Source organism: Sitophilus oryzae, unplaced genomic scaffold (genome assembly GCF_002938485.1).
Source record: "Sitophilus oryzae breed Bouriz unplaced genomic scaffold, Soryzae_2.0 scaffold_866_pilon_pilon, whole genome shotgun sequence".
NCBI lineage: Eukaryota > Metazoa > Arthropoda > Insecta > Coleoptera > Curculionidae > Sitophilus > Sitophilus oryzae.
Genome location: NW_022147490.1, coordinates 480,198 through 552,286, shown reverse-complemented (window position 1 = coordinate 552,286; position 72,089 = coordinate 480,198). Strand labels below are relative to the sequence as shown.

At 33.2% G+C, this 72,089-nt stretch overlaps 3 protein-coding genes and 1 long non-coding RNA gene across 8 annotated transcripts in view; 3 read left to right on the top strand and 1 right to left on the bottom strand.

The window, feature by feature from the left end:
- LOC115890456 (lipid storage droplets surface-binding protein 1-like) overlaps positions 1–15,717 on the top strand; it is a 17,632-nt gene extending 1,915 nt beyond the window's left edge. The window contains exons 1-6 of one of the 5 annotated variants that reach the window (XM_030910692.1): positions 5,051–5,114; positions 5,279–5,424; positions 8,333–8,530; positions 9,494–9,628; positions 10,979–11,076; positions 15,249–15,717. In XM_030910692.1, coding sequence (XP_030766552.1) covers positions 5,066–5,114; positions 5,279–5,424; positions 8,333–8,530; positions 9,494–9,628; positions 10,979–11,076; positions 15,249–15,261 — 639 coding nt within the window. In that variant the 5' untranslated portion in view covers positions 5,051–5,065 and the 3' untranslated portion in view covers positions 15,262–15,717. Of the gene's footprint in view, positions 1–5,050; positions 5,115–5,183; positions 5,204–5,278; positions 5,425–8,332; positions 8,531–9,481; positions 9,629–10,978; positions 11,077–15,248 lie in introns of those variants that run through there. The other 4 variants (XM_030910691.1, XM_030910695.1, XM_030910694.1 and 1 more) reach the window with 4 other exon arrangements.
- Positions 15,718–30,496: 14,779 nt separating this feature from the next.
- Positions 30,497–54,609, top strand: LOC115890466 (cytochrome P450 4g15-like). The gene is given in 9 exon segments (XM_030910708.1): positions 30,497–30,619; positions 39,923–40,148; positions 43,074–43,212; positions 48,492–48,733; positions 49,316–49,546; positions 49,986–50,114; positions 50,117–50,482; positions 53,226–53,417; positions 54,209–54,609. Coding segments are annotated over 8 exon segments (1,695 nt in total). The 5' UTR covers positions 30,497–30,619; positions 39,923–39,931; the 3' UTR covers positions 54,388–54,609.
- A 605-nt stretch (positions 54,610–55,214) lies between these two features.
- Positions 55,215–55,417, bottom strand: LOC115890469. The gene is made up of 2 exons (XR_004051651.1): positions 55,359–55,417; positions 55,215–55,297 (listed from the first exon to the last, which is right to left on the bottom strand). It is a non-coding gene; the product is annotated as an uncharacterized LOC115890469 (long non-coding RNA).
- A 15,358-nt stretch (positions 55,418–70,775) lies between these two features.
- On the top strand, positions 70,776–72,025 carry LOC115890475. The gene is made up of 3 exons (XM_030910715.1): positions 70,776–71,141; positions 71,200–71,378; positions 71,443–72,025. The coding sequence occupies exons 1-3, from the start codon at positions 70,776–70,778 to the stop codon at positions 72,023–72,025; spliced, it is 1,128 nt and encodes a 375-aa protein (XP_030766575.1).
- The last annotated feature ends 64 nt before the right edge of the window (positions 72,026–72,089 follow it).

Sequence of the window (72,089 nt, the reverse complement as noted above, 5' to 3'; positions counted from 1 at the left end):
GGTGTAGCCTCCCTCACATACTCTCTTTTTAGATGGGTCCACTGTTGTCTATTGTTGGCTATGCTGACCCAAGTTATACCTGCTAATTTCCTAATATCATGGTCCCATCTCAGGGTTCGGTCTTCGCCTAGGTCTCTTAATTCCTCGTGAGTACCATGCTGTAATTTTTGTGGTCCATCTGTTCTCTGTTCTTCTTGCCAGGTGTCCTCCCCATTGCCATTTGAGGGATTTGACTCTGTGGATAACATCTATTACCTGGATCTTTTGTCGTATCAACTATATTCTTTTAGGGTCTCTCTTGGTTATTCCCGGCATAATTTCGTTCCATTGAGCGTTGTGCGACCTGCAGTTTCCTTATGATGTCCGTTTTAAGTGTCCAGGTTTCGCATGCATAGGTCATGACTGCTAGTACACAGTGGTCAAATGTTTTCTTCTAGATTTGAATATGATTGAGTTTTTTCCATAAGTACTCTATGCTAACTTAATCCTTCTGTTCATTTCTGAAGTGTAGTGATCTGGAAAAAAGCAAAATATTGGTAGTAGAGATCGAAATATAGTGCCCCTAAAAATATTTGCATTTATTTAGGACTCTAAGTTGCCTATCCTGTGTTTCTAATTGCTTTGTCTAATTATTATTTAACGTTATTGTGTGTGTGTGACGTTATAGTATTGAACTAATATTTTTTGACCTCGTACTTTTGAAAATTAACGATATCGAAAATATGTTGTTGGAATTAATTGTTTTAATTCAAAAACAAAAAGACTGTATCGGTATAAACATGTTTGTCAAAATTGTCTTTATTTTGACCCTGCATTTTCAATTTTGCACTATGAAAAATTATATGAATATATAGAATACTTATATACAATGTATTACCGAATGAAAACAATGTGTTCAATTAGGCAAGAAATATATTTCAGATGTTCTTGATAGTAAACAGCGAGAGCTATAAATCATTAAAATATTTTGTATATAAAGAAAAGATCCATAAAAATGTTGAATTATGTATATTTATATTGTAGTTTTATTGTTTAACAAGATTTGTAATAACTCGATATTAGCTTTGTCACTGTCAAGAACTTCAATCATATCTTTAGCCAATGGCAAAGTTTACAGAATAATCAGCAAACTTTGTCATTGGCTAACATTACGTTAGGTTGCTGGGTTTGGGATCCTGTTTGATTTCTCACTCTATGGTAACCTTGGGTCCATTGCAATACCCCTGTTATTATTGTACTAAACCTTCCTCTCATTCTTTCTTTGCGTTAAAGCACTTCCAGCTCTTTGCAAAGTTCCCGATGTCGCTGATATCGGTTTCTGCTGCTTCTTCTAGTCCTTCCAAAAAATCTTACTCTAAAGTTTTAAAGCGTCAATATTCCAGTGCCGGACAGTTGCGCACCAGATGCTCTATGGTTTCTTCTTCCTCCCTCCCCGCATTCTCTGCAGTAGTCGACATTGGAAATGTTCTATCTCACGAGGTTTGCTCCCGTGGGGCAATTCCCAGTGATGGCATCTACAATTATACATACTAGGTTTTGTGCCCTAGTAGTTTTGTCTTTTTGCTGTCTACCACTGGCCACAGTCTTTGAACTGTAGCGCAGTCCTCACGGTGTTGCCACGCCTCTTCCTTCAGTGTTGATCGTCACAAGTGGTACTTCACAATCGTCACAATCTGCCACGGCCTCTCCCCTGGCTTACTCTTTGGCGAGTGTGTCCGCTTTTTGGTTTTCCACTACATTGCTGTGGGCGTATAGTGTATAAATATGACTAGACATAATAAAACGTCCTTTAACGTCATTGGATCATACGATATTTCAATTTATTAAGATATGCAGATGATACGGCAATACTAGCACGAACTTTAGAGGATCTCCAGCAAATAATAAATAAGATAGGGGACATGGGAAATCGTTTCGGTCTTAAAATCAACGCTGCCAAGACCAAACTTATGGTAATAGGACGCCAGCCTACAATCAACACCGCATTGACCGTGGATGGAAATATTATAGAGCGAGTTCCACGATTTACATATCTGGGTGCCATGATCAATGAACGATGGGACTGCGATGAGAAAGTTAAACTTAGAACGAATTATGCAAAGTCGACATTTTTTAAACTTAAAAACTTCCTATTAGCACACAGTCTCCCGCTAACACTTAGACTACGGGTAGTGAAATGCTACATATGGCCCATCTTACTATACGGCGCAGAAACCTGGTCACTCAAGGCGAGAACCCTGAACCGCATCGAGGCTTTCGAAATGTGGACTCTCCGGAGACTCTTACGTGTGCCATGGACCGCACATGCCACCAACGAAGAAGTTTTAAGAACTGCAGGCTATGAACGAGAAATGCTTAACATAGTTAAAGAAAGGAAAGTCTCATACCTCGGCCATATCCTTAGAGAGACAAATATTACATTCCTAAGCTGATTCTACAAGGAAAAATAGAGGGACGGCGAGGCCCAGGAAGAAAACAACATTCCTGGCTAAGAAACATACGGGATTGGTGTAACATCAGCGACGCAGCCACCATATTTCGAAGAGCCGAAAACGGCACTCTACACATTGTATGAAGAGTACAGACAATCGCCAACGTGCGACTAAGCACAAGGCACAGGAAGAAGAAGAAGAAATTGGGTGGACCAAATAATCTCACAAATTTAGACTTAACAATTATAAAACATCTTGAATTCAGTTTTAATTTATTGCATGGAACGAACATTATATAATCGAATGCTTTTGAAAATAATTAAAAATATATTTTTAGAATGGCGTGATGCTTTATCAGTAGGAGTAAAAATATAGCGACAAATATATGATATTTTTGCCGTTTAATTTTGCAAAATAAATGCAATGGAAATTTTGTTTATAAATATTATTATATATATTTTTTTAAATATACTTAAGGATGCAGTATTTTTTACAGTGATTTTCTAAAATAATATATCGAGTTTGTAAAGTTCAAGAACAAAGTTCAACAACCTATTGTATGTATGCACGTAGGCAACTGTAGTGTCCTGTCTGTAGAAAATGCATTTGAAATGATGAAAACAAGTTAATAATATAGCATATCTCTCAGACATGTATCTTTGTTTTGTTATGTTGTTAGTTAGAAGGTATTGCAACAACAAACATAGTTATTGGTGAAAAAAAAATGAAATTGTAGAAATTTGAAGGAAAATAATTTATCAAAAAAATAATAAAAAACTTTAAGAAAATATAATATTTAAATACTGTTTGAATTATTTTTAAAGGTCTGTTTTTTTAAAAGTGATTTTCCATTTTATCGGTTTATACTATACAGGGTGTCCCAATATTCCGTGTATTTTGTAGTGCCTATGTTTTGCTAAGTGCTTTAATATTTGACTTCCAAAAAAATCTTTATGCGCCTGCATAACTTCATGAGACAAGAAGCATTTTTGTAAGTCAGCTTCGAAAAACATTTATTTTCCTCAAAAAGTATGCTCGGTGGAGTTTTTTTTTATAATAAACAAAAAATTTATAAAAACAAGAAGGACCAAGGAAAATTTTACGGAAAAAAATCGGTCATCTATGCAGTTGGAAAATACTTCTACTAACATCTATGTAGGGGTCGAGATAGTTTTCACTCTTCCCGTACTTTTTCTTTTTCTTGATTTCTTCCCAATAACCACACCAAATTATCTGTCCACTGTATATTGGGACACCTTGTATACAGTCACACTGGCGTGATGTTTATACGTCATTAAGACCTAATATTGTGCCAATTGTGTATTTTACATTTTATATGTTACATAGTTTTTCAAATAAATTTAGAGATTTTCGGTGGTAACTTTCTATTTTTATTCTCTTTTTTTAAATGAGAACTAAGACAATTAAAACATTATATTTTTTTCACTTTCAGTAACTCCTAAAAAGGTCACTTTCTAATATACTTACTTAAAATATCCGTCATTAAGAATATTTATCAAGTAGAGAGATTCAGAGTAACAGTTTTTTTTTCTATTCTAAAAAAATAAATATTACTTTGTTATCTATCAAAATAAAATTGGGTTACTAAAATAAGGAAAGCACACAACTGAGAACCAAAAATAACATTAAAATACTTAGCTTATACAGGGTAAGACTTAAAATAAGTGCAAATATTTTAACGGTGGTATATAAGTATATTTCGACCACAGAAACAGATTAGTATGTGCTTTTTTGCAAAAAAAAAGGAAATTCTTAATTTTTTTGAAAAAAAAATTATTATAATTCTTAGTCAAAAAAAATAATATATTGAGAATATGTCAACATACGTCGTAGATTAAATTTAGGGGAATTAAAACCCAGAAAAAACAATGGTTTTCAAAATTCAAGGCAAGAATTTTTTTTTAATTTTCTTAGTGAAATATCTCCGTTATTTTAAATTTATTTGAAAAATGGTAAAAAGAATCTGTTTCTTTTATACAGAAATACCAACCCCGAAAATATTTACACTTATTTGATTCACTCTGTGTAAATAATATAACCGAATTACATTTTTGAAATAAGAAAATAAATAAACATTACATAATAAAAACTGTTAATTATTTTTGTAGTATTTACTATTTACGTAATGAATCATCATTATGCATCCATTAAGGTTAAATAATATGCTTAATGAATATCCTTATTTTAAGTTTAACAAAGGTCATTTCTCACATTAATTCATCTTAATAATCATCAGACATGATAAGCGCACTGAAAACTGTTTTAATCTAACTGTGACGAAAAGGAGACAAAATACAGAACCTTACAAAACATAATTCAATAATTATCAAAGGTTAAAAACCTTTGTCCCCCAGAAAAAAAAAGTCTGTGAGTGTATAACTTGTATAGTTGATAAGAATGAAAATATGTTGTGAGAACAAATAACATCATATCTCTTGATCTTTATAATGATTTATATGAATTTTATCTTTATTAATCTTAAAAAGTATATTTTTCAAATATTTTTTGAGAATTTTTAAAAAAATTAAAGGTTAAATGAATTGGTCAAAGTGCAATCTCATTTATATATCCTATTTATAGATAAAATATGTCTATTGTTAACCATAATTAAGATGTTTTTAATGGATAAAGATGTTTTTTTTATAACATTACTTGAAACAGGTACATTTTAATAGTTTCGCGCCTCGTTTGTGTGTTGAAATAGTCACAAAAATGACTTGAAATTTTAGTTATTTGCCAGTAATAAAAATGTATAACTTTTTTTACCATTCCAGAAAAGAAATCTAGAAATTAATAACAATTTTAATTGTTTGTTATTTTTTTAGAAATGGCATCCAATCAAGAAACCCCCGCACCTGTCGTAGCAGAGGCAGCTTCTCCAACATGCATGGAATCTGTCAACAGGATTGCCAAGCTTCCAGCTGTTGAACAAACCATCCAAACTGTTCATGGAATTTATGAAAAAGTGAAGGTACACAACCTAAGTTACCTAAGTCGTTATATTTAAGAACCCATTTCACTAGTCCGAAAAAGTAGCAAAATAAGCGTTCGGCATTTAACGTTTACACAGGGTATTTTTACATAAATGAAGAAGGAAATTAAAGATAAAGGATTATACTATATCCGTATTGTAGCATATTTTGAGACAACTTCTTTATTTTTAAGATTTTGATGGTCAAACATCAACAAAATATTCCTTATGTTTGGACTAAATTTTCTCGAAAATAAAATCGTAATTTAAAATTCCGTTACAATACGGAAATAGATTAAAGTTTTGTGATTACAGTGATATATAATTTATATAGTTTTGTAACAAATTGCTTGCTGTTTTAAAGCAAATGCTGAAGCTCTGCAAACCCTAATCAAGCCTTAATCCAAGCACGTGTGTTTGGAATTTTGGGTGTGGCTTAACACGACAGGATCTGGCTAAGCCTTAGACATATTTCTGAAATATATATTTCCTTTGGTCACACACCCCTGAGAGCGACCCTAAGAGTACAGAGTAAAAGACCAAACCAAACTTACTGTAAATCACTATAAATAATGAATTGTTTGTAATTTAGCTGTAATTTCGGTATTATGAATCCGGTAAATGATGGAGATAATCAATTGTGATTGATTAAAATTTGATTTTAAGATGAAACTTTTGTTAACAACATTCTGAGAATTCGAATGATTCGAATAATGAATTGAATAATGACAAGACAAGTGACATCTGTCTAAAAAAGACAGCTATTTAGAGTGACAATTTGGTTATATGAAATTTAGAGTGATAATTTTGATTAAGCAAAAGAAATACTGGTTGCCTGACGATTAACATTAATTTAAAAATAAATCCCCAACATGAATAATGAACGAAACATTAAAAAAAACACAGACTACAGGCTACACAGACTGAACACAGACTACCACAGACTACACAAAACAAATTAGGCGCATTCAGTACACACACCGGTTAGTCCACCAGTGTACAAAATTAAAGTGAATGCCAATGGTAACTCACCGGTAGTGGTCACTGATCACTTGAGAGCTTACCGTATTTTGTGTCCGGTTTATGTACATACCGGTCGGCGCAGTTTGTCATAATTGTCATCTGTCACATATTTTGTTGTCTCGATCGTTCAATAAAATGTTATCGGTAGGTCTTTACCGGTTGATACCGGTGTGTTTCCTGAATCCGTCCATTGTTGGTTAGTAGCAGTAGTCAAAGACTAAAATCCATCAAATGCACATTCCCAGACATGCCGCCGGCGCCGCCATCTAGCCAAGATGGCGCTCAAAATCGGTATTTTGTAAATATCTCGAAAACTATGCGTTTTTCACAAAAATTTGAAGAGAGCAAAATTAAAGAGAATAATATAATTTCCTATAAAAAGGGTTATATGAAAATGTTCGCTAAAGTCAACTGTTTAGGCACAAAATCCCTGGAATTTTTACAATTTTGCGTAAAGTATGATATACATAATATAGTCGATTTTCCGAAATCAAATGTCGATTAGTGTTCACTAAAACTAGTTTTAGTTTAGTTTCTTCAATTTTGTCATGAAACAGTGGCGTATCATTAATTCGCCCATTCATTTATGAATAATTAATTGTCGTGCTGGACAGCATCCATTGCGAACTTACCACCAGGTTCAGCATTGGTCTGGTTGTACCAAAGATGCCGAAGAATGGGGTTGGAAGAAAACAATAACAGGCATTACTCCAGTCACAACGTTGAAAGATCCAGCTCCAAAATCCCTATTGGCATCTTTATCCTGTAAATGCAAAACCAACAACTATGGTAAAGCCTGCGGATGCAGAAAAACAGGATTAAAATGTTCAACGATTTGTGCATACTGCAATGAGAAATCCTGTGCCAGCGTTACTGAAGTGTCACTCGACGAATCTGATGAAGAGGAGTTGGACTTGCCTGTAGATATCCCTCTGGCGGCTGAAGATGGTTGGACGTATTGAGAGACCACCCTGATGAGCCCAGCATAGCAGACACGATCGACTTTGACATCACTGAGCCAGATCCGTCGGTCTTGTGCCGATAAGTTAAAGTTTTTAATTTATCTAGTGGAGTAGGCCTCCGGGGAGACCACGTTAAAATAAACGCGCCATGTACTTTACCACTTGGGTGGTGTGGAAACAAGTACAGATTTTCAATAATTAAAATTAATTATTCATAAATTAATGAGCGAATTAATGATACGCCACTGTTTTATGACAAAATTGAAGAAACTAATCTAAAACTAGTTTTAGTGAACCCTAATCGACATTTGATTTCGGAAAATCGACTATACATAATATATCATATTTTACGCAAAATTGTAAAATTTCCAGGGATTTTGTACCTAAACGGTTGACTTTAGCGAAAATTTTCATAAAACCTTTTTTATAAAAAAATTTATTATCTTTAATTTTGCTCTCTTTCTTAAATTTTCGCGAAAAACGCATAGTTTTCGAGATATTTACAAAATACCGATTTTGGGCGCCATCTTGGCAAGATGGCGGCAAGTCTGGAAATGTGCATTTTATGGATTTTAGTTAGGGACCCCAAACCGGACTTTTTTCCAAGCAAAAATCCACAATGACTGAACTATTAGTATTTTGATTTAATGGACACAGCTATCCGGCCGGGTAATAGAATTATCGTTTTTTAATAAAACTTAAAAGAAACGTAAAGCTAGAATAGTATACGGTTTTATATTAATTCTAATTTTATAAAAAGCATTCATAAAAAAAATATATCCTTCAAGTCCTCCAATTTAATAGCTGTTAGTAAGAAGTTTCACTTCAAATATGCGCACATAGACAATTTTTTTATAGTCAAAAAACATCCAATAACTATAGCTGTTTCAAATATGAACTTACTAATGGTTTTGTAAATTTAGGACTTCAACAGTGTCACGAACTGGACCCTGCAAACCGCTGAAGACACCGTCCACAAGGCTGTCGAAGTGGGCAAGCCTTACGCCACACCTGTCATCGAAAAATTGGAAGGCCCTATAAAGAAAGTGGACGGTGTATTATGTTCTGGATTGGACTACGTTGAAAACAAAGTTCCTGCTGTAAAATTGCCACCTAAAGAGGTTTGTATGATTATGCATATAGAAATGCTTGCCGTCATTGCATTGCTGCTTCTCTTCTATTTTCGTTGTGTCAAAAGCAGGAGAAAAACCATGGCAATATGGACTCACAAGCAATTTGAATTATTAGTAAAACGTACTTAGACAGTGCAGAAGAAATGCTTGCTATCATTGCATTGTTGCTTCTTTTGGATTTTATTTGTCTTAAAAGCAGGAGATAAAGGTTCAATATACAGTATATCCCCGGATTGTCTTTATAAGAGAAAAACCTTTTTTATTATTGACATTTTGAGATAAGTGCATTCTTCATAATTTTTGCTTTGCTTGTTATAAAATGGTTATTCTTTTTCAAATTTCCATACCGTTTTGGAGAAAATTAAGAAAAATATGAAAATATTTTAAGTCCCAAAAATGTAAACGCGTTTGTATGGTAATATAATTTAGTTTTTATTCTTTGACAGATTATTATTCATAGAATTTTAATTAATGTCATATTTTGGTTGTTTTAAAATGTTAAAGAAGCACAAAATTTATTTAGTCAATGCTACGGAAAGGGTGGTCAGTCAAGAAAGTCCAGTTGACTGAAGAGTTCTTCTAATGTTGCTGTAAACAGCTTTGGGAATATCGCGTACTCCTTTGCGAGTTGGGAACTCTGGGTTTGTAGTAATAAAGTAATAATCTAAAAATATTTGTATTTGTACTGTATCTGAAATCAAAGTAAAAAATCGGTGACAAAATTACAAATTTTATTTGACACTCAAAAGTAAAAAATCAGTCATGACATTGCGACGAACATTTGTAAAAGAATCATTTTGATAAAGCGCACGCCAACTTTCATTGATTTTCCTATACATATATTGTCATTGTGGTATCTGTCCGTTCTTCATCTTCAAATTTACACATTTTCGCTTTTACTATCACCATCATCATCCTAAACAACTGCTTCCTAAACAGCTCATTCTGCAGATCTACAACACCACCAAAGACTACGTCAGCAGCCATGTCAGTCCTGCAGTGGAAACAGCCAAACACATCGCAGAACCAGCCGTCAATACAGCCAAAGGCCTAATCGAACCTGTTGTAGAGAATGTGAGACACAAGGTATAAATTAGTTGTTTGTTTTCTGTAAAATCAAATTCTTTTTAATTATATTACAAAGTATCTAGTTTCTTTCTAGAATGTTTTTGCTTTGTTAAATATGTATCCTATGCTCGAAAAAAAAAACGACGTCAAAGACGGCTGAGGAATGACAATTGATGATAATTCTGGCAAGGTCCATTTTTAGACATTATCTTTATTTTCTAAAAGCCGACATAAAACCTAACAGTAATTATCGAAAGATTACTTACTACATTTAATTTTCCTTAATGTATTACAGTAATGATATACAAGGTAGTCCACTGTATTCCGGACACTTTGCCAGCATATTAGATAAAAGTAAGAAAAAAAGTTCGTGCAAACTTATATCCTAAAATGCTTCATTTTGGAGATACAGGGTGTAGTTTATTTTTATTTCGATTTTTTCCTAATAATTTCTGAACTAAATTCGGTATTTGGATGAAAATTAGTATCTGGGGCTTTTTAACATGAAAAATTTGATTTCGATGTCAATATCACTCCTTAAAGGCCGTTCCTGTATTACACTACTGAGTGAAAAAATATACATTTCCGTAATTTTTTACGTAAAAAATATCTCTTGGTAAAATTCGATACGAGCAACTGCTTTCAAGATATTTGAAATGGAAATAGTCAATACATATCATTATTGAGAAAAAATAAGTATGATAGTTATTTGACTGATCTGGAAAAAAATACGATAAAACAGTTTTGTTAAATCTTTGGCAAACTAAAATATTTCAAATTTATTATTTCGGACTAATAAAATTATCCAGCCTTTATAATTTTCGTTATTTATGACAGGTGATGTATTGACTATTTCGTTTTCAGATATCTTGAGAACCATGAATCGTAGTGATTTTTACCTCGAAACCTTTTTTATATACAAAGAAAATGACGGAAATGTATATTTTTTCACTCGGTAGTAATATAGTAATACAGGTACGGATGAAAAGTTATTACTCTTCAAAACAGCTAAATAATATGTAGGTGGCGCCCCCAACAAGTAGGAGTCATACTGACATCAAAATCGAATTTCTCATGCCAAAAAACACCGACACACCAATTTTCATCCAAATATCGGGATTAGCTCAGAAATTAGTTGGAAAAAATCGAAATAAAAATAAAACTTGTACACCCTGTATCTCCGAAACGAAGTATTTTAGGACATGAGTTTATAAGAAATGTTTTACATATTTTTATGTGCTGCCATATGCTGCCGAAGTTTCCGGAATACAATTCGGACCACCCTGTATTTTAATATTGTATTTCTAAAACAGTAATGAAGAAGCAAAAGAAAAAACACTAAATCAATGTTACCATTTTTTCTTATAGGTGGACGAATACTTACACAAAAATCCAGAACAACCTGAATCAGAGCAAGACAATAAGCCCAGCGAACCCAAAGAAAAACCGGCGCCTAAACCTTCTAAGTGAGTATACCGGGTGCGTCTCAAAAGTGGCCCACCCCTATAATTTTTTCATTTTTTCATAGAAAAAAACGAGATTTGGTATGTTAATTTATGACATAAATTAGGATTGATTGACGTGTTCAGTTTTTTTCGGTCACTTCCTGTTTCACGGGAAATGACTACAACTTTTGATTTTTAAACGGCACCCTCGGAATTTTTTTCTTTATTCTATAGAAAATGACACTCTGAATAGAATGACATATCATATGTAAATTAAAAAAACATCATATTTTAAATTTCAATCTACGAGTGCCATGGCTGTGCTAAAAACACTAATTTTTAATCAAGGAGCCTTGGAAAAATAGATTTGATGGTCTAACATTTTTAGTGCCTTGTTCTGGCCGGTTAAAAGACGCCCAAATCGTATTTATAATCATATCTGAATTTTTTCAAATAGAACGAAGGTGCAAATAAAGCATTCTTTTACTAATATTTTGGTACCACACACTTGCCATTTCAAGTCAAATTGTCGTTATGAACCGCATGTTACAATTTCAAATGTCGTATTTGGGCCGTTTAGTAACTCTGATCTGTTTCTAAAGGTGCCCATTCACATACAGTTTGTAGGCAGTTCTAGGACTGTAAGATCTGAACTGAAGATCTAAACTTTGTCAGGCCACACACAATGCAGTTACGTCGGACGATGCGATCTTCAGTTTTGGGACTGTCAGTTTTAGAACTGCAGGAAAACTGTGCTCTTACCACACACACAAACAAAAGTTTCTGAGTGAAAGATTGGTTGTTACTAAGATCTATAAACTTCTATAGAAACTCCTTGGGTTCACTCTATAGATCTTGGGTTGTTACAACATGATACATTATATATCATATGAAGTTAGTGCGAAAATTAAGAACTTGTTTAACAGATGTAACTTATAAACTCCCTCAGAATAGATAACACATTTTTTCACGACCTTTTAAAGATGCTTAAGACCTTAATATCAAAGAAAAATATAAAAAAGCTTCACATGAACGCTTCGATTCTCGCACTTTTTTAAGTTCCTTTCGGAAAGTACTTTTTGTAAGCAACTGGTTTATTTTTTTTTCTTTACAGAATCAATAGTAGCATTTGTACCAACAATTTTATAACATTCCAGCAATGTTTCATAAGCTTTAGTTTTTTCTGTCTGTTTGTCTAACCTTTACTTTTAATTTTCCACAGACTGCCTATACAAATCAATAAAATCGGTTAAAAAAATGGTATTATTACTTAAATCGCTCATCTTGATAATACAAAACTTCCAACTTGTCAAAATATGGGAACGTACAATCATCGTACGATTAGAACTGTCTATTTTTCGCTATACACTTCATAATATAAGATACCACCTATTTTCCTCCCAACAAAATATTCCTAATATTCCTGTATCCACTTTTTCCGACACACTGCCCCCTCCATGGAAGGATCCTATTTCGCGGTTAATATGGAACTTTGTAAATTAAAAAAATCTGAAACACAGATCAATCAGATTGTAGCGTTTTTTAAACAACTACCACTGCGAACGGCAGCTTTTCATAGGAGAGCAGTCGTGGATATGGTATTTCACTGGAAAGAAAACTAATTAATAACAATAATCAAAAAAAAGTAGATATTGGGCGCCAGGCATGTACAGAGAAAGAAAACACAGTTGTATATTACTTAAAACTAATGACTATATTTATTCATGATGAACTGTGATGGTAAATAGCATTGTACAATTTTAATAATTATTATAGTGGTTATATGTCAACGAAAGTGGTGTTAAGAATTGTACTAAATATCTATGAAAACAACTATGATAAAATACAAGACATGTAAAGTTTAAGAGAATATATGAAATGTAGCATTACTTTAATTAATTTGATACATTTTATATGATGTTAGTGTAATATAGTGAAACCTAAAATCTAAATCACATTGTAACTATTAAATCGACATAAATGTTCTTAATAATCTAACCACTAAATATAGTCTGTACAATATTATTTAAAATGTACGTTACTGTTTAAGACTGAAAATATAGAAAATCTAAAACATAAAAACTAGAACTAAATCTACACTTAGCTGTTCTTGAGGCAATCCTGTTTCAAAGAGTAGCAGCGTGAGGTGGGCTCATATCTCTGTACTGTCTGTCGGCGATCCTGTTGGCCAAAACAACAAAAGGGGCCAGAATGAGGACACCATGAATCAATACAGCCATAGATACTGACTAGGCTTAGCAATGGGAGCGAAGCAGCATGGGACTTACGCTATATCCATACTGTGGCAATATGGGGACACCACCCGTACCTTGGAACACTACTAGGACCTTGGATAATGTCCGTAACTTGAACCATAACCTTGGACACAGCCCGCCCATAAGACAACGGTACAGGGGACCACTACCCGTACCTTGGATACTACTAGGACCTTGGATAATGCCCGTACCTTGTAAATAGTCCGTACCTTGGACCCTAAAAATATGAAACTCTTGTTTAAAATCAAACAAGGTCTAACAAACAAAATGAACCTACCTCGAATTACTTCCGAGGGCTCACTAAATAATAAAGAACATGTCCATTCTTCAATGTGACATTCTGGAGGACAAAAGAAAAGGGACGCCAACGTGCCAGCAAAATACAAATACAAGTTAGGTTGGGACATCCAAAACTCTACCCTAAAAATATGCGGTAATAATATCGAATCTAAAAGGATAATATTTCATCTTTACCTGTTGCTTTGAAATAGCAGCTGATTCAAATTATACAGCAAGATTTAAATAATCACCATTTCTAAAAGCCGGGATGCAACAGAGCCGCAAAACAAAGTGAGGTTAAGCACGGAGAGAGTTGACAGAAGCGATGTTGACAGCGCCTCCTCAGAGCGATAACAGGGTTGTGTCAAACGATAACAGGGTTGGCGACTAGGGAACGTAAAAATTACGCCAAGTGCGTCAATTAAATCATCCGGCCTGAACGATAGGGAATCCGGTAATGATACGCCAGACATCATATATCATATACAAAGACATGTAACGAACTAAAAACGTTACAAGATATCTTTACAAAACTAGTCTAATACAAATTTAAATATCGTGACTGTATTTGTTTTTACGCAGATGGCTCGAAGTCTGACCAAGGTGTTGGCTGTACTTTTTACAGCCCGGTTGCTAATAAAAAAATCAGATTACCTAATTTATCTGGCATTTTAACAGCCGAACTCACAGCTATTTATCAGGCTCTTATCCAAATTCGGAGCATGCCACCGATTGAAGTATTAAGACTATCTAATTCACTTAGTTCCCTCAACAGTATTGCTTCTTTAAACCCCAAAAACTGTCTAACCTGCACCATTCAAGATCAAGTATATAAACTTACTGAAAGAAACTGCAATGTTAACTTTATGTGGATTCCTGAACACTCTGACATTGCTAGTAACGACCGAGCAGACAAACTGGCTAACGAGGGAACGCTCTTACAGAATATTGAAGGACCTCCATCCGTTGTCGATTTCAGAAATTTCCACAAAAAAGTGTTCTTCAGTATACTTCAAAATGAATGGGAAAATCCTCGAGGGAACTAATAAACTTATATCACATATGCCACTTCTTCATCTGTATCAAAATATATATTCTCTTGAACGCGGATCTTTCTGTAAAGTTGTTAGAACACTCACACGACACTCATATCTTACCAAATCATATATATTATCAGAAATGAACCCCCTCTGAAATGCACCTTATGCAATAACTTAATGTCAATGAGACACATTCTTTTTGAATGCTTACCTGTTGCCTTTCATAGGTCTAGATTCTTTAATACTGTTACCTAGAGAATATTTTCGCTCCTTTTAACATTTCGAAGATTAATAAAGTTATGGAATTCTTAGACAGCTTCTCCCTCTCCCTCTCCCTCTCCCTAGTAGTAGTAGTAGTAACTTCTTCACAACATTTAGAGTGTTCTCAATTTTAATGTTATTACTACTTCATACTCTAATTGTCTGCAGATCTACTAAAGATACTGGAAACTTTGGATCTTATAAACATTTATTTAAGTCAACTGCATATTCATTTTTCTTAATATGATGTCATAAACTTCATCAAAGTTTATTATTTATGAATTACCTTCTTTTTATAAATGAAATCTTTTTTATAACATTTTATTTTTTGTTGCAGGAAACAGAGTTAAAGCCAGCAATATAGGAAGTGCCATCCACATGATTATTAGTCATAAGAATTTCCATATAAAAACAATAGGCCTTACTTATTTCATAATATCGCATTTAAGTGTCCTTTACTCAATAAGATAAACATAAACAAAACTCTTTCTCACATTTTAGTTTTGTTTGTCTTTTACTGAATATACTTTATAAAGTAAAATAAAAAGATAATTAATTAGTACTAGTTCCACTGAGAACTCTCATAGAAGGGCTATTTAAATATTGATGAAAGACTGTTTGTATTTCTTGTGTTTTGATTGTTTAGTTCGTAGGGATTATTTTTACTAGGTATTTTATTAAGAAAAGTAAAAGAAGAAAGAACATAGAGGAAGTAGTAAAAGGTTCTGTATTTTTAATAAAATCTAGTTTTACTCAAAATTTGTACTATTTATTCAAACACTGGAATAAATATAATTATTAATATGCATTAGTTTTTTTTTGTGTCTCTATAATTCCTATGGTAATTTTTGAGAAATCTAAATTGTTATTTTCGATTTTATTATTGTTTCTTATCTAGCATTTGTCATTATCAATTTTATTGCTATTCGTGTATCGCACAATGCTTTAAAAAATTGTTAATCTGTCTCGCTACTCCCACTTGTTTGTACAGAAAAGAAGTCGAAGAAATATTTATTTAAAAGAAATATTTGTGGAAGCGATAAACATGTTTAACTACTATTTTATGATAATTTATTGTTGGCTCATGTTGGCTCAAAAAGAAGTTTTGTTGAAAATGGTTTGCTCCACTTTAACAAGTTTTGAGTATAAATATTGTTAAGAAAGCAAGAAATACCATCAATGGTATACCATTGACATAACTTTTTGATAAATTCTAGACATTTGAGCGAGAAATGTTTCACCTGTGCCTCTTTTTTCGTAGTCTATTTTTTATTTTGAAAGTTGGCAACCCTATACTAGCAATGAATGCTACTAACAAAACTACTAAATAGTCGGAATCAGCAACTTGTCTCGTCTCTGCTCTATTATTTTTAACAGATAAGAGATCATGGCTAGTGTTGAAGATTGAACTTTTTCTTTGTTGATAGTATTACTTTTGTTGAAAATATTACTATTGCAATTAAAAACTTGTATTAAAACAACGGACGTATTACTAATAACTTTATTGTTCCGCCATCTTCTTTCGTCTCCTTTTGACAGACACACTTAAGGTCATCCCACACGTACAACAACCAAAGGCAACTTTACACATAAAAATAGGAAAACAGAAAACAATAAAAACACTGAATGACTATTAAACAGCTAGCCTCCTTTGTTCTGAAATAGGGTTAGAGAGATAAAAACTGATATTGTTGCCTAAGTTTTGCGACTTTTATTGAAAATACATAGATCTTTCAGCGTGTTTCGGCTGTGCTCAATATCAGTTTACGGACTATTAACAGCATCTCGCAAAAACTGTAAAGTAACAAGTAACCAATTAGAACTTTAGCAGCTTTCATTCAGAAAACTTGCTCATAACTTGATTTAATACAAATTTATTTGTGTAATAATCCTAGACAAAGTGTAAATTTATATGTAGACAAAAAATATTAACAGGATGTACTATGTATTGTGTCTAAAAGTAGTAAAAGTATAAAAGAAATAAGTAAGAAGCATAGACTTAATATAAAATGAGTCTATGGTAAGAAATAAGTATTTAATACAAATATTATTGTAAGCCTTTATTCTTCCGCAAAGGTAAAAATCTATAGGCACTAAGTCCGGCGGCCTCGACGGCCAACGGCTGGTACCTTGGTTAACTATTCAATTTTTCTTGAAATTGGCTGCAAAAATTTGCTGTCAACTTCAGCGTTCTAAGGTGGTGCCTTGTCTTGCTGGAAAAATATGTTTTCGAGTTCCATTAGGGGCAGATCATCAATAAGGGGTCCAAAGCCTACTAGTTAAAAGTGGCGAACTTTTAAAAATTCTGTATTTCGAAGGGGACTATAACAAAATATCAAATGTGCTATATATTTTTGGAAACTTAATTTTTAGTTCTTTTCAGTTGATTAAAAATATACAGTGTGTCCCAAATAAAAAATCAATTTTTCTGTTGATAACCTTAAATATAAGATAATTTTAAAAAAATTGTACTTAAACAATTACATAGACCGATATTTGGTTTCGTCTATATCCTATAGAAAAGGGCGTTTCCCTTTAAAAGCGTCCAATTTGGCTCACCCCGTACAAAAAACAATACCATAGTTTTAAACATTAATAAATATTAAAATAAATCATCGATGATTATTTATTGACATGATAATATGCACGTATCCGTTACTTTGGTAGCAATTGCATATTTTTTATTGTGGAGTTTGCACTCATCCATTATTTAATTATTTATACAATAGAACACCAAAACACAATAATTTTGTAAAAACAGCAACAACAGCTGTAATACTGCTTTTAAAAATATTATTTCAAAACTTTACATTAACTTAAGATTTTGTATTTAGGTATTCGGTTTTTCATAAATAATAATAAATATTTATTTTTGTTATGTCAGGAGTCAAAAGTTAAAACTTTAAAATACTTATTAAAAATTAAAATACCCTTCAACATATTAAAAACGAATAGACTTTAATATACAAGGCGAGTCTTAAATAAGTGCAAATATTTTTAGGGCTGATCTTGATAAAAGAAACACTTGCGTTTTTCAAATAAGTCCAAAATAACCGAGTTATTTTAATTTGAAAATTAAAAAAAAAATGTTTTTTTGATTAAATTTTGAGAACCAGCAGTGGTTTTTTTTCTGGGTTTTCTAATTGCCATGTTATCAAGAAATTAAAAAAAAGAGAGTATTAAATACATAACTATAAAAACTAAAAAATTTCCAAAAATACCAAATTAAAAAAAATGCGAAAAAAACTTCATAATCGTGTTTCTGGGGTCGAAATATACTACCCCTAAAAGTCCTTGCACATATTTAAGACTCGCTCTGTATTAACCGTAGAGCCTGGGAAAAAATATCTACATATATAAAATGCTAATGTTTATCTCTCTACTGAAGTAACGACTTGCTCTAGAAAGTTGCTTTTTTTAATAAAAGATAGCTAATTGGCTCTTCTAAAAACTGCCGTCGCCGGATTTTTTGTTTTTCATTTAATTTAAAAAAAATAAAAAGTATTTTTTTTCCTGACGTCGCACGGTGGGGTATTAGCATGAAAAAGGTGATCGAAATTCGAAAAAGCAAATGTGTTTAAGATTTCCCAAAAAAAGATAAATGATAAGTTAAATCATCTCTGCCATGAATGACGTTGCTATGGGTGTGTTTAGTTGCATTCATTTGTTTCAACGAAACGTCAAAGTTGTTACTTCTCACAGATAAGAGGTAAATGGCTAAATTTTATGTTTAAAATTATAAATTGTCGTTGTTCTTGTGCTCTTTTTACGTTTATATTATTAAAAAAGTAGAAAAAAGACTCAAAGTCTCTTTTTTTCTACTTTTTTAATTTGAACCAGGTCTCTTTGAGAAAAATGGATGCATTCTTTAAGTTTATATTATAGTTTTGATTGAAAATGGCTCAGCAAGCTGCAGGTATGTATTCTACAAAAACGTATTATTTATTTTGATATTCTCTATACTAACGATTTTTTTTGCAACTAAAAGTTAGGCGTTCAGAAAATTTGATTAAATTTGTGACATTTTTATTATACTTAGAGATTTAGTTGCGCATTTCGAAGAATTCAGCATATTGTCTATATACGTTTACTTAGTAAACATTGGGCTTTCGTACAGTAAAATAAAATACTGCGATTTTGCTGATAAAATGAGAAAAACATTCTTGGTTTCCTCTAATTTGCCAATCATTGATATACTAATGCGAGATGTAAACCGCGATGGCATTGTTGTGTACAAAGCGATCGCATTAGTGCCATTAGCAGTATAGCACAATTTGGCATTAGTAGCGACTTTAGTGGTATGGGCATTTCGCGGATCAGTCGTAGCATTAGTATTATGGTGCGTTCTGATATCATTAGTCTGTTCGTTCAAGTTGCTGTCTGATCAGTCGTAGCATTAGTAGTTTTAGTTGCGATATTACTACTGGTATTAATGGCATTGACCGTGGAAACACTGGAACAGTGATTTTTCTTTCTTTTTTAGAATCGACCAATTATCCTTTATTTTGTTCATATCATTTCCTCTTTAATTGAAAATAGCAATAATTTATATAAGTTCTACATAAAAAAATTTCGATCAACTACCTGTGTCAAATACCCCACTGTGCGTCGCGTCGTGGCGGATGCGCCACGCTTCACCTAGTTTATAATATAATAATAGCTCCCGTATAAATAGCGTTTAACGCCTTGGGAGTAGCAAGGTACAGCTTGCCATACTATAGCTGTTCGGTATACAAGTTGAGAAAGTTCGGAATTGTTGAAATATAACTGTATTATAACTAAAGAGACCCTGCGAAATTTCTGGAAATGAGTTCAAGATTCTAGGCAAAATTTTGTAAAAATTCCATTTTATTATTTGCCATATAACTGCCTCTCTCTAGCGGCTATTAACTTGAAATAGTTGCTTTCCGAGGTACAGCCCAGAGCTATTTTTAGTGGAACACCCTGTACAGAGTGGGCCAAATTGGACACTTTTAAGGGGAAACACACTTTTCTATAGGAGATAGACGAAAACTAATCGGTGTCTGGAACTCAATTTTTCTCAAAAATTAAAAAAAATATTTAAAAAAATATAAACTTAAACCATTAAATTCTACGTAAAAAGGTGATTTGGAAACGTTTTCTTAAAAATACAAAATTTACCATAGCAAAAAAGTTAGAGCGATTTATTAAAAATGCCACATTTTCTAAAAACACCCCGTAACTGGTACGAAATGATGACAGATATTAACAATGATTTTTGATAAAAAAAATGAGCTCCAGACACCGCGATGTCGTTATAATCTATCTCCTATAGAAAAGGGTGTTTACTTTTAAAAGTATTCAATTTGATCCACCCTGTACAATATAGAATTTAGTTGTCTCACTTGTCTCTACACTATTTTTTAATTATTTTTGTATTGTTTTTAGGTTCTATTTGTTCAATTACAAAATCAAAACAGAGCCTTTTTTGTTTTTTTAATTACTGCTTATAAATAGACACCAAATACCATGAACAAAGTTAAATAAATAAATAAAAATTAACTTTGTAATTTCCCAACAATTATACATATTTATTTTAAGTGCTTTCATTTTTTTATATACACAGAAATATAAACCTCTTGTCAACTGAATATTGTTGTAATGGTCAGGGTAAATATTTCCACACATTGCCAATTATAAACACTGCAAGTTTTACTATAAACAAATTTATAATTAACATAAAAATAGCAAAAGAAACAAAGGTTTGGAAAATTACTTAAAAGCAGTACCGTCATCGTATACTGAGTTATTCAATCAGCCGGACAAAATCTTTCATACATAGAGGTCAATTCCATTTACTTAGCTTAGCGGCGAAAATATTTGTTGTATTTTCCGAAACACCGGAAAAAGCTGTTTTCAGAATTAACAACAAGGTGGTAGACATGTGGTAGAACAAGTATCATCCATAGAATATCTATAGGTACTCTGTTTTTTTTTCTCAGGTAAGATTTCGACAGACGATGACAGAAGAAAAGCAGATGACGTCCCATACCAATCAATTTATTTTACTAAAAAAATTTCTAATAATTTTTAAGTTAACTATGGATGGGTTTAAATATAAATCCGTCATACGTCGTATCTTGTTGTTTTTAACCACTTTTATTGGTTTATTTAAAAAATGACAGATCGTATTTCAATTTTATTGGTTTGCCGGAACGATGAACGACAAACGGACGCCGATGTGTATGACCGCGCCTTTAGATTTTTGACGCTTGTCAAAATCTCAAATTAGAGGTTATAATTTTGTGTCAACTTTTTTGTCAGTTTTGTCAAATACCCTGCGTTTTGGAAGATGATGCATTTTGATTCGTGTTATTACGTATGTTTTGTGTCTTTTGAAGTCAAGTGGAGGAAAAATCGAGTGAAAATTAACTGTAGACCCAAAGCACAGTTTATGGTTAATACTCGCTGCCCAGGCAAAAAGTCTTATACACCAATAAAGTTACCATCTTTAAAGTTCCTATACCATCTCGTCGTAGATAAGTCCATCTCGAATATGGTAGAAGGACCATACTAAACACATACTAAAAACTGAAGTAGCTGTAAAATATCGACATCACACGATAGGTAAATAATGGATTTTAGTACTGCACAAGAAAAATAATGTGAAAGGTACTGGTTTAAAAAAATTAAGGTTATAGTTAATTAATCAACCTTTAAGGTACCTATAAAATTTGGTAAGTGTTATTAATAATAAAACAGTTTGTTTTATTTGTGTATTTATTTCTGCGGAATATTACAAATTTGTATTTGTACAGCTGGTTCCAAAAAAAATGAATACGACTCTTTACACATTTTTTTCGAATATTTGGGCAGTGTATATTTATGTGTCAAGTATTTTGACATGTTAAGGTTATTGTGGCATTGTATAAAACAACTTTGCTTTTGACAAAGTGGCAAATAAATTTTTCAGAACGTCAACATGACATGAGTAGAGAAATGGGGGACTGGTATCATAGAATATACTGCCCGAAATAATAAAAATATGTTTTAAATCGTATTCAATTTTATTGGAACCAGCTGTACATAAGTTATATTGACAAATATCATCATAAATGCGGGAAGTTTCATAAAGCTTGAACGAAAATAAGTAAGAAATAGTTCTTTTTTATATTTTTTGGTATGTGGTGTCTTATTCTTGTTTGTTTTGTATTAACACATACCGTTTTTTATTAAATTAAATAACTCGATTACATTTTTCCAGTTTTTTTCACAATATTTTGAAGTAATCACTTGTCAGTCAAATTTTAAATCCTATAATAATTTCCTGCTATGCGTTCCAGTTGTACCAACTTATTCCTTTGTAAAATAAAATAAGCTACTTTGAAATTAAAATAACAGACACATCTATCACTGTCAAGGATCTTCTCGTTGGACAGACTATAGGAGCCCTCGTTAACGACGCGACACTTGCGAAACCGAAATTTTGGCAAAGATCGAACAGGCCAGACGTAGATACTTTTGCTTCCATGAATACCCACTTTTCCAGTCGAGATGTAATGCCGGATCCAGACCAAGCAGACAAAACAACGACAAGACAGAAACATTCATGCTTTACAACAAAATTGTGACAAATCCGATACATTTGTGTGACATTTTTGTCTCATTTTTGTTTTGTTTCAAAATTCGGAGACTTTTCAATGTCCCGTCTCGAGTCGCTAAAAGATCAAAGCACATAAGCACATCTTACAGTGTGGCCAATTAAGCTACAAAGATGGATTTTTGGCAAATCAAGACTCGAACGAGTGACTAATGAACGCATAAGAGAGATTAGGGAAGTTAAACATACAATAGTGGACGAGATAAAGAACAGTCTCTATAAAGAACTAAACTCATATGGTACGGGCATGTCCAAAGAATAGCAGAAATAAGAATCCCAAGGCAAATTATGGACTGGAAGCCTGCAGGAAGAAGAAAACCGGGTAGACTGAGAAGAAGTTGGCAGGAAGGGATGGATACGTTTATGGAGGAAAGATCTCTGGGAGACGGTGCATGGAGAGACAGACAGGCATGGAGAGATGGCATCGGAAGACGTAGAACGTTTTAAACCGATTAATGTATATATCACTATATCGCACCATCATAGCAAATTAGATCACCAACTTTCGAAGGGAAACGGCGGCGAAAAAAAGAAGAAAAAACAGCGAAAAAGTTGCAGAATAATAAATATTTCGATTTGCAGAAATTAAGTGCAACTTGAGTGCCTTTGAAGAAAGGAGCTCTTTAGTTTTTAGTTAGCAGTAGACTTTAAAATTGTTAAAATAGATAAATAGATGTGGAGGTGTCTCAAATCTAGTGCTCCATTGTTTAGTGAATATTAGAGTAATATTAAATAAACAGGTGTTGTTTAAGTGCATTTTAAGTACCCTATTTTCAAATTTACTAACACGGCTATTAGAAAAAATGTAAAAATGGGAAATTTTAGCATTGGTTTGTTGCTAACTTAATATGAAGTTAGCAGTGAACCAATTTTAAGATTATAAAAATCATAAAAACAAATAGGTAGGTGTTACTTAAGTTCTTTTTAAGTACCCAATTTTATTAATAGCTGAATGCAAATAAAGATTTAGGGAAGGAAACTATTAGAATGTTTGTTGTTAATTATTAAAAATCTTTATTTTTAATATCTTATAATGATTCAGTATTTCTGTCTTTAAAATTGTATAAAATAGCCGGAAAAAATATTTATAATAAATTAAATAATAATAATAATAATAATAATATGTTTATTTGCAGTATCAATTACATTTTTACATAAGTTTTTACAAATAAATATTTATTCTATTGATACGCAAAAAGGAACTGAAAATTAAAAAATAATAATCAATTAAGACCGCAAGAGTCTTGCACTGGTTGGTCTTAGTCTTGGTCTTGCACAAAAACAAGACCAAAACCAGTCTTGCTCATCACTATAATTCGCTGGTTCACCCTGTATTTTTGCATTTCTCAATAGCAAATGCGTCATTGATGTTTTCATGTATCTGCATAAAACCTACCGATTTTTAATGGTATTTATATCGGTATGAATTAGCATTTCTGAAAGAAAGATTCCCCGATATAGGTAGTCTTCCAAAGTGTTTACGATTTTAGTAAACCAGTTTCTACGACAGGAAACGTTAAAAACTTTTCCAATGGGACAATATCATCTATAATATGAATTTCTTTATTCCATCTTTTTTTGAACTGTAGCAACAGATTCACTGATTTAAGTTTAACAGGTCATTAACAGGCTTTTTCAGAACTAATCAAATATTTTCCCAGAAATCACAAATTGAAAATAGTCTACTGGTCCTAATAATATACAGGGTTCGGCAATAGTGCGTAGGGCATCTACCGGGTGTTGCATCGTCGAGCGGGACATAGGAAATCCTTTGCAAATTTTAATGGGGTCAATTATTGACTTCCCTAATTATTTTAGAGAATAATTCTATTTAGGTGTTTTGAAGAGCACTAAAACCCACATCCAAAAGAATAACTTTAGATGTTTTTGATTAGTCCGTTTACGAGTTATCGCCGATTTCTTTTTAAATATTTCTCCTTTTTTATGGCCCTGTATTTACTTATGAGCACCAGTCAAGGTAAAAGATAACTGTCAAATGAAGTTGTCGTTTCAGAAATTTATCTATTTAGTGCTTTATTATTATTATTAAAATCTCATACCTACATCGAAAATATTAGCCACGAATTACACTACCGAAAAAAAAAGTATTGATGATTAAATGGTATTATCAAGGAAATAGTTATCAAAAGGTGTCGAACATGTTTGCTGCTCTGTATCCGAATAGACCGATACCTGGAAAATCTACAATCGCAAGGAATATCCAGAGATTTGAGACCAAAGGTACCCTAATAAATAACTGCAGATGTGAAGCAAGGCAGAAGATACAAGAAATGATACCGACTTGGAAGTTTTATTGTGCGTGGAAGAGAACGATGGAAAGATCAGCACAAGGAAACTTGAGGATGAAATAGGAATAGATCACACTACAGCGTTTCGAATTTTGAAACGACATAAATACTATTCCTTCGAATATGAAAAGCACAAAAGCACAAGAGCTACGAGATAGGGACGAAATACGGCGGCAGGCGTTTTGTTTTGATATGATGGAAAGAGCAAACACGGATAGGCAATTTTTAAAAAACATATGTTTCACTGACGAATACACGTTTACCTTAAATAGTAAACCCAATGTTCAAAATTATCGATATTGGAACAAAGAAAACCAACACAGGTTTGTCGAAACAAGGACGCAATATCCACAGAAAGTAAATGTTTGGACAGGGATATTCTTACACAATATTATCGGGCCATTATTTCTTACGCGAAATTTAAATGCAGAATATTATTTGGTACTACTCGAAAATCATATTTTACCTGCTTTACATGATGCCGCTAGGGAAAATCAGGAAGTTTGGTACCAAGTGGATGGCTGCCCGGCACATAGTACCCTGGCTGTTCGGGAATATTTAGGCAATAGTTTTAACGGAAACGTTATTGGCCTAAATCATACAGTAAATTGGCCAGCAAGGTCTCCTGATATTTCGCCAAATGATTTCTTTCTCTGGGGCCATTTAAAAAACAGAGAGAAATCTAGACGAGTTAAAAATGCTATTTCTGCCGAATGCAAGAGAATTTCAGTTTACCAACTAGCGAATGTAAGAAGAGAATTTTATGATCGCGTGGGTTATTGTCTAGCAGTCGATGGAGGAATATTTGAACATCTTCTTAAATCCTAAAGTTCTATCAATTTAATAGTACCTAAATGAATAAGTTATTGAATATTGTAATAATACTATAATTAACCTTATTTTACTTTAATTCATATTAATTTGTATTTATATCCATCTTTAAGATTTCCGATGTAGGAATGAGTTTTCAATAATAATAAAGCACTAAATAGGTAAATTTCTGATATGACAACTTCATTTGACAGTTATCTTTTACCTTGACTGGTGCTCATAAGTAAATACAGGGCCATAAGAAAGGAGAAATATTTAAAAAGAAATCGGCGATAACTCGTTAACGAGCTAATCAAAAATATCTAAAGTTATTCTTTTGAATGTGGGTTTTAGTGCTCTTCAATAAACCTAAATAGAATTATTCTCTAAAATAATTAGGGAAGTCAATAATTAACCCCATTAAAATTTACATGGGATTTCCTATGTCCCGTCCGACGATGCAACACCCGGTATAGGGACAAAATCTAAGACAAAAAACTTGTGAATTTTGTTTAAGTGCAAACCTAAAGTATGTATTACGATTTGATTAGGATGCATTCTAACTATCGCCCAATTGCATACCTTCCAACGCTATCTAAGATCATAGAAAGCTCGGTTAAGAGAAGGCTGGTATCTTTTCTGTTTAAGTACAAAATACTTACTGGACATCAATTTGGATTTCTAAGCAACAAGTCCACAAATGACGCTATATTTTCCCTCCTTAGTAAAGTTTACTCCAGCCTAAATAACCATCATTCTACAGCAACAATTTTCTGTGCTTTTTCTAAGGCGTTCTACTGTGTAAATCATAACATCCTAATTAATAAACTGCAGCACTATGGGTTCAGAGGAACATCTCTCGAATGATTTAAGTCGTATCTGAGCATCAGAAGTCAACTTGTGAGGGTGGATAACACGTTGTCTTCTAGCAAGCCAATAGAATATGGAGTACCTCAAGGCTCAGTACTAGACCCTATTTTGTTTCTTCTTTTTATTAACGACATTGCTAACATAAACATCACTGGTAAAATATGTCTTTTTGCGGACGACACTAGCTTCACTTGGAGCAACAAGGACGTCACGGCACCTCATAGGATTATATCAAATGAGTTAATCACCATTAAATCTTGGTGCGATTCGAACCTCCTGAATCTCAACATTTCTAAAACTAAAGCTTTGTCGTATAAAAACTCGCTGCAACCTTTTGTACTTAACAACACCACCACTGATGTCGTAAAATCTGTAAAATTCTTAGGGCTTGTTGTAGACAATTCTCTAAAATGGGGCATGCATATCGACACTTTGTCGAAAAAAATAATTTGGCTAGAACTGCTTATTATGCACTTTTTGAGTCGCTCATGCTCTTCCATTCTGGGGTACGTGTTGTGCGACTCAATTTGACCGCATTTTCAAGCTCCAGAAGAGAGCTGTTCGATATTCACTGGGACTAAACAGCAGAACTCATTGCCAGGACTTTTTTAAAAAATTAAAAATATTAACTCGTCCTTCCTAATTTATATTTGAATCCATTTGCCTCATACGTAAGCATGTATCAGCTTCTCAAGAAAGGCCATCTCACATTTATCCACTCAGGAACGCGGTGCAAGATCTTCATCTACCTACCCAACGCTCAGAGTTAGTCAAAAGTTCAATATTATACAACTCGAAAAAATGCACAATCGCCTGCCATTTGAAATCAAATCCATAACATCATTTTCTTCATTCGCAATTTTTTTTCATTTCACCCGATCAACTCACACTTTTTTGAGCATAGAAGTTAAAATATTTTCTTGAAATACATCTTAGTACATACTTTAGGTTTGCACTTAAACAAAATTACCAAGTTTTTCATTCTAGGAGCAACAGATGCCCGACGCACTATTGTCGGACCCTGTATAAATTAAAATAAAGTTATTTCAAGCAATTATCAAAGTCAAAGCAACATTAAGATCAAGTAGTTCACAGACCACCCAAATTAAGACACTCGGTATATTCGAATCCTGTAATTATCCTTCAATAATTGCATAATACTTCCTGCCGAATACACCTATTAATTGACGAATCCATGTTCATAATAGAGTATGTATTATTAATAGTATATCATTCGTAGAAATAATAGTTTTCATTATTAATAGTATTTTATTTTTATACTTTACTATACCTTCGACTATGTACATCTCCTAATATGATATCTTGACCTTCAATAGCAGAATATCGTCAATAATAAGGTCCACAAAAATGGCGGTATACATGTTAATAAGCACAGAATTAATAAAAGCAACTCTAGCAGTATACCTTAAATTTACGTAAGCATAATATAGGAAATTTTTTTCAATGAAAATTCAAGTTATGTTAGTATAATGTTTAAAGAAAGATCCATTGTTTTGGTTTGGGAAAAAAACTCTAATTTCATCTTTACGCAAGACGCAGTTATTTGGAAAAACGCGAAAAATAAAATAAGATCAATTTTATTATTTGTTGAGATTTTGAAACTCTCAGTATGTTTTAAAAATCATGTCTACACCTTTGTTGAAGGTTCAATTTTGCAAAACATGATGGATATTTCGCCACTGTACGAGTAATTTTAAAAAAAAATATTATTTTTTAAGTTTTGGGAAAATTCAATGGGATCAGAAACGTAGCCCCGCATTTGCAAGTAAGAGAGGCGGGAATACAATGGGGTGCCGCTTGATGCTCCAAAGTTGTTCAGACTAGTAGAGGTTTCTAACTAGCCACGCATCCCTTTGGCCTGGTCCCGCTATCGTAGGATTTAGGTTTTTGGTGAGGTTGTCTCCTCTTGGTCCAGGCAATTAATCTAAGACCCCCACCCTCTGCCCGTGATACATGACCACAGACTAGAGGTGTGCAAAGATTGAACGAGTCGTTCAGTTCAACGAGTATGAAAAACAAATCGTGTGATTCGATTCACTGCTTAGAATACTGTTCGTTCAATTGAATCGAATGAGCCAGCACGGATCCATAATTTTCGTGAGAATGGATTCATTGCTTGCAATATGGTTCGTTCAATTGAATCGTGGCCGGCACGGATTCATAACATTTGAACGATACAGCACGATAGAACATTTGAACGATGAGCCGTAAATAAGAGTCGTGAGAGTTGAATCGGATCATAAAGCGATCGTTCGTTCTAAGAGTCGTGAGAATTAATTCATTGCTTACAGTAGGGTTCGTTCAATTGAATCGTGGCCAGCACGGATCCATAAGATTTGAACAATGGGCAGTAAAAAAGAATCGTGAAATTTGAATCGGATCATAATGCGATCGTTGGTTCAAAGAGTCGTGAGAATTGATTCATTGCTTACAGTACGGTTCGTTCAAATGAATCGTGGCCAACACGGATCCATAAGATTTCAACAATGAGCAGTAAAAAAGAATTGTGAGAATTGAATCAGATCACAATGCGATAGTTCTTTTCTACGGTGCGGCGCGGCGGTGATATAGGCATAGAGTCAGACACCAATATTTAGACTTTTATATATATTATAATTAGACACCAATATTATATTTAGACACCAATATTTAGAACAAAAGCCCTCCAAAACAAACATCATGGGCATAAAATGCAAACGATAAGAATGTTATTTACAAGAAAAAAACTTATTTATACTGTGCTCAGTACGGGAGTTTTAATTACGGGGATATTTAATTTTTACGTTAATATTTTTGTTAAAATAATATTACCGACTATAAGCCATTAAATGTCGGACTAAAAGACCAAATCATGTTTTTATGCAACTCCAAATAAATATTTTTGGCATCTGCTCAATATGATAAAAAACGGCGTCAGCGATGGATATAAATGAAAATCGCTGCCATTTTATATGTAAAATTATATGGGGAATGTCATCGATGTTCATTTCTAAGCCAACTGGATCCCATTTTTTTCAATCATGCGGTATTATACACTATTTATTATTAATATGGCTTTAAAAATATTAAATTGATATTAAGAAGTCTTTAATAAATAATATATATGAATCGGATTTATAATTTAATATTATTTGTAAAATAATCAATCCAATGACGCTAGTGTCATAAAGTGTTGAAAAACAAATGGAAGAACTGTATATTTCTTTTTCTAGTCTCTTAAATAATTGTCCCGCCAAATTATCGCCGGTAGTGTCAGTTACGATTCTTGTTTTCACGAAATTGTGCATGTGGTTCGTTCAAATGAACGAATCGTAGGAGTCGATTCAATATGAGAAATTGAATCGTGTGATTCGATTCACTAAAAAGAATCCTAATGCCCATCACTACCACAGACAGTAGAGGGTGCCTGGTATGACGGACAGGATAGTCCCATCCGGCATCCTTATACCTCTTGATGTAATTCCTAAGGGACAAGTCAATGAGATGCTGTTTAGATCCAGTCAGAGTGCTAGAGGGGGATTTCCCCTAGCACCTGACAGGGAGCTTTCCCCACCAACAACAAGGTCTCGCATCTCCTAGCTAGAAGAAGTATCAGAACTATATTCAGTTAATACTCAGTTAATTTCTGACACACTCATTGAGACGCCCGAGTTTCAGAACTATAGTCAGGTGTCTCAATGAGTGTGTCTGAAATTGGAGGTCAGCAACACACTAAAATTTACCCAGATTTTCCATTATTTTAATATCACTAAAAAAAGGTGTTCTCCTTTTTTGTCATTCAGTTAATATTGGTATAGGTATGTGTGCAGATATAAAGATTCTTCCCAAAACGGTGGTTTTATTCAAAATCCCTACCATCAACAATGCATTAAAATTAAATAGGGCCATGCATCGTATCTCATAAATGGTTCTTTAATAATTAACCTTCTAAGGTTGTTTATATTAAAAAGTATAATAGGAAAAATATGACGTGTTTGACGTACAACTAGTACGCATTGTTTTCTCTATATAAAACCATCTAAGTACATTTATTTCGCCAACATTAGTAGTGGTTGGTTTAGTAACAGACATAAATATGTAAGTCATAAATATTTATTCGTACTTTATTTTATTATATCCATTTATTATTAGGTATAATCAACTATATCAAACAATCAACTAAAAAATAATGTTAAGTAATATAGAATCTGAACCAATTTCATCAATACAGTCAAAATACACAAACTTGGGATAGATAAGCGAGTAATCATCATCATCATCATTCTCAGCTTATTCAACCATTTCCAATTATGGTGTAGATACTCTCTTAAGATAGATTAGATACTCTCTTTGTAGTTGAACCCATTGTTGTCTATTGTTTGCTATGCGAGCCCAAGTTATCGCTGCTAATTTCCTAATATCATGGTCCCATCTCAGGTTTGGTCTTCCTCTAGGTCTCTTAATTCCTCGTGGTTATCCCTATATAATTAATCTCTAAAAGAAACCTTTGTAGTAATCATAAAGCTAACTTTTGTAGTAATTAAAATTCAGTACAAATATATTCAGGAAATTGCATACAGAATTCCTAATACATAAATGCATATTATGCATTATTAATTAACCAATTAATGCATAAAAATAATTAATGCAATACATTATTATCACATATTCTTTTTAGATCCCGGCTCATATTTTTTAGTAAAAATCTGAACACATATTTTGATATATAGTGTGTTTAAGAATTTTGAACACATACCAGGTTTCTTAGAAAATTGTATACATGATAAAAGCTCTGAATCCTGAACTTTAATTCGCAAACTCAGTATATTATAAACTTTAGTATTTGACTTATTATACAAGGTAAATCGAAGAGTTGTTTTTTATCTATATTTAAAACACACTGTGCACTTACTTTACTTTTTCGTATCCGGACCATATAAGTACATAACGTACAATTATAATTTAAAATTGTTTAGCCCAGTACCCAGCGACGTCAAGAGCATTTTCATCGGCGTTCCATAAATTTTCAAGGGTACATGTATGAGGGCATTTTATGTATGACAGCAGATGCTCCATATTCTGGATTTCGCCGCATTCACATTTTGTGCCTTAGTCCGTGATAAGTCCCCATTTCACTTTGTTGGTTTTAATAGGCGCTACTCCTGTTCCGATGCGGTTTAGGGACTTCCACGTGACCCAATCAAGATGTTGGGTTGGCCTGCAGAATCTTCTTCTTTCAGAGGATAATCAAGCGGTGGATCTTCTTGAACAGTTTTTAAAAAGTTTTTCCGAGATCGGAGTCTGCTTGGTCCTTGGAACTCGCCAAAAAGCGGATGGCGCTCGTCAAACATCTGTTTAAACTTTTCAGTGTGTTCAGCCGCTTTGCGGTTTGGTTTGGTTTGGTTTAGCTCTGTAAAGTTGAGATAAGCTTGTTGCTTTTATAAATCCTGTTGTTATTCGGCATGTTTCATTTAAAGCAACATCAACTTGTTTGGCATGGCTCGCCCTAGGTATTCCATACGGGACAGGCATATTCTCCCGTGGAAAAACATAAAGCCCGTGCAGTTGTTTTTAAGACAGATGGATTTGCGCCCCACTTGCTTCCAGATAGCCTTCTTAAAATGTTATTTCTAGCGCTGACTTTCTGGCGAGTTTTCTGACAGTGGAACCTATATGTTAAGGTCCTGTCTAGTATCACTCTGAGATACTTCAGCTTTTCTGTATGCTCCAGTAAGCTACCTTTCTACAAGATATTAAGTTTTGTTGCAGCGTCTCTATTGCGCCTCATCCGCGCGGAAGCCGGACGCTCCGCGCGTACGATCCGCTCCATCTGAAAGCGCTGTTAGTTATTACTGTTATTTTTTTTAATATTCTTAGTTCTTTTAGTGTTTCTAATATTTATTAAAACCAAGCCTGTATCGTTATATTTTTACGTTTTTTAAATTTTAATATAGAATTCTAATCAGTGTCGATATGACATTACAATAGGGACCAAAGCCACCTCGTGATATTAAAAAAGAACATCTTAAAGTAATGATAGTTGAAAAAAATGCAAATTGTTCGTGGCAAGTTCATTTCACTCTTAAAAATTAATCAAGGCAAGAGTCAAAAAATAAAATACTCAGGAGACATGATTCTGACAGAAAAATAATGTTTTAGGAAAAATCACTCAGCAAATTATTCCACAGGGTGTTTTAAAGTTAAGGTAAAAAACAACTCTTCAATTAGCTCTGTGTAATGGGTAAGCCAAATACTAAAATTTATAAAAAACTGAGTTGATGAATTAAAGTTGATACATTTATATACAGTTTGCTAAAAAAATCATGAAAATAAGACTAAAAATAAAAAATATATACACTTTAAACTTGATAAAAAATATTCTGTTGCGTTTTCTTTTCATCTAAGTGTAATGAATATTGAAGTTATTTCATATAGCTTTAAAAATCCAAAATTGGCTCAAGAATAAAGTAGTGTCATTTTCAAAATACGTAAAAAGTAGATGTCAAAAAATATGAAAAGTAGAATTCATATTTTAAATTACAACCATCTACTAAGTACCACTGAAGCAACCCGATACCAAATCAATTAAAAGTAAGAAAAAAAGCGCATCGAATACAAGTATAATTAGTTAATTTCTGTAGAATTATTCATTTTCCTACCTTTCGAGTTAACCTTTTTCACCTTTTTGTAATTAACAGTCAACAGAAAGCTTGGAAATTTAAAAATTAAGAATTTTGACGTAAGCCTGGTATATATATGGTACCATAGATATTTATTCATGCACATATATAAAATCAAAACGGAGCATCTCAGGAACCATTTCATTGTGGTACCGGTTGTGATATACAAGTATAGCAGATGTAAGTACTCATACAAGATTCTCTGTATAATTGATCGGTCTGATTTACTTTTAATTATTTATTATTTTATTTTATTCTTTTGTTTATTGTTTATTGTTTTAATTTATTTTTTATAAACTTTTCATTTACTTTTTGTTGTATATTTTAAGGAGAAATAGCAACTAAAGAAATATGTCTGTCTGATAATACCTTTTCTGTAATCAATTTAATATCTTAACTTAATATTATTTATTTTATTTGCTTTGCAATTTTCTTACTTATTTTCGTTTGAAACTTACAATGTCAGTTTATATTTTGTTTATTTTTTTCATTTCTGTTTGCTTATATCTATATTTACAACTGAATAGCCGAAATTATTTTTATATTTTTAGTTTACTTTAATATTTCTGCTTTCTTTTTTTAAATTATTTTGTTCTGTTTGCTATCTTTCTTTTGTTTTCTAACTTAAATTTTAAAATGCGGAATTGAATCAATAAAATAATAAATATTAAATCAATAATAATTAATTTATATCAATTTTATATTCATATAATAATTTCCATTTTTATGATTTATTAGATTTTTTCTAAATATGTATTTATTTCTCTTTTCTATTCTCTCTTCTATAATTTTTTTTGTTTTCTATTTTAATTTTAATTTAATTAATCTTGATTTAAAACCAAATGGAGTGCCCAGAGGAAAAACTTGATAAGCCACAATTTCTTAATTTTAGGATTTTACCCTGTATAATTAATACCATTATTTTTTTTTTTTAATTTGCTGTTGGAAGCACTTAACATCAGTGATATATATTTTAATAAAATTTAATAATAAAATTGATTAAATAAATAAAATTTATCATTTTTATTTTAATTTTATTAACTGTGATTAATAAAATTGCGTTCATCTCATCAAGTAGATCGAGATCCTCAAAATATCAAGATATAATAACACTTCTAATTAAACGGCCTAAAAAAACAAGCAGAAGCGGCCCTATGTTAATATGAAAAATAAATATTTTTTTACTAGATGAATCTCCCCACGAGAGATGGCACATATTTTTGTAATAAATCGAAAAAAATTACTTTAACCCTCTGTATAGTCCAAGAAAATAGGTTTTCAAATAAATGCTTGAATTCTTGATATAAGTTACTATGAAAGATCTATAAACCAATTGTGATTTTTTTTAATTCATCCCCGATAAGGGGTGAAATATATAAATAAAATATTTTTTCGAAATTTTGGACAAACGGTGAGAAAAAAAGTCCAAATAAAAGTTATAGATCGTACAATTTTACAAAAAATGGTCTCTATACTTTTTTGCTCAAATCAAAATTACCCGCAATAGGGCGGCTAGAAGATCGGGGACAGCTTTTATTGAAACAATTTGTTTTCAAAGTCCTTACCGTTTTCTCTGAAATTTGAAAAAAGAACACTTTATTTATATTTAAAAAAATCTCTCTACCATCTATACAGAATCAAAACTATGCTGATATAAAAACTAAATCTTATTTTTAAGTGAGAAATCTCCTCACGAGACATGGCACATATTTTTTGAAACACCCTGTACAAAATGACAGCAATCTCATTTCCAAACAACTCTGACGCCGTTTTTTTTCTATAGTATGGTATATTAAGATTGCAATCAGTAAATATAGAACCTGCTTGAAGCTTATTAAATAATTTCACATTAAAGAAAAATATCAGACTGGCCGAAGTATCAATTCACAAAATCTTCCATAATAATTTATGTGCATTTATAATAACTTACAAATCTATTAATGGAAAACTTTACACGAAATAAAAGCAGCTGGACGTCATTAATTAACGTTTCCATAATCATGGAATAATTGCACTCGAAAAAGAAATATAAACGCTTTGGCAATATTGGCTCAGCATAATGTATTGTATTCAAAATACCAACTACATAGAACTTTACAGTCAATGAACAAATAAGAACAAAGGTTAAAATCGGAAATAACCTTTTTTTCTAATTAAAATTTTATTTACTTCCCATGTAAATTCAGTTTTTGTTAAAATCCTTTGTTAAAATGAATAATAATCACTGAATTTAGAAGTTGCATATCATCCAATATACCAAAATATTTTATTAGAATATTGAAAAAAATGATTTGTGATAATTTTTTGATCTCTTAATTCCATGACAGCTACGGTCACTATTGTATGACATTCAAACAATTTAATTTTTGAAATAGATCGCCACATGTCTTCTCTTTATGTCACAGTGGCTGTAATAATCACTAAAGGGGGCTACAGACGTTAATGCATACTTGAAAAGTGTACTTGTGCAAGCGTACTTGTATAAGAATTTTGAACGTGTGTAGGAACAAACTTGTACAAGTATTTCGACTTGTGCAAGTGGCATGTACGAATTTTCTTCATGCCCCAGTGATTTGCGCAAGTATGCATGAACGTGTGTATCAAACTTGCGCAAGCCTGAAATTGATTCTAGTAGGTTTATTGCTTGGTTCTTATTTGTTTGTTACCAGAAGATAGATAAAAATGGCTAGTGAACATGAAAAAAGTATGCGGGAGGTATTGGTGGAGTTCATTAGTATTTATAAAGAATCTCTTTGTTTATGGCAAGTAAAATCAAAGGACTATCATAATAAAAACAAAAGAGAGGCTGCATGTAAAAGTTTAATTAAAAAATTGCAAGAAATTGATAAAACTGCAAACCGCGATTTGATTGTAAAAAAATAAACAGTTAAGAACAGATATTTAGTAGGGTAAAACTTCAATTCGTTTAAAATATTAGTATGCGAATAAATATTCCTTTTTAGAAGGCAGTTTTTGCATCAAAATCGACGGGTTTTCTTTTTTTCTTAGCAGAATAACGAACATCGCAAGAGCTAGCGCGTCTTCTTCGTCCATTTTTACCTACTAAAACTATTCTAAACGTTCTCTAACCCAGTGTGATTGATTACCAAACCAAAACCTTTGAAAGCGGTTAAAAGGACAATAACTCATAATCTTAAAGATTGTGAGTTATTGTCCTTTTACCCGCCTTCAAAGGTTTTGCTTTGATAAAACTATTCTAGTGCGCTTGTATTGTGTGGAGTCAATGCAAACTTGTACAAGTACGTTTGCACAAGTACACTTGTCAAGTATGCATGAACGTCTGTAGCCGCCTTAAATTTGACGTTTAGGCATACAAGTTTTTTTTGGCTTGAGTTTTTTCCTCCAAAAATTTTACATATTTTTTTCTCAAAAACGGTTAATGTTAGGTATAGAGTGTTTGATATCAAAATTCATAAAATTTTACAGAGAATTTAAGTATGTAATAAAAAATGGGGATACATAGTTAAAATAAAAAAGTTGCTGTCAACTTCCTGTATTTCCGGTATTGCCGCCATATTGAAAATATTTTTAATCGATAGATCTCGTTGTGAAACAATGATGTGCAAAAAATCTCCGATCTAGATATTGTAGTTCTCTAGGAACTTCTAATGCACGCTCAGCCTGGGACACCCTGGAGGTATATCTATTGTGTCAAATTAAAGAAAAACATAAAATATGATATTTTATGTTTTTGAGCCATTATTTCATGATAATATAATGAGTCAATATTTCGTGATAAAATATAAAAAGTTATCATATACGACTTGAAGTTCAACTTTAATCTTCAATAACTTTCAAACGAGTCGAGTAAATGAAAATTCATATCAGACCTTTTTTGCAGACCGTTTAATTTCCTACAAGAATGTGTAATGATTTTTACAAAACGCTGATTTGTTGCCTTTTTTTCTCTTTGTCTCCTTCGTTTTGCAATAATGATCGCACTAGCAGCCGCTATTAAAAATACTTCGATATCATCCATGCCCGAACAGCACGAACGAGAGCACTACATTACAATGTAAACGTCGTTGCTTGCGAGCCGAAATATCTTGCAAAACACAACAGACAGGAAGGCAAGCAACGCAAGCACAATCAGCAACAAGAGCGCGAGCAGGATCACGAGCAATGTGGACGTACCTTAACTGTTTTGCTCTTTCTGTGTACCTCCAACCTATTTGCAGGTTTTAATTAAATATATCGATCAACACTATTCCTGGAGATATATCTATAGCACATTTTTTGAAAAACCAATAATATTAAAATATTCCATAATAAACTACAAGAAAAAATCATCATCCTGCACTAAGAAATCAATTAATAATTCTAATAATTAGGTATAATGGAATATTTGTTGAGATCTGTATTAATTGCATGTGCAGTAGTAAATAAATAAATTTCAGATTCATTAAAAGAAGTCATCAGAAGGTAGTAATTAGTGTGTAATGACGCACAACGATTTTTTTTCAAATTGAACACAAAATTAATATCAAACATTATATCATTTAACAAAATTGAACATTACGGATACTGACTCTGAAACTTGCTAATTATGTGTTGATGTATATAAATTATATCGATTTAATGATTGTATATGAGATGCATTTATCTATTAAAAAATGTTACCTTAAAAAAGTTTTCTTTAAGCAATTTGTCTATAATGCTTTATGTCTTCAAATTGTTTCATGTACAGGATGTAGATAAATAAGTATATTAATAAAAGCAATTTCATCTTTAAAAAGCAAGCAATTTTATATCAGAAATCTTCAGAAAACAGTAATTGTATTTTCCAGTTTGAGTAGAGTTTTACATAAAAACATATTAGATTTTGTTCATTTATAAAACTATTTGGTTATATAAAGGCTCCTGCAACAGTACGTCTGGTACCCCAGAGCACACCTTAAAGTACTTCTTCTTCAAGCTTCAAGTACCGTCTCCTAACGGAGGTTGGCAATCATCATGGCTATTTTGATTTTATTGGCAGCTGCTCTAAATAATCCATTCGACGTCATTCCATACCATTCTCTGCATGAGGTTCTACAGCCAGAATTTTTGTCTTCCGCCCCGACTACGTCCTCCTTGGATTTTTCCTTCCATAATATTCTGGAGCAATTGGTATTTAGGACCTCTTATAACATGTACAAAATATTCTATTTTTTTCCCTTAAGGGTTTCATTTAAGGGATATCTTCTTCCTTGTTCATACGGCGTAACACCTCGATATTTGTAACTTTATCGACCCAAGAAATCCGTAACATAAACTTCGTTATTTCAAATGCAACACTATGTATTTTTTTAAATAAGTCGAAGCAGATTTAAATGCTCTTTCAAACTATATTAGTATTTCCTATACCTATCTGGCTCAGATTTTGAATAAAAAGCGATTTTTCAATAAAATTGTAATCAAGATGGCTGGTGTCGCCATGGCAATTTTCTAGTGACACTTAGTAGCTATTTTCAAAATCGACATTAGTTTATGGACTTTATTTAAATTTATAATAGGTTATTTTTATTTAATTTACCTACAATAATGTTAATAAGTAAGTATTTATTATTTGATCTAGGAAGCAGTATCTGCTGGAGGAAGGAATAGATAATATGTTACTAGTGATTTTATTTTGTGACGACAATTGCTTCTTGGCCTCAAGGGTTTATGCTCAATGATATCCAAATAGCAATTTTCTTGACAAGCTTTCCTTTGAAAAACTACTTTTCCTATTTCGCAGAGCTGATAGTGTGGTGTATGAAAAACCTATTAGGCAGAAACCTGTCTTTGGAAGTGAAGAAAATGAATTTGCCTTAATTGGTTCTTTTGTAGGAAATCCAATATATCTACAAGTCATTCTAATATAAATCAAAGAACTATTTGTGCATTTTTCTTGATAAAATAATAAATACTTACTTATTAAACTATTGTAGGCAAATTAAAAAAAAATAAACTGTTATAAATTTAAATAAAGTCAATAAACTAATGTCGATTTTGAAAATAGCTACCTGTCACTGTCACTAGCAAATTGCTATGGCGACACCAGCCATCTTGATTGCCATTTTATTGAAAAATCGCTTTTATTCAAAATCTGAGCCAGATAGGTATAGGAAACCCTAATTTAATTTGAAAGAGCCTTTAAATCTGCTTCGACATATTTAAAAAAATACATAGTGTTGCATTTGAAATAACGAAGTTTTTATATAAAATAAATAGTTAAAATAGACCAGCACTTTTTGATACTCCTGTATAGATTTAAGGAAGCAATCAATTTTTTTAGTAAAGTTTATTTCTCTGGCTTCAAAGTCAGCACAAGAATTAATTCTGAAAAGTAATGTACAGGGTGTTGACAAACATTTTTATTATAGCATGCATATTTAAATATCTTTAAATACCTCAAAAACCAAAGCATTTAAACCCTTATAATAAATACCTTATTTTATGCCAAAGAATCAAAAAATAAAATAAAATACCGGGTGTTCCATAAGAACAAAATATAACTTTGGTATGGATCTTAGTTCTGACACACCCTTTACATTTCAAAATAATTTTAAATTATGCACATTGCCTGTCTACATATACCCATAAAATATTTTGTTTCTACATCTTTTCGTTTTCATATAATCAACCGAAGCGAATGAGGTGCGCCACCCTGTAAATACTTTTCATTTTTTGTCATAGTATTACGAATTAGTTATCAATAATATTAAAATTGTTTCAGATTAACAAAATGTCTGCGACGGTGACCAGCCCGGACCAGGTAGCCAGTCCTGGACTGTTCACATCTACCAACACATTTTTCTTACTATTAGTGCCCACATTAGCCTTATTTTACGCCTACTGGCGTGTCTCCAGACGTCACATGATCGAATTAGCCGACAAAATACCCGGACCCAAAGGCTGGCCATTGATAGGAAACGTTTTAGACTTAATAGGATCACCAAACCGTAAGTTTATTAACCTAGAATGGGAATCTTTTATATTATATATTTAAAAAGAAAACACTTTTAGAAAACTATGTAGTCTACGTGATGATTAACTGATTATTAAGAATCCATTTCACTAGTCCGAAAAAGTAGCAAAATAAGCGTTCGGCATTTGATGTTTTATGTAAAACTAGTTAGGCATTTTTACACAAATGAAGAAGGAAATTAAAAATAAATGGATTATACTATATCCGTATTGTAGCACATTTTTAGACAACTTCTTTCTTTTTAAGATTTTGATGATCAAACATCAACAAAATATTCCTTATGTTTGGACGAAATTTTCTCGGAAATAAAGACCTAATTTAAAATTTCGTTACAATACGAAAATAGATTGAAGTTTTGTGATTACAGTGATATATAATTTATGTGGTTTTGTAACAAATTGCTCGCTATTTTATGGTAAATGCTGAAGCTCTGCAAGCATTAATCAAGCCTTAATCAAAGCACATGTGCTTGGAATTTTGGGTGTGGCTTAACACGACAGTATCGGGCTAAGCCTTAGGCAGATTTCTGAAATATACAAGGTGTTTCAAAAACCGACAGATTTGTGATATTCGCTGAAACACGTCAACAAATTTATCGAGGGGAAAGGTGTTTTATGAAAAATCGGATGGGCCCTGCTTCAACTCCCTAACCCCCTGGGCTACCACCCCAATTTTTTTTAAATAGCGTGAGGGGTCGTGTGATACATCATTTTAAAGCGCTTTTTATTCTGAACATTTTGACGGCCTATTTTTTAAATTTTACTTTACCGTTGCGGAATAACACCCATATTAAGTTTTAAATAGGTAGACATAATAAAAATATCCAAATTACTGCTCTGTCCCATATATTTACCTAAACATGTTGGAAGAAGTAATTGATCGACTAATTACTGACGCAATAGAAAATCCAAAGGGACGAAGTCGGTAACGCCATACTTATTGGAGATTTTATTCACTTTAAACAAGACGGGGCACCTACCCACTACGCCAGATATGTTCGGGATTGGTTGAGCGATAGATTTCCAGAGAGGTGAATAGGAAGAAGAGGGCAAATAGAGGGAACTGAAGAGGACCATTGCCTGCAAGGTCACCTGATCTTAGCCCAAACGATTTTTTTTGGGTCATTTAAAGTCAGTAGTTTCACCAAACCAAACCGTTCCCCAAAACATTGAAGATTTAAAAAATCGCATAACAGCAGCGTGTAGGGCCATATCCAGGGAAACTTTTCAAAATGTCCGTCAAGAATTGGAACCGCGATTATTTTATTGTTTACAAGTCAATGGAGAACACTTTGAACAATTAATTAGATAAGCTTAGTGATTAGGTAATGATTTAAATAAAAATAATTATTCAAACCTTAAAATGGGCGTTATTCCTCAACGGTAAATTAAAATTTAAAAAAGAGGACGTCAAAAGCCCTTTAAAATGATGTGTCATGCGACCCCTTGTCTCATTTAAAAAAAAAAATTTGGTGGTAGCCCTGGGGGTTAGGGGGTTAAAGCAGAGCCCATCCAATTTTTCATAAAACACCGTCCCCCTCGATAAATTTGTTGACGTGTTTCCGCGAATATCACAAAACTGTCTATTTTTGCAGATACTGTGGGTGGTAAGTTTTAAAATGAACACCCTGTATATATTTCCTTCGGCCACACACACACCGCTTTACCCGACCCCTGAAACCGACCCGAACAGTACAGCGTAATAGACTCTTTAATGAATATTTTTTAAGAGGAAAAAAATGTCTATGCATTATGTGGGCATATTTAAAGTGAAACTTCTTCTTACTTCCAACTGTCCGTCTGAGGACTCCATTCGGATACCTCTACTAACCACGTGTCGAGTTTGGTTCCAATCGACCCATAATTAAGAAAAATCCTAATGATTTCTTCCAATTAGAGGCATCGCTTCGAAACGTCGAGGGCGTCATCCTGTAACCCGTCCCCAATTATGCCAAAATCGACCCACATTTTTCTTCAATATCAAATCCTTAGTCCCACCCTGATGAAGATGTAAACGAAACGTCTTATCCAACTTTGCAGGGTGGGACCACGTGGCACCGTTAAGTTGGCCTTGGTCCAATCTATCGAAATGCCAAATTTCACGTAAATCGCACGATTTTTTGATTTGATTCCCGAGTTAAGACACTCCAAAGTTCACTTCAAAAGTGTGTGAGTCTATGTTTACTTATTTTTCTGAGGTACGTCGTTAGATATTTTAAAGAGATATGTTTTTCCTTGTTTGGACTGTTTAAGTAAATGTTTTAGAACATAATTTCCGATAAGCAGCTTACCTAGCCAACATTTAAAATATTATTCAATAAACGTTTAATAACAAAGCAGTTAAATGACATCCTATATTATTTTTTATGTTTTTAATATATTTTTTAATATATACTGGACACAGGAAATAGTATAACTACTATAATTTTAGGACTTGTTGAAATTGTTGTTAGAAAATATTAAGGAATATCCGTTAATAAAATTGATATTTGTTGAATTATAGACTATTAAAATAAGGACACACGTATATTTTAATGCGAAAACGTGAATAGAAATTAGTATTTACAATTATTAGAATTTACTTACATAAGGGTAGTATAATCTCTTTTCAAATAATTCAAAATATAAACTTTAAAGTGTAGCTTAAATATACAGAGTAATCAAAAATAATTACAACGAATCTATTTATTATTATAAAGTATGTGTTTCAAGTTTCAATGCTAAAATGCGCAGTTATAAAAATATATTTTTCCCGTACTGTGAATGAATTGTGTGATTGACAGTCGTGTGATTTTCGGCAGTATCTTCGATTGTTAAGATACAATTAACAACAGTTAACCATAAAATAACATTAGGATTTTGTCTGTTCTTTTATCTAAATTTTTTTTTCAAATTTTCAGAAATATTCAATACCGTATACAACAGATCCTTCGAATTCGGTAGGACAGTCAAACTGTGGGTTGGACCTAGACTTGTAGTATTCTTGACTCACCCTGATGATGTTGAAATTATCTTAAGCAGTCACGTCCACATTGACAAGTAAGTATACCTATCAGAACTGAATTACATATCAATTATACTTATACATTGATAATATATGATTTTATTTCTAAAATATGGTAATTCAAGATTGAACTAATAACTAATGACTAATAGTAACAAACATCAGCATTTCCAGCTTATTCAATCATTTCCAATTATGTATATATACAGGGTGGCCCATCGAAAACGTTCCGCAAGGCATAACGGCCAGGGTAATTTTTTTTTCAGAAAATTCAAAAACACGTCAATTTTGTTTGTGAGGGGGACAACTTTTGTCCCAAAAATGATAGCAAAATCGTCAACCCCCTGAGCGGGGGTGTCATCTTCCATTTTTTTTCAAATGGGAAGGGGGTCAAGTGGTACCGCAATGAAAAGGGCTTTCTATTATCTATACTTACCCGCTTCGTTTTTGAAAATCGGTCGAGTCATTGAGAAAATATGACGGATTGAAAAGTTTATTTAAACATTTATCAGAGTAAATGATGAGGATAAATTCCTTCGACCAATTTGCTGTTTTTTGTTATTATTTCTAGATGTTTTCGCATCTTTTCACTTGCCACAAGGTTGAACGATCAGGTGCGGTAGTTGCTAGATAGCTGTTCTGTGACTTGTGCGTTGAAGTTCTTCTCAATACCGTTAAACTTTTTAACAATTATGGTGTACCCACTTGCAAAAAAAGTAGAAATAATCGAACTTTATTTTAAAAATAATGAATGTGGCAATCGGGTTGCGCAGATATTCAATGAACGCCATCCTAACAAACACCTTTATGGCAAAATTGTTCGCGAGTTAGTAGCAAAAGTTCGCGAAACTAGTTCCGTTATGAATAAAAAGAGGCAGAGGGAAAATCCTGTAGTAACTGAAGCTATGGAGGTATTCGTATTAGGCCAAGTTGCCAAGTAGGCTGAGTACAAGAAAATTAACCAATGAGACCGGCGTGAATCGTACAAGCGTCCAAAGGATATTAAAAAAAGTTCCACCCGTACAAAATTCAGTTGGTACAAGAACTTGTAACGTTTTTAGTTCGTTACATGTCTTTTTTACATATGATATATGATGTCTGGCCTATCATCACCGGATTCCCTCTCGTTCAGGCCGGATAGTTTATTTGACACGTAATTTTTACGTTCCCTAGTCGCCAACCCTGTTATCGTTCGACACAACCCTGTTACTATTCTGTGGAGGCGCGCGCTGTCAACGTCGCTTCTGTCAACTCTCTCCGTGCTTAACCTCACTTTGTTTTGACTCTCGGTTGTATCCCAGCTTTTAGAAATGGTGATTATTTAAATCTTGCTGTATAATTTGAATCAGCTGCTATTTCAAAGCAACAGGGTAGAGTTACGGATGTCCCAACTTGTATTTGTGTTTTGCTGGCACGTTGGCGTCCCTTTTCTTTTGTCCTCCAGAATGTCACATGGAAGAAAGGACATGTTGTTTATTATTTATTGAGCCCTCGGAAACGGACTATTTCCAAGGTACGGACTGTGTCCAAGGTACGGACTATTTCCAAGGTACGGGTAGTGCCTTATGTACAGACATTATCTTATGTACAGATGTCCTGTGGACGAGTGTCCCCAGTAAGAACGATTTTTTCTTACATCTAAGTGCCACAGCGTGGATGTAGCTTGAGTCCCATGCTGCTTCACTCCCATTTCTAAGCCTAGTCAGTAGCTACGGCTGTAAGGATTCATGGTGTCCTCAACCTGGCCCCTTTTGTTGTTTTGACCAACAGGATCGCCGACAGACAGTACAGAGATGCTAGACCACCTCACGCTGCTACTGTTTGAAGCAAGATTATATAAAGAACAGCTAAGTGTAGATTTACGTTCTAGTTTTTATGTTTTAGATTTTCTATATTTTCAGTCTTAAACAGTAACGTACATTTTAAATAATATCGTACAGACTATATTTAGTGGTTAGATTATTAAGAACATTTATGTCGATGCAGTAGTTGCAATGTGATTTAGATTTTAGGTTTCATTATATTACGCCTTGTAATAGTATTACTTTCTATAGATATTATTATTGCGCTATATTAACAGATGAATAACGAGACATAGATTCTAGAATCTACAGGTTGCAACACATCAGATTTAACACCGCATAAAATTTAACAATTTAAATAAAGTAATGCTACTTTTCTTATATTTTCTATAACGTTACACGCATTGTATTTTTTTCATAGTCTTTTCATAGAACATATTTAATATTATTTACATATATAGTTTTACTCAACAAATAACCACTATAATAATTATTAAAATTGTACAATGCTATTTACCATCAGAATTCATCATGAATAAATATAGTCATTAGTTTTAAGTATTATACAACTGTGTTTTCTTTCTCTGTTCATGCCTGGCGCCCAATATCTATATATATTTTGTTAATTATTACTGATTAATTTTCTCTTTAGTGAAATACCTTATCCACGACTGCTCTCCGATGAAAAGCTGCCGTTCGCAGTGGTAGTGGTTTAAAAAAAACGCTACAAACTCAACGAAGGCGTTTTAAAATAAAGTAAAATAAAGTTTATTTTTAAAATAAAGTTCGATTATTTCTACTTTTTCTGCAAGTGAGTACAGCATAATTGTTAAAAATTTAACGATATTGAGAAGAACTTCAACGCACAAGTCACAGAACAGCTATCTCGCAACTACCGCACCTGATCGTTCAACCTTGTGGCAAGTGAAAAATGCGAAAACATCTAGAAATAATAAGAAAAACAGCAAATTGGTCGAAGGAATTTATCTTTATCATTTACTCTGATAAATTTTTAAATAAATTTTTCAAATTTCAATCCTTCATATTTTCTCAATGACTCGACCGATTTTCAAAAACGAAGCGGGAAAGTATAGATAATAGAAAGCCCTTTTCATTGCGGTACCACTTGACCCCCCTTCCCATTTGAAAAAAATTGGGGGATGACACCCCCGCTCAGAGGGTTGAAGATTTTGCAATCATTTTTGGGGCAAAAGTTGTCCCCCTCACAAACAAAATTGACGTGTTTTTGGATTTTTTGAAAAAGAAAATACTCTGGCCGTTATGCCTTGCGGAACGTTTTCGATGGGCCACCCCGTATTTCCTCTCTTAAATGTATTCTCCTGTAATTGTTGTCTATTGTTGGCTATGCGGTATCCTAGTTATTCCTATTAATTTCTATCTTAGATTTGGTTTTCTTCTAGGTCTCCTGTATTCCTCGCGACCATTCAGTATTTTTGTGGTCTATCTTGTTGTCCGTCCTTCTTGCCCATGGCCACTTAAGGTATTCGATTCTGTGAATGACATCTATTATCTGGGACTTTTGTCGTATCCTTTGTATTTTTTTATAGTTTTCTCTGTTATTTCCAGCACACTTTGTTCCATCAAACGTCGTAATTGTAATGTCGGTTTTAAGTGTCCATGTTTCGCACATAAGTCATGACTAGTAGTACACATTGATCGAATGTTTTCTAGATATAAATATCAAGAACAAAGTCCTATTAAAAGATATTTTAGGAGGTGATTTTTGGTCTCTTCTACTGCGACATTTTTAGATCCATTAGGTCTCAAACGCACTGACGACCAGGTCGCAGCGACCAGCATTGATTCAATGTTATTACTGATCGCAGCTGCGTTTCCTAATATCATTGAATCAAATGCTGGTCGCTGCGACCTGGTCGTCAGTGCGTTTGAGCCCTTATGGTCCTCTGTTTGTAGATTATATTCAAGAAACTCAATTTTTCAATTTGTTAACGACTTATCGTCTAGTACAAGAGAAAGCACATTTGTCAGGTAATCAATTTCACTGATATAGAATATATACCGTTTTATCAACTAACAGACAGAATGTGTTTGTTGATTTGTCTGTTATCAGGCCTATTAAACTTACAATACCCTGTTGATAGACCCATTACAATTTTGGCAATTTTCCTGTCTTTATTTATCAGTCCGTTGTTGAGTGTTGTCCTATCCTTTGGTGAGTGTTATTATATAAACTATTTTGCCTGCTTCTCTCCTTGTGAATTTTTCTATTATTCTAGGGATTTTTGACCCTGCCTATTTGTGACTATTTTTGTTCGTGGTTGTGCTGCACCGCAGAAGGCTTCTGGAACTATGAATGACCTTGTCAAGCGCTGTTTGGCCTTTACATTGTTTTTCCGTTTTCTTTATTACCAACTTACTTGCTCGGTGTCCAAGTTATTCTGCTATTTCCAAGCTATTTCTGAATATGCAACAAAACAGAATTACTTCTCCTCTCCTGTATGATAATTCAAAATATATTTAATGACTAATAACCATTGTCATGGCGAATTGCAAAGCATGTGAGCAATAACAACGCAATTTTAAAAATATTTTTCATATATTTTCAAGGTAATTCAAATATTACAGTTGAGGGTTGGAACCTTTTGTGCCAACAGCAAAATAAAACACTAATTCTCCGCAACCGAGAAAAATCAAAGGTTTTCCTTGATTTAAGTAAAAACAATCTTCGGATTATCACGGGGTTTCTAACAGGACACTGTCTCATCAACGAACACCTCAGTAGGCTGAAGCTGAGAAACAACGGCGAATGCAGATTCTGTGAGGAAAATGGGGAAACACCAGAACACCTTATCACTGACTGCGCCGAGACCACGACCATTCGTGCCATGAACTTTGGTACCGCTGATGTCGAGGATGGAGCCGTCTCAGATACTGGCTTTTGTTAAAGCCCTGAGATTGTATGATGAGTTATAACTCGTTATAACTCAAGAAAGGGGAACGAACAATAGATCTGTAAGGTCGCGGTGATTAACTCTCCTACTAAACATTCTACATTCTACAATTCTTCACAATACATCAAAACACTTTACTGTTTCTTTGGACGCGCAATTCGCTAACAGTGTTAGCAGCATCAGCTGATGATTAAAACTAACTTGAGTTGTAATCTTCTGCTAATGTTAGCGAGACGCGCGTCCATTGCAAAAGTAAAGCGTTTTGGTGTATTGTAGTGAATTATTGTTTTATTTTGCTGTAATTTAAATATATTTTTATACAAAATTTGTAGATTTGTAAATGGAATGCTCACTGGCGGATACATTTTAACGTCTAATCAGGAGTTCAGAAGCCTTGGATAGAGGATAAAAAAAGAATCGAGAAAAAAAAGTTGAAACTATCAAATCTCCGAAACCACCCTATTTGGCCTAAGCACCTGAGTAGATATCATTGTCCGCTAGTGGAATACATTTTTGTACTCAGTACATTACCCAAATCATAATGTAAGAAGGAATAAATATGTCTTTATTCTATTCCAGATCGCCAGAATACAGATACTTCAAACCATGGTTGGGAGATGGTCTCCTTATTTCCACAGGCCAGAAATGGAGGGCTCACAGGAAACTCATTGCCCCCACTTTCCACTTGAACGTGTTGAAGTCCTTCATCGATCTCTTCAACAAGAACAGCAGAGAAACCGTTAAGAAACTAGAAGGAACTCTTGGAAAGGAATTCGACTGTCATGATTACATGTCAGAAGCGACAGTAGAAATTCTGTTAGGTAAATAACTGTATAATTAATAAATAATATTTTCTTGCCTTTAGCTGTGTATTTTTTTCTAATTTCGAAAAATCGAAAGTAGAGAAAAAATAAAAAAATAAAAAGTAAAAAGAAAATTGTTTTGCTTGTCGTAGAGAGGGGAACCAAGTTCCACTCCCACAACCGGTTTCTGGGCCTACCCTTGATCAGGTGGGCTGTCCAGGGATTGGTTCTCACAGATACGGCAAGCAAAACTCCTTCTATATCAACAGACGATGTCGTAAAGTTTCGGTGAGCTATTAGTGCATCTCCCGTTAAAAGATGGTAAAGAGCGTTTTTCGGCCCGCTCAAATATATATGAAATGAAATGTACTAATACAGATGGTACTAATAGGAGATGGCACTAATATCTCACCGACACTTTACGACATCGTCTGTTGATATAGAAGGAGTTTTGCTTGCCTACATCAAATTGGTTTACTGGAATTATATTTAACATAATTTTTACCAATTTGATATAAACCCAAGTTGCTCTAAATTGGAGTCTTGATCATACTATTAACGTAATGTATTATTTAATTGTCTTTATTTGGAACTCTTTAGAAACTGCAATGGGTGTGAGCAAGAAGACTCAAGACCAGAGTGGATACGACTACGCCATGGCCGTGATGAAGCTGTGCGAGATCCTCCATCTCAGGCATGCCAAACTCTGGTTCAGACCAGACCTCATTTTTAACCTGACCAATACCGCCAAGTATCAGGAAAAATTGATCGGCGTTATCCACAGTCTGACTCGCAGAGTTATTCAGAAAAAGAAGGCTGACTTCGAACAAGGTAATAATATATCCTACAAAAATAGATATTCTGGTCTTAAACATTTGAATTAACGAATTTAAAGCTTCATTCACCTCGCATTTAGTGGAATAAATTAGTGGTTTCAATTAGCGTAGAAGTTTGTTCCTTTAATTTCAATGTAAGCATTGAGAACGTCAAAATTAGTGATAGACATTTTCAATTAGTAGAAAAAGTTATGAAACTTTTAACTTTTCCACAAATTATACATCAAAATTTGCGAGAAATGTCATTTTGGTATTTAATAATTATCTTCCGTCAAGAGAAATTGTGGTTAGAATTTATTATCTTTCTCTATGGTTAGAAATCATAAGTTTTTTTGCCCGTGAGTGTACCTATATTAGTTTTGTTAAAATATGATGCTCCCCATAGTGCGTCTTAATAGATTATTAACATTATTGGTATCGCTTGGTTTTTGCAGGCATCCGAGGTTCCACAGCTGAACTCCCCGACGAATACAAAACCAGCAAACTCGAAAAGAACGTACCACTAAAAACAACCACCCTCGAGGGCACTTCCTACGGCCAGTCTGTAGGTCTCAAGGACGATCTTACGTAGACGATGACGTAGGCGAAAAGAAGAGAATGGCCTTCTTGGACTTGATGATCGAAGCCTCCCAAAACGGTGTCGTCATCAACGACGAAGAAATCAAAGAGCAGGTGGACACCATCATGTTCGAAGGTCACGACACCACAGCCGCTGGTTCCAGTTTCTTCCTGTGCCAGATGGCTGCCCATCCAGAGATACAAGAGAAGGTTGTGCAGGAGTTGGATGAGATCTTCCAGGGATCGGACAGGATGGCTACTTTCGCCGATACGTTGGAAATGAAGTATTTGGAGAGGTGTCTTTTGGAAACTTTGAGGTTGTTCCCTCCAGTACCTATTATTGCGCGTCAGCTTCAGCAGGATGTTAAATTGGGTAGGTGTATTGGTTAGTGATGAGTCAATGCAAGACCAATAAGACCAAAACTCTCTTGGTCTTGATGTCGCTGCAAGAATCTTTTAAGTCTTGCACTTTATTAATAAATTTTTATGAAAGCCTAGTGATGAGCGAAAGTGCATTTCAAGCATAAAATTTTCTTTTAAGCATAAAAGCGAGTCCACTCATATTAAGTAAAATAGAGCCCAGTCTCACCATCTTGGTCTTCCAATAAAAATATTTTAGTTTTTATGTCTGGAGCTTCTATACAGTAATCGCAAAACAATTTCCGATGCTCGTGATCAACTTTCAGTGACAAGTGATGGCGACAGCGCTGCCAGATTGTGATAAATTTATGGGATGAATATTAATTTAAAATTGACAAACAATATATTTATTATATCATTTTTTAAATATTTTTATTTTTAATTTAATAATTAATATTTTAGTAAGTAATTGATTTATTTGTTTTATAGCTTATTTTACGTACTTATTACATATTGGTAAAAACTAGTCCATTAAAAGGTCCTAAGCGTTATTATGGGTTATTTATTTATTGATGTATGACTTACAACACCACAAGTGGTAATAACAAGTAAGAGAATGCCATTAATGCACAAACTAACAATGACAGAATTTACTAAAAACTAACGTAGAAATAACTTTGAAAGTGGTATAATGTGCTTACCAATCACTTACTTCTCTGACTGCAATCAAGTGTAATAAAGCACCTTTATTGTCACGTTCTCGTTCAAAATTGTTCAGGAAAACTACAATCTTTTTGCTTCGACTATTTAAATGATTCGGTATATTTTCGACAAACAATTTCAAGAAATGCAATACAAAAAAAACTCAAGAATTTAGTTCTTGAAAGAACTGTTTGTGTTAATTAAGTACAATACAGTAAGTACAAATTTTAAAAAAAGACTATGAAAATAGGCAAAAAACGAAAATTAATCACAAAGATTCATCAGCAACACGATACACAGAAAAGTCCACAGACTTCGAGACATACGAAAATCAAGTCCATTTAGCATGTGTCCAAATTTTGACAAGTTTTCAAAAATGTACAGTTTTGTTTAGACTGACGTTTAATTTCACCTGACCTCTCAGTAAATGATTTCTTTTTATGGGGGTACATAAAATCTAAAATTTACGGCCATGAAGAAATTCAAGACTTGGAGCAGTTAAGGCAGAAAATATTTAATGCCTTTGACACTGTCACCCCTGATATGTTATCCAATGTGAGGAGGGGATTTTATGATCGTTTGGGTTATTAATGGGAGGGAGGCATTTTTGAATAATTTTTGTAATTTTTTAAATTTCATTATCCTGTTTTTTACCGTTTACCCATTACCTACCTTGACGAACATGTGAAAGCAAAGGTCCTTTTCAGGACTACAAATATTTTGATTGAGAGATTTGTTACTTTTATTTTTTTTGGATTAAAAAAAACAAAAGTTTTGGATTAAAAAAACAATGAATTGTTTTTAATGATACTAACAATTTTAGTTCCATTTTTAATAAAATTTATTTAATATTAATAGAAATTCAAGAGATTTGAAACCTCTTTTAGCGATTTATAACATTCTCAAATGAATTATAGGTGCCCTTATTTTCTATGAAAACCACACAGCTCTTTTCATAGTCGCTGCAGTTACTATAGCTATAAAAAACTAATTTTTTAAGGTGTGAAAATTGCGACACACGCTAAATGGACTTGATTTTTCCTGTCTCGAAGTCTGTGGACCTTTCTGTATATAAATTTTGTAGCTTTAATGTAAATAAAATATATGTTACAATCATTTGCTCTATAAAGTAAAATGAAGAGCTGCTCGGTATCTTAAATTATAAAACAAATTTTAAAAATTTTGCCAAAATTTTATTTAGTCAGGTTTATATTATCTGACAAACGAATCTAAAACAGCGGAAGGAATTCGGGCAAAAAAAGTCGATGTTGTCACGTTTAATTATAGAAAAGCAAAGTTGCTCGATATTACCTATAAATTGAATATATTTTAGTTCATTTCAGCATACATAATTATATATATATGCTAATATGTTGACGTAGTTCTATTGTAATAATGTATATTTATCTAATTAACAGATTTCGTTCATTCTGCCTATTATAAAAGGTAAAGTATTTCCTTAAGATAAAGTCCGCTTAGGGTAAGCTGGCAACGCTGACAAAATTCGTCATGGCATCCCAGATTCCACCAGTCTGATTGGTCGAGATTCTCGCACGTCTTGCCGCCATTACCCCCAAATTTATGCCCCTCTCTAGGAATAGTAGAAACAGTCACTATTATTGAAAAATCCAGTGGCGGTGTTATTGTATTGTGTTTTATATCTTTAACTTGATTTGTGGTTATTGTAATTAGTACACGCGTTTTAACAAATATTACTATATTTGGTTAATGACTAAACAAAATGTAGGTACATTTAAAGTAAAATAATATTATAAACTTTACTGGAAAATATTATAAAAATTCCTGATATATTTTTATGAAACACCGCACGCTCGTGGATATTTTATGAATGAAATCGGTCATGATTTTAGAAAATTGCGATCCTTTTCCGTTGCCCCGTTGTTTCAGATCCGTTTGTCAGACTGTAGGCTTAGTGTCAATTTCGATATGATTGATGACGTGCATCGGAAAATGTTTTGCGATACGGTAGCTTCAAATTAATACTGAATTTATACAACGTAACCTTCTAAAATTTATTATCATTATTTCTTCAGCTTCTAATCCAAATTTGACTCTTCCTTCTGGAGCCACCATTGTCATTGCTCAGTTCAAAGTCCACCGTCTGGAAGAAATTTACGGCCCCAATCCAGACAAGTTCGACCCAGATAACTTCTTGCCAGAAAGAGCAGCCAACAGGCACTACTACGCGTTCATTCCTTTCAGTGCTGGACCTAGGAGTTGTGTCGGTAAGTTCATACCAATGACTAAAGAATACATGTAACACCCACATACGGGCTGCAGCAGAATTTGTGACATTAGACCCCATTTTTTTGATGGCAACGAATGAGTCATCAGCTGGTCACCAGCGACAATTTTAGCGATTCCTAATAGTTTGTGTTTAGTGAATTTTGTATAAACTTTATTACATTGGCGATCGTTGTTCAGCTTTCAAATGTAAAAGCAGCAGTGACAAGAAAGAGCCAAGAGTTACGTTTCATAGGTAAATAAACAGTCCACTCCACATTTTTAGCGTTTTCTTAAGTTTTCTTATTGAATTCGATAATTATTTTTCTGATATGTACTATGTACTTGATGTGTGCTATATGTCGATACTAGTTTTGTACCTTTTATTAACATTTTAATACGTTTTTTTCGTAATTAATTAGTATGATGCCACTGCCTACACCATAGGCGTAGTCAAAACATTTATCAAAAATATAAATATCCTAGCTAAGTTAAGAAAAAAATATGGCCACACCACGGCACTGTTTGGTGCCATGGCAACAATTTGCTCTCGGGTGTTATTTGTCCTTGAATTCTTTAGTCATTGGTTTTAATACTGTATCATTGTCTACCACATTCAAACTATTCAAAGTAATGTTCACAGTAGTTGACTGCATTATTTAACATTAATCGCTCTAAAATTGGTTAAAAATATAATTTCAATATCATTATCACTATCATATAGAGCATTACTCTACCAATAATTAACTTTATTTATATTAAGAGCTACTCTAATCAATAATATTGTTCTCAGGTCGCAAATACGCCATGTTGAAACTGAAAATCCTTCTATCCACCATCTTACGAAACTACAAGATCAAATCCAACTACAAGGAAGAAGACTACAAACTACAGGGTGATATTATTCTTAAGAGAGCGGACGGATTCAAGATTTCCTTGGAGCGCAGAAAGCCCTTAAGTGCCACTGCCTAAACTTATGTTTAGCGCTTCTAGGCCAGATATTTAAATGTTTAAGTTTAAAACAATGAAGAGAAATGTTAAATATTACTGTGACATACGTCTTAATAGTGTACAAAAACTTGTAAAATACTAATAAGGGTTTATTTATTTATAAGAAATTAGATTTGTAAGAAAAATGCTTACCTATTTTATACGAGGGCATCTCAATGAACAAATAAAGTTCCGTAAATGAAAGCAAGGTTTTTGTGTTAAGACCCTATGCGTTATAATGTGGCCTTCACATGTCCAACTCGGTTGCGACTAGAGAGTGGTGAATCGCGTGGTAAAATGTTGGGAGATTGCGCTTTTGGCGCCCTCTAGTTGGCTACAGGCACGAACTATGAAAGAGCGGGAGATTTAAATTATTATTATACTTATTATTTTTAAGGCAATTAAAACTAAGAGTGCACTTAACCAAAAACAGTGAAATAAATGGAGATACCTACTGAAATTTTATATTATCATGATATTAAAGGATATAAATACAGCATTTATAATCCTTTTACACCACTTTGAATAAAAATTCAAAGTCTTACACGCTAATATAAAATTTGACTATCTCCATTTATTTCACTATTTTTGGTTAAGGGCACTCTTAATTTTAATTTTCCTTTTTTTATGGGAAAACGATTAAATGGGAAGAATTGAATGGGAATGGAAAGAATGACCAATTATTGTATTTTGTATTAATTTATAATACCCCTATTCTACTAAATATCTAGCTAGATTGTACTTACAGTTAAATAGCTACATTGTACTAGTTGTATACATATTTACAGTTTTATGATGGCTATTATTTCTTTTCATCGTGCTATCAATTGATTCGCTCCGACTTGAGTACTATACCTCGAGATGGCTCCAGGAATTATTTATCTTTACAGGCCTAGAATATGAAGATTCACAATAGAATTTTTGGTTTTACTGCCTATTAGAAACAAACCTACCCCCCTACATCAAGGGACATACAATTATGCCTTGTTCTCGGCCATGATATTCCTTCCATTCTATATCCAACATCCAACTTAGCAGACCTTCTGGTTCACAACAGGGCCTAGACTGGCCGGATGATATTTTAACAGAATAGCCCTTGATATCTCTTTCACACTTTCATTTAATAATTAAATAGGAGGGCTGGATGGTATAATTTCTAGAAAGAATAGCCTGTGAAATAAAAAACTTCTGCATGGACATTACCTTTCTTACCTTTGTCCGGTATTTTTAATAAAAACAACTGTTTAGTTTGCACAAAAATAAAATTAACAATCAAAAATTTCTTAAAAAATTATCAAGCCTTGTACTACGCCGTGTGCCGGTTTTTGAACAAACAACAAACAAAAGAATGAGGTTAGCGGCGTTGCCAATGTCAATTTTCTAAACTACCCAAAAATCTAAATTAAATTCGCCAATTTGGGGAGAAAAATGTCCCGATTCACCAAAAATTCCCCATATGATTATTTTAACAAAAAAAATAATTTTAATAAAAATACAATATTTATTATATATGTTAGAGGGATTAAACGGTAAATTACCTCCTAGTTTTTTAATCCTTTCCCTAGTAGTCATTAAATAATTTGAGGTCACTAAATTTTCTTTCAACTGAAGCATTTGCAAAGGGAAGCACAAGTAAAAAGCAGATTATAATTTTTAAGTTGGGAAAGATATATCGTCCTTGCCTGTTTTTAAAGTTAAAAATTTTACGTCATTTTCAATCAGCAATAAAATGTTGAAACTCCCCTTATTTTCGTGCCGCCTATTGCTAATCCCACAAAATTCCCTAATCGGCTCCGGATTCCCAAAATTTGGGGAATTCACAAATTGACAACGCTGGAGATAGCGTGTTCTTTCTGAATATGCTAAGACTAACGGACTAGTGTCGAAACACAGATAGCTAGATGGACGTATTTCGGCACTTGCGTCGATGCGCTACAGGAACATTTGCCTGCGCGTCGTATGTCTTCTGGCAGTCTTTTAATTTTTCTGTTTGTCTATGGTTGCGACCCAACGCACAGTGGTTCCCCTTAATTAGCTGCGCGGTCATAACTGTTAGATATCTAGATATAGCTTGACTGCACCTTTTTTAATAGAAATTGATAACAAATGCTAAATAAATGTATATAAAAAACTTAATGTAATATGTATTAAAAAAATTAGGCCCAGTTCGTGTGATTTCCATTTTAAGTTCTAACTATTCGGAAACGTATACAGATTATGTTTGCACATACATATGTACATGTTGTTTCATATTGAAGAGGTCAAATTTATTTTAAATATTGAAAAAATAAAGAGACATTTGTTTCATTTTATAAATACAATTTTATTGTCAATTGATATACAGTGTGTCCACGAAATAAGTTGACACGAAGAGGAAAAAATAAGTTACTTTTATTTTAAGACAAAAACTCAATCTTTAACCACCCGGTATAAGATCCGGCCGCTATCCGCGGCAGCCAGTGGCAATTAATTTATATACAATATACTTTAAGCAACAAGTATTATAATGCCGTTTAATAGGATTTGAAAGCGAAAATAATTAAACGTCTTAAAGAGTGACAAGCAAAAATGTAAAAATACTATTTTTGTTGCCTTCAAATAAATTACCGTAAACTAATATTACTTAGGTTTAATTAAGTGCAAAAAAGAAAAAACAGTTCTTTTTACCTTCTTTTCGAACGTCCATTACAGAAAAGGCAACAGCTTTTATCAATTTTAATAAAATAAGTAATTAATTGGCGTTATCTGAAAACTGTTTATGTCAGCTTGATACCAGTAGCAAAAATGTGACATTTCTATTAAAAAAAAGCGCTACACTAGGCTTACTTGATTTTGTTATTTATTATGTATCGTTTACAGGAGAATATAAGAAAAGTATTAGCAACAGTTTCATGCAAGCATTTTGAAATTAATATTTTTAAGTAATGACCTATCTGGGAACCACTGTGCAACGGTCAGGAACGAAATTGAATATTACCAGGTTGTTATTTAGCTATCTTTTATTTTATAACAGTTATTTAGAAATAACATAACGCAACCGTTGCTACTTCTAAAAAATAACAGATATAGAGATCGACCGCTCGTGATACAAAGTCGGCGCTCTGCATCGCCACGCAAGAAACTGCAACTCCAAACACTCCATCACAACGAACTTGCAACTCCAAAAAATAACTACCAAAAATAACTTCCGTATTATGTTAGTATGAAAAACAATGACTAAAGAATACAAATATACGGGCTACAGCAGAATTTGTGGCATTAGACGCCATTTTTTTGATAGCAACGAATGAGTTGGTCATCAGCGACAATTTTAGCGATTTTTAATAGTTTGTGTGTAGTGAACTTTGTAAAAACTTTATTACAATGGTGATTAGTTGCTCAACTTTCAATTGTAAAAGCCGCAGCGATAAGAAAGAGCCAAGAGTTACGTTTCATAGGTAAATAAGTCTACTCCACCTTTTTAGCACTTTCTTAGTTTTCTTATTGAATTCTATAATTATTTTTCTGATATTATATGTACTTGATATGTGCTATACGTCGATACTAGTTTTGTACCTTTTATTAACATTTTAATACGTTTTTTTCGTAATTAATATGTATGATACCACCGTATACACCATAGGCGTAATCAAAACATTTATCAAAAAATATAAATATCTCTTCAAACGGCTAAGTTAAGAAAAATATGTGCCACGGCACTGTTTGGTGACATCCCAACTAGCATTCATAGTGGCAGATACGTAACTGCTACTATCAAAGCCACTATAAAGTGGGCGGTGACCATCTAGTAACACTTCAGTGACGTTGTCACAGGATTTTCCATTGCAGTATGCACAAATCATTGAACATTTTAATCCTGCTTTTCTGCATCCGCAGGCTTTACCATAGTTGTTGGTTTTGCATTTACAGGATAAAAATGCCAACAGGGATTTTGGAGCTGGATCTTTCAACGTTGTGACTGGAGTAATGCCTGTTTTTGTTTTCTTCCAACCCCATTCTTCGGCATCTTTGGTACAACCAGACCAATGCTGAACCTGGTGTTTCAATGCTGAACCATGGTAGTTCTCCTCTCAGATTCAGTTTCAGATGAACTAACACTACACTCTTCTACAGAAACAGCTTCAAAAATGTCTCAGTCACTACCTGATTTATGATGTAGGAATTTATGATGTATAATCCTACTAATAAGTAGGATTATAGAAAGATGTATTTTTTGTTTCTGATGTTGATGCATCGGCTCGCAGTGATTCCTTTTGTTTAATTCTTCGGTTGAAAGTACTAGAATATCTAAATTTCTTTTTATTCTTCTTTAAATTACATGTTTGCGACTTGCAATCGAGGTGTTTATTTTCCACTTTTATGGTAGGTAGGCACTAACCGGTCACTCTCGAAATATACTTCAAAGTGACTATTCCTTATAGAGTAACATTTTAAGTGGCGGAGTGGGCCTAGGAACTATACTTTAGGGGCAGTGATATTTTAAAAAGGAGTGGGAACTATATTCGCTTGTTGAGATGGTAACAATTTTCTCTCGGGTGTTATTTGTCCTTTTTGTCCATTTCATCAATATTTAGAAAAATCGGTCTTGCCCTGGTATTATCGTTAGCTACATATATAACGAAAAAAAATAACAAAGATTTTAGGTTAAAAATTTATTGTGTATAATATAAAATTACATATTATAATTTGTGTTGCCTGTTTCTAATTCTGCTGGATCAGGACATAGCATAGTCGATTGTCTAACATCTGCTTCCTCATTTGCTTTGGGTCTCTGCAAAAATATCAGGATAAGAATACAATATGTAAATATATTTGATATTATTAATTCATTGTTGCCAATCATTGCAACATATTTGTCGCCGGGCTGACTAGTAGGTAGTAGGAGACAGGTGGTAGCTCTGCTGTAAAAAATGTCAAGTTGCCACATTTATTTATTTCATGACATTGTGATTCGTTTTGACACTTTAGTTTTGTATTACGAGTTTTTGATTTAAAAGAATTGTGTTGAGATATTTTAAGCTCAATTGTTTTTTACTAGCAGACCTTGCAGTCGAACATTATTCTTTTTAGAACCACTTTTAGTGAGAAGTGTACAAGATAGCTTAATAGCCGTAAAACACTCATCACAACTTTATTAGAATATTTTCAACGGAAAAGCGGTAGTAATTATGTCCGTTAAGTGCTGTTAAAGAGATGAGTTTTGTTGATGTAAATAATAACTGTTTATATATTTATAATTAATTTATTTTTGTTTCCTAAAATATACACAACCAAACTTATATGGAATCACTCTTTATTTCTAACTAAATTTCTTGCAAGGATAAAGATTGGTATACAACTTTAAGATAAGGCTTTTTGTTGTAAATAAACATGATAATAAAGAATAAACGACGGCTGCGATTTATTTTCTTTTGAATTTTGTGATCAGTAGTAAAAATCACGATTGTCCGGTAATTTTCATTCAATCCAAAAAAAAATGCCTTACGTTGGATTAACAGATGTATAGAGGGGAAGAATTATTGCTCTCACCGAACAAGGAATGCTCCAGAGAGACGTAGCAGAGATAGTAGGCGTTACCCAGGGTGTTGTATCGAAAACATATGCAAGATACTTGGAATTAGGAACACACAAGGATAGGCCCATACAAACTCACCAAAGAGTCACAACTGAACAACAAGACCGCCTTGTGTGCTAAATTGCTAGAATAAATCCCAATGTTTCTCATCTAGAGCTACAAAGACAACTTCTGGCAGCTACAAGTGTGAACGTTTCAGTTGAAACCATAAGAAAAAGGCTTCGTGCACGAGGGTTTTACAGTAGGAGAGAGTTACGGATCCTACAGTTATCTAGGCAAAATAAAACTGACCGGCTAAATTGATGCCTTCAACATCAAAACTGGACAACTGAGAATTGGCGAAATGTTCTTTTTTCGGATGAGAGCAGAATTGGCTTAAGATCAGATAACCATCGAATTCGGGTTGTTAGAGCTCCAGGAAGACGAGCGAGACTTCAGGCTGCCAAATCTGTACCAATATATAAAGGAGGAACTATAATGTTCTGGGGAGATATTATACTAGAAGCAAAAACTCCATTGTTACCACTTCAACAAATTTTAACGGGTCGGAGATATGTTGACTTGGTGCTAGAACCAATCGTTAGTCTATGGAGAGCTGCAATTGGGGATAATTTTAACTACATGCGCGATAGTGCACCTCCCTATACCAGCAGAGTGACTAGAGAACGTTTTGAAACGGAAGGTGTCATAGTTTTGGACTGGCCTGCCTATTTACCAGATCTAAACCCTAACGAACACTTGTGGGACTAGCTCAAAAGAAGGGTTAGAGCTCGTCGTAACAATCCAGGAAATCTCGCACAGCTTATTGATGCAGCATTGGCATAATGGGAAAACATACCCCAAGACAACGTGGATAATTTAACAAGGAGCATGCCAGCGCGGATAGAAGATTGCATAAGGGCTAGAGGTGGCAACAAAGAATATTAAAATTATCAATTTCCTTTTTGTTTAAGCTTTTTGTCCATTAAAAATTTAAATCTTAATTTCGTTTCAGAAACCAAAAAAATACCATTTTATTTATTTCGGGAACTGATTTTTTTTTATTGCTATATGGATTATTGTTCATGAAAAGTCATTGGTAAGGACTGAGTTTTATTCATAAACAGAAAATTTTCATACATCTCAAAAATTATGGAAAATAATAGGTGATTCCATATAAGTTTAGTTGTGTGTATTTTGATTAAAAGAAAATATGTAAGAGTGGGCAACGCTGTGCCTGTCAAACTTAATCACGTGACTAAAAATTTATTTGATATGAACTATAAAAGCTAATCAAATCCATGACTATCATTTATGTAATTTACAACAGGTAACAACAAATTAATGAATGTGTTGCAAACTTTATAACAAATGACTGAAACGCGCATGCGTCGGACCGTCGTAGACTATTTCGGACTGCTCTGCGAACGAAGCTATTATTGAAAAGAAATTTAATGAAAAATAGTGGGAAGATGGCATATTTAAGAGTCTAATACGCTGTACTTTCAGGCCGCTTTCAGGGGTCGGGTAAAGCGGGTGTGTGGCCGAAGGAAAGATATATTATATTTCAGAAATTTGCCTAAGCCCACGGCCACACAGAAAGCGTTTTTAGCGTGAAGCGTGTTTAGCGACTAAAACAAAATAACAGGATTATATAGGAGTGGCCACACCAAAAGCGTGTAGCGTTCGGCGTGTCTCGCAAAAAACGCAAATAAAAACAAATCAGTTTGTTTTCTGTAGCGTCTTTAGCGTTTTCTAAGATGAGACCCCGTCATAAGCGGACGTTATATTTAATAATACAATACAAATAAATTAAATAGTATGCATTTTTTTTCATTTTAGGGTATTATCTAAAAATATTTTTATAAAGAACATCTACTGTTTAAGTAGATTCTATTAAATTCAAAAATTTGAAGGAAATGTTTGAAAAAGTGTAGTTTGAAATGTTGAAAAAGTAATAAATTAAAGGAATATTTTCTTACGCGGAAAAAAAAGTTTTTTATGCGTAAAGTGTTTTTTTTCTGCGTAAAAAAGTTTTTTTTTAACAGAAACAAATAGTTTTTGACGCATAAAAAATAGTTTTTTGCGTGTAACAAATAGTTTTTTTTACACGTAAAAAATATTTTTTTCGGTAAAAAAGTTTTTTTACCAGAAACAATAAGTTTTTGACGAGTAAAAATTATTTTTTTATGTGAAACAAATAGTTTTTTAAACGTAAAAAATATTTTTTTTGCATAACAAAAGGTTTTTTACTAGAAACAATAAGTTTTTGACGCGTAAAAAAATAGTTTTTTACGTGTAACAAATAGATTTTTACACGTAACAAATAGTTTTATACGCGTAAAATATAGTTTTCTACCAGTAACAAATAGTTTTATACGCGTAAAAAATAGTTTTTTACGTGTTACTAATATTTTTTTACACGTAATAATTGGATTCATTTTTACAAAATTTGTATTAAAATATCAATATTTTTCATAAACACACGTGGACTGCTCACATATACATATCATAGATACACACGTCGCGTCACTACGTATTCCTAAGCCGTTAACACGTTTCGTTACAACGAGCTCGTGTGTCAGGGCCGTCTCACTAAGTCGTATGTTACGGCCTTCAATTTTTACTCCCAGCGCGCGTAAAGAAGTTTCACTCCAAAATGTTTCTAAATCATGTCCTAAAATTGCATTACCAACTAGAAATATTTACTATTCTATTATATAATTATAATTACTTATTATATTATATTATAATTATAACAAGTACTAATCACAACACTACAACATAAAAAAACTATACTTATATAAACTAAAATTCGTAAAATAAATGGCAAATAATAATTATTATTTTTACACACACCACTGGCACTAGCAGTAGATTGTGTTTGTCTGCGAATATATGCTCCGGCCCGTCCACAATTCAATCCCAGCACCTTTTATCTTCGTCTATTCAACGCTAATGGCGCCGATCTCGCCTATCTCTTTCTCACAGGATTGATTGTTGGACGGGCCGGGAATCCACGAGCTTACGACGCGCGACGTTACTAAATGACATCTTGGTAGAAATTGCAGACCTGCCGCGTCTTTTGCGTGTTTTTAATGGACACAAATCGACAAAAGCCCTTAAAACGGTAAAATAGCAAAAAGCGCTTGAGACGCAAAAATGGTCGTGGGCTAATACGCTAGGTAAAAAAATATTTCTTTACTGTCAACATACACGAAGGAGATTATTATAGGAAGTTTAATTATTATTAATCTGCAACAAATATACAGAAGAGCCAATTCTTTTCGTGTGTTGCATGCGAACAATGCCGAATAAATTTTATTGGCTTCGATGAAAAGCTGTAAGGAAATTAGGTATTTTATACTCTATTCTAACGTCAAAATGTTTATTTCATTATACCAAATGATCACAAATAGTGATGTAAAATTACCGGTAATTTATTAATCGGTAATATTATGTAATATTACGGTAAAATTGGTAATTTATAAAAAAACAGCTTTTTAAATAATATTAAAGAACGTTTTTGAAGTGAAACTTCCTTACGCGCGATGGGAGTAAAAATTCAAGGCCGCGAGTCGGCTTTGGTTGTCATGACGCGAAGGTTATGCGAAGCATCAGATCACAGAAGTAATCGTTGAAAGGAGATATGCATTATTTTGATTATTTTATAGGTTTATGGCACAGGTTATGGTTGAGAATCGTTTTTTAGTTCGTTTAATTTAATAATTACTAAAACCAGCAGTTCCAAAAATATATTTAAAAATAAAAGATAAAAATCCAAAATATTTATTATCTATTTATATGGATTTGAACGATAATAGGTAAGAACACTAAATTGATTCGAATAACGCTAAAATTTGTCTATAAAGTAGTGTCGCTATCTTAATTTCTATGAAAATGTGACATCTGGTTTTTCCTATGTAGTTTTCAAGTGATCTAAAAATCAGCAGGAATGACCCATATAATATTTTAATATCCTAACCCAAGTAAATAATCAAAAATGCACTTTTTATATCAAGAATACTAATGGGTATACCCAGTTTCCAAGGATTTCAATAAATCTTTAATACCCAGGATTAAAAAAAGCATAATTCTTGATTTGAGGTTAGGTCATTTATTAAATGCAAAGATTACATGAACTAGTAAGGGGCTTTCTTTTAATATTTCGATAACATATTTTTCTAGCAGAGAAAAATGCAATTACGCGTGGGCTACTCTCGTTTTCCCCTTGTATGGCAAAATAACTAGGCTGTAACATCTCTGGGACTAAGCATATAATTGCTTTCTTTGATGGTGCCTCGAATAACGCTAACATTCTACAGCCGGCCAAGTACAGTTTCATAGATGCAATTAAATTTTTAGACTAAGTTGCAATTAAATGTTCAGCTTCAGTTTGATTTTTGCCGCGTAGATTTGGTTAGAATAGGTAGGCAAAAAGATAAGCAGGTCTTAGTGCACGGCCACCCAGAAAGCGTTTTTAGCGTGAAGCGTCTTTTGCGTCTAAAACAAAATAACATGATTATATAGGAGTGGCCCCACCAAAAGCGTCTAGCGTTCGGCGTGTCTCGCAAAAAACGCAAATGAAAACAAATCAATTTGTTTTCTGTAACGTCTTTAGCGTTTTCTATGAGACCTCGTCATAGGCGGACGTAATATTTAATAATGCAATAAAAATTAAATTAAATAGTATGCATTTTTTTTCATTTTAGGATATTATCTAAAAATATTTTTATAGAGAGCATCTACTGTTTAGGAAGATTATATTAAATTCTTTCCATAACCTTCACAACTTCCATGTTCATACATATCGCGTTTATGACTAAAAATGTACTTCAGTTGGAACAAGGGCGATTAATAATTTTTTTTTATTATCTAAAAATATTGTTATAGAGAGCCTCTACTGTTTAGGAAGATTATATTAAATTCAAAAATTTGAAGGAAATGTTTGAAAAAATGTAGTTTGAAATGTTGAAAAAGTAATAAATTAAAGGAATATTTTTTTACGCGTAAGAAAATAGTTTTCTACCAGTAACAAATAGTTTTATACGCGTAAAAAATAGTTTTTTACGTATAACAGTTTTATTGGCGTAAAGTAATAAAAATAGTTTTTTACGTGTTACAAATGTTTTTTACACGTAATAATTTGACTCACTTTTACAAAATTTGTATTAAAATATCAATATTTTTAATAAACACGTGGACTGCTCACAAATACACGTCGCGTCACTACGTATTTCTAAGCCGTTAACACGTTTCGTTACAACTAGCTCGTGTGTCAGGGCCGTCTCGCTAGCTCGTATGTCACGGCCTAGAATGTTTACTCCCAGCGCGCGTAAAGAAGTTTCACTCCAAAATATTTCATAAATCATGTCCTAAAATTGCATTAGCAACTAGAAATATTTATATACTATTCTATTATATAATTATAATTATTTATTATATTATACTATAATTATAACAAGTACTAACCACAACACTACAACATAAAAAACTATACACATATAAACTAAAATTCGTAAAATAAATGGCAAATAATAATTATTATTTTTACACACACCACTGGCACTGGCGGTAGATTGTGTTTGTCTCCGAATATATTCCCCAGCCCGTCCACAATTCAATCCCAGCATCTTTTATCTTCGTCTCTTCAACGCTAACCGCGCCGATCTCGCCTATCTCTTTCTCACAGGATTGATTGTTGGACGGGCCGGGAATCCACGAGCTTGCGACGTTACTAATTGACATCTTGATAGAAACTGCAGACCTGCCGCGTCTTTTGCGTGTTTTTAATGGACACAAATCGACAAAAGCGCTTAAAACGGTAAAATAGCAAAAAGCGCTTGAGACGCAAAAAACGCAAAACGCTAAAAACGCTTTCTGTGTGGCCGTGGGCTGAAGCATATACTTGCCCGTTTTTCCAGAATTTCACACATTTTCTTGTTTCCCGACCTAGCAACCTGATACTTTGCTACATAATATAGACCTTATTTCAAAAAGCAGGTAACTTATCTGAGATCTGTCACCAAAATAACATTTTGTGTTCCTTCGTATAATTGACAGATGGGAATGTTCATTTTTAATTTAGAAAGAAATAATAAAAAGTCAAATAATTTAGCTACAAATTGCTTAAAAGATCATCAAAATTGGTCCTCTAGAACACAATATATAACAGTTTAAAATACATTAATTATATTGATACATTACACTGATACTAAGGCGAAATAGCTACCAACAAATATTTTGTAAAAAAAATCTATCATGATCCTATTTCAACAAAAATTTGAACGAAGTTTCCTGTCCAATGTCATAAATTTTAATAAAGTACTGAGTGTTTTAGCAATTTTACAAATTACTTTTTATAAGGACATAATTTTGCAAATAACTTAAAAACGGCTTAGCAAAAGAGTTTCATAGTTGATAGGTAGCCTGATCTAATCCAGTGTTTTAAAAAGTCCCATTAAAAGAGTTTCTTCTAAAGGCAATAAGGGAGCCAATAAACGACACCTCTAGAATTCGGATATTCTATATGGTCTATATGCAGCTAAACTAAACTATTTTTAAAACACTTATTACTGCAGTACAAACAATGTAGTGGTATATTGAAATAAAATTCACTTATTTTCAGTTATTTTGCTATTTTATTCAACCTATTTTTATCTCAACCTTTACTATAATTGCTGTTGTTGGCTTTCGTGACTTTTAATTTTAACCACTCCCATTCTTTCCATAACCTTCACAACTTCCATGTTCATACATATGCGTTTATGACCAAAAAATGTACTTCAGTTGGAACAAGGGCGATTAATAATTTCAAACGCTAACCCTGGTTTATTTTATTTTATATAAAGTTGTTCAACTATTTGAAGATTGAAAAAATATAACATTATTATAGCAAATTAAAGGTATTACCTTGTCGAGTCTGTCCACAAGTGGGGAGTGTTGTCTCTTCTAATTTGGTTAACCTTCGTAGATAATCTAAAATTGTCCACACAAGACTTTTATTTTCTAGGATATGCAGACCACATTAAAACTTAGACAAGTGGTGTAAACAGGAGAGACTGGCAGTCAATGCTCAGAAAACACAAACTGTCAACTAGTGATGTGTCGGTATTTGAGTAACGCGATTTTGGAGCGGTATTTTTTGTAACGTCGCGTTGTGTCGCTCTCTAAAACGAATCAGGAACCTGTTACTGAAGAACGACGACCATAATAACGACAAAACTAGGCAGGCGCAGTAACCGCATAGCGCATTTCGCTCCAGCCGTCGCGCAGTCACTTTTAAAATAAACTTCAAAATATGTAGAATGCTATATATTTTTGAATTATTTCTTTACAATAATTAAAGTCAACCAGCCATTTTTCATTCTGTGAATTAGTCGACATCCCCAGTCAACAAACCCGATCTTTTAATTTTAAACTTTATCAAAATCTTTCTTCTTACTTCAAAAATTTTCTTGCACCAATCTAGGCGCCTGTAAGACTCTCCTATGACCGAGATCTAGCGTAAACCGACGAGTTTTACCGAGACTGAACGAATGAGAAACGATCACCTGCCGCAACTGCGCCCTCTGATAGTGGTCTCCTATTTCGTGTATTAGCGCTAAGTGGCAGCCACTATAGTTGCTCATCAGGTCTGCCGATCTGACTGTTAGTTGTTCTTTATTCTTTCTATGTTTACTTTAGATTTGGTGTTTAGATGTTGTGCGTTGTTCATTGTAATTCGATGTTGGTTAGAGCACGAAAAAATTACTAAGTTTCGCAGTGCACGAAGTGGTTCATATCTATTGTTGTTGTTACTTAGTAATCCCATTGTTGTCTCTAATAAATATAAAGGGTGTGCAAAAAAATTCGCAACAATTTTTTTTTTGCTTAATTTTATTTAAAAAAAATGATTCTTCGGCATATCTAATTACAAAAAAATATTTTGACATATATCATGCGACTGTCATAGCGGAAAATTACAGAAATCCTCTTTACATACGCATAACTATACAGAAAGTTTCAAAGAATATTAATTTTTATTTTTTTTTGAAAATTTTCACAAATTTTCTATATTGTCCCATAAATAATAAAAAATAAGGTGTATTAATTATTTCAAAAGATCAAAAGAAATTATTATTGTTAGGTTTAATCAAATTAGACAGTTAGAAAAGGTAGGTATTTCATATTTTGTTTGGTTGTTATGGATTTTGTGTCAGCCCTTTATCATAGAATGAAGATTGTGTGCTTCAAGTCAATGTCGTACGCATATTTAAATTATAGTTTTTCTATTTTATTTTTGTCCATATTTTAAGTTTCCGTGAAAAAAATGTGTACGGCACTGATTCTTGTTGTGGATAACAATTTTTGTCGTGTATACAGAATACTACTGTATAGATTTTAGTGCTGCGATACATATTTATATTACTCATTTGTGTTCAAATCAACAATTCACAATTTTTTTGGCTAGTATGAGTGAAATCAACAGAATTCTTAGTTACAGTTCACACCAAATAATCTTTTAGTCACGTGATTAAGCTTGACCGGCCCAGTGTTGTCTCTTTTATATATCGCCGTTCCGGTGGAATATCGACGTAACTGCAACTTTTTCAAAAAATGACTTATTGGCATAAATCAATATAAAATAACGTAATTTATTCGCTCAAACAAAGGCGTGAGTGTAATTCCAATATTGGCCGCTAGATGGTAGTTGCGTCCTCGTCACATTCGGCAAAATCGAAATATCGATTCGCGACAACACCGGCGTATTGGTCAGTTACCTAACAGTTGTCAACAGATACGCACGTATTTCTAGTGGAACATTGGCGGAACTACAAATTTTGATTGAAGTTAATGTTTTTGTTTCCGTGTTTTTGGAAAAACAAAGACGTAAGTAAACTTTGCGCCTCTATTTTATTGGAAATTGTCCATTCTAGAAGCCATAACTGTAAAAACCTTTATGTGATTCAATGAAACAAAGACGTAATTGTACTTTACGTCTGTATTATTCTAAAAATTGTTAAATCACAAGGACATAACTGTATTTTATGTCTTTGTATCACTAAATGCTTGTGCTTTTTTATAGTCTAAATGTTTTTTACGGCTCTTTACTACCCAAACTACTCATTAAAATCGGTGCCTACCTATCTTATCAGTTTAAATACCCAAGTTATAATTAATTAATTGGATTTTCGACAATTTCTATGAAGATTAGAGTCATAAGAACGGACATAACGTGACGTGACTCAAAACAACCTAAGAGGTATTATATTTTGTCAATCATTTTCCAACTCTGGAGGTAATTAACCCCATTACTTTGCCCTTGTAGGATGCTCGCATCGCTAAAAATAGAAAATAATCATGTATGGTAAATAGTATAGATGTCCAAAGCCTGACGGATGTTTTGCTTTAAGCTCTGTTTCGCTTATTCCAGTTCATGTACTATTCTTTATCTATTTTTATATAGGGTCGCGAACGCTGTGAGTGGCGAGAATTCCAACCTCTTATAGGAAATTTTGTGTAATTTTGTCATTTTACGTTCGACCGCCTTAACTCTAATCTCCATAACAGAATGGCTCGCTTTAAAAACGGAAAATCCTGTATTCCTCACATTCTCTGAAATTATTTTTTTTCTTATTGCAGAACAATGAACTCTAGAACTTTTAAAATGTTAAATCTACTAAAAACTGAAGCAGTAAATAGAACCAATAATGCATCTTTCAAGCAATCATCAGAAATAACTGATATAGCATCCAATACAGTTTTACAAGAAATTGATACATCAAGTCACACTGAATTTTTTATTTCTCTGCCATGCACACCAAAAAACATATTGGTGCTAGATCCAAATGATGATCGTGGGCAATCTAACTGCGTGGATCAAGTAAATCAAAGTGCTTCTAGTAAAAGCCCCCTTTCCATTGTCAATACTTCTTCAGCCAATGTTGATGGCATTACTTCTGATTTTCCTTCTACAAGCAAAGCTTCAAATAAATGCCACTACCTGGTCGAAAATCCAAGTAGCACAAAAATAAGACTTAGGAAGGGTAACCAGAGTTACACAGATTACCGTGATTCAGAAGATGAACCTTTTTCTGCGGGATCGAGCGACGATTATACACCGAATGACGATTCGTCATCTTCAAGTGAGGCATCATTAGAATCCATTGAGAATTATCCCATTAATAATGATAATCAGAATGAAGAACCTTTAAATACCCCTATGAAAAAAGGAAAAAAAAGGGTCAGAAATCAAAATAACTGGAAGCAAGTAAAAGCAAAGCAGCTTAGAAATTTCGGTCAAGAGTATACTTCAAGAACAGGAAAGATTATGAAACCTAGATACATGAAACCTGCTTGTACTGACAAATGTATTCTTTCTTGCTCAAAAAAAATTTCCGCAGAACGTCGCAGTTGTTTGTTCAAGGAATACTGGAACTTAGGAAGCTTGCAACGCCAGCGAGATTTTCTCGGTTCATGTGTTGAGCAATTAGTTCTTAAATATAGACGAATATCTTCAGCACATCCAAGGAAACCAAATTGTGCATTTTATCTTCTTGACAATGGAAAAAAAATTAGAGTCTGTAAGACCTTCTTGATCAATACACTTGGAATATCAGAAAAAATGATGAGAACTGTTATTAATTTGAGGGTATCTGAGCAAGGCATAATTATAGAAGATCGTAGAGGGAAACACGAAAATCATAGGAAAATTGATCAAGAGCTAACCAATTCTGTATTCGATCATATTAATTCTATTCCGCGAATTGATAGCCACTATGTTCGTAAAGAAACGACTCGGGAGTTCATAGACGGTGGGCTTACGATTGCGGAAATGCATCGAGATTATTGCGAGAGAAGGTCTGCTTCTAACCAACCGTCAGCCACCTACGATTATTATTCAAGAATCTTTAATACAAAATTCAATATTGGCTTTTTCGCACCAAAAAAAGATCAGTGCGATCTTTGCGAGTCTTTTAAAAATGCATCGGAAGATGAGAAGAAAGAGTTGGAAAATAAGTATAATGAACATTTGGAAGAAAAAAATTTAAGTCGTGAAGAAAAAGAAGAAGATAAAATAAAAGCACAAGCTGGAAGCATTTCTTTGGCTATTTACGATTTACAGGCAGTACTGCCTGTACCAGTCGGCCAATCATCAGCTTTCTTCTATAAATCAAGGCTAAATTGCTATAATTTCACGGTGAGTTATAATTTAATGAGCTTTTTTGTATACATTCTAATGTGCATAATTTTTTTAGGTTACGGAAATAGTAAAAGGTTCAACGAAAGCATTTTTTTGGCACGAAGTTTTTGGTAATAGGGGTGCTATTGAAATAGGGAGCTGCGTCTTGATTTACCTAGAAGAACTATCGAAAAGTCAGCCAGGATTAGATATTGTATTTTTTTCCGATAATTGTATGGGCCAACAAAAAAATAGGTAAATTGTTTAAAGCGCCTTATTATAAGTAAACCTACTTAATCATCACCCAATTTGTTTTTAGATTTCTGATAGCAGCGTATCTGTATGCCGTAGAACATTTTCAAATTGGTTCAATCACACATAAATTTTTAATACGCGGACATACTCAGAATGAGGCAGATGCAGTCCACAGCATTATAGAGAAGAAAATTTCATTGGCCAAGAAGTCTGGACCTATTTATATTCCCGACCAGTACGTTTCCATTATCCGGGAAGCCAAGAAGAAGGGAAAGAAAATTGAAGTTAAGGAAATGGCTTTTGAAGATTTCCTTGACCTTAAGGCACTGGCTGATGACATGAATCTTACCATACATAAAAACACCCTTGGAAATGATTTTAAAATCAATGAAGTAAAAATTTTACGATTTGTAAAAGGAAGTCAAGAATTTTATTATAAAAAAAGTTATAAACAGAAAGAATGGCTTGAAGTAAATTTTAAACAAAGAAGAAGGTCAAAAAAGGAGATGAAAGATCTCAACATCAAAAAAGCCTACAATAAACGTTTCGAGTTATCTGAAAATAAAAAAAAAGATTTATTAAGTTTAGTTAAGTCAAACCTAATTCCAGCATTCTACAAAAATTATTATGAAAGTATTTTAAATTAGATAATAACAATTGATACTTTCGTGTGTGTTGCTTTGTAAAGTAATGACCAAAAAATCGTTTTGT

What these genes read in the sequence shown, in the direction of transcription:
- LOC115890475 (XM_030910715.1), top strand. Translation starts at nt 70,776, where the DNA reads ATGCATCGAGATTATTGCGAGAGAAGGTCTGCTTCTAACCAACCGTCA. An exon ending in TAAATTGCTATAATTTCACG is followed by an intron (nt 71,142 to 71,199) that starts GTGAGTTATAAT and finishes TAATTTTTTTAG; the next exon opens with GTTACGGAAATAGTAAAAGG. An exon ending in ATGGGCCAACAAAAAAATAG is followed by an intron (nt 71,379 to 71,442) that starts GTAAATTGTTTA and finishes ATTTGTTTTTAG; the next exon opens with ATTTCTGATAGCAGCGTATC.